This window comes from Lethenteron reissneri, chromosome 27 (assembly GCF_015708825.2).
Source record: "Lethenteron reissneri isolate LAM-NWPU_2019-01 chromosome 27, ASM1570882v1, whole genome shotgun sequence".
Classification (NCBI taxonomy): domain Eukaryota; kingdom Metazoa; phylum Chordata; class Hyperoartia; order Petromyzontiformes; family Petromyzontidae; genus Lethenteron; species Lethenteron reissneri.
Genome location: NC_083805.1, coordinates 17,614,977 through 17,677,719, shown reverse-complemented (window position 1 = coordinate 17,677,719; position 62,743 = coordinate 17,614,977). Strand labels below are relative to the sequence as shown.

General features: G+C 48.7%; 3 protein-coding genes across 4 annotated transcripts in view; all 3 read left to right on the top strand.

The window, feature by feature from the left end:
- The first annotated feature begins 4,704 nt into the window (after positions 1–4,704).
- On the top strand, positions 4,705–47,290 carry LOC133348496 (bactericidal permeability-increasing protein-like). The gene is made up of 16 exons (XM_061561334.1): positions 4,705–4,871; positions 8,039–8,142; positions 10,639–10,726; positions 14,681–14,809; positions 17,221–17,376; positions 18,292–18,355; positions 29,134–29,194; positions 32,007–32,098; positions 32,484–32,660; positions 33,975–34,034; positions 35,469–35,636; positions 37,428–37,495; positions 38,475–38,517; positions 40,223–40,286; positions 42,532–42,608; positions 46,769–47,290. The coding sequence occupies exons 1-16, from the start codon at positions 4,705–4,707 to the stop codon at positions 46,808–46,810; spliced, it is 1,560 nt and encodes a 519-aa protein (XP_061417318.1). The 3' UTR covers positions 46,811–47,290.
- Positions 19,561–25,682, top strand: LOC133348671 (uncharacterized). 2 transcript variants are annotated; one of them, XM_061561612.1, is made up of 3 exons: positions 19,561–20,413; positions 20,993–21,288; positions 25,124–25,682. In XM_061561612.1, exons 1-3 carry the CDS (start codon positions 19,906–19,908, stop codon positions 25,127–25,129), a joined length of 810 nt encoding a protein of 269 aa, XP_061417596.1. In that variant the 5' UTR covers positions 19,561–19,905; the 3' UTR covers positions 25,130–25,682. The 2 variants fall into 2 exon arrangements, with proteins under 2 accessions (XP_061417596.1, XP_061417595.1); XM_061561611.1 differs by having other exon boundaries at positions 19,561–21,288.
- A 2,582-nt stretch (positions 47,291–49,872) lies between the features above and the next one.
- LOC133348670 (ubiquitin carboxyl-terminal hydrolase isozyme L5-like) overlaps positions 49,873–62,743 on the top strand; it is a 17,176-nt gene continuing 4,305 nt past the window's right edge. The window contains exons 1-8 of the mRNA XM_061561610.1: positions 49,873–49,990; positions 53,238–53,301; positions 55,165–55,270; positions 56,429–56,554; positions 58,243–58,304; positions 58,765–58,895; positions 61,010–61,073; positions 62,650–62,743. The exon at positions 62,650–62,743 is cut by the window's right edge and continues 9 nt beyond it. Coding sequence (XP_061417594.1) covers positions 49,912–49,990; positions 53,238–53,301; positions 55,165–55,270; positions 56,429–56,554; positions 58,243–58,304; positions 58,765–58,895; positions 61,010–61,073; positions 62,650–62,743 — 726 coding nt within the window. The 5' untranslated portion in view covers positions 49,873–49,911. The remainder of the gene's footprint in view (positions 49,991–53,237; positions 53,302–55,164; positions 55,271–56,428; positions 56,555–58,242; positions 58,305–58,764; positions 58,896–61,009; positions 61,074–62,649) is intronic.

Here is a 62,743-nt window from a genome sequence, read left to right as displayed (position 1 = left end):
AGTAACAATGTGTCACATTTTTTACAGTGTAGATGCTTTGATAAGATGGGCATGATAAGAATCACCAGAGCTGATGATGGTCGTGTGAAGCTGTCGTGTATTTTGCTTCCCAGGAATGAACCCAACTCATGCAGCAGAGGGGGAACAGGGGAATGGCAGGCCATAGAGGAAATAACCCTTGCGTGGGCAAGGAGTGACCCAGCATCTGTTTCTGAGAGAGACTTTACGGGCGGTGTCAGGTATCAGCCGTCTCCAAAGAACCAGAGCAGAACAGGATGTGCAAGAGAGGACCTATTTTTAAACACACCACAAAACCTGCTGGCGACCCGAGGCCATATACAGGGAAAAGAGACAATTATGTCCCTTGCCGTTTCAACGACTGTGAATTAACAAACCCTGGTGTCTGGAAAGTTGAAACGTTCAAAATGACAACCGCCCCCCGCATATGAATAATCTTAACATCGTTGGTACTAAATGGCAATTAATGATAGGATGTATTATTACATGATAATACAGCGTAGGGTCAGGAGGTTTTGAATGACTAGTTTGCATGTTTTATTAACACCCACTTATCCATACATAATTGTCATAAAGGTCTGGGTTAAGCATATAAACTTGATAATGAATTATGGAAGTTCCTATTAAACCTAAGGATCATTTAGAACAATATATAATCCTAATCATGCAATTCTCCATGATGAAAGTAATGTGTTCAAGGGCTATAACCAGAGCCACGCCCGATCGCCTTTTGTCTCCCCAGTGGTGATCTTTATATGCTGCACCAGGTATTCGCTTTAAGGCGGGTGGCCTTTTGGGGGAAAACCAGGACCAGTTCAGATAACCGCCACTGTGGGGGACATAATACCCAGAGGAGAGGCCGTTTTCACACTTAACACATGTGCTCGACACACACACACGCATCTATGAGTTGAGAGACATCACAAAGGGCAATTAAGTGAGTCTGTGTTCACACAAGTGTTGGGATGACCTCTGAAGAAAGGAAATATGGCGCTTATGACATCAGGCCCCAGGATATGTCGAGAGCCAGGACGAAAGTGTAAACTAAGGCCAAGCCGATGAATGCTCGAGGGGCGTGACAGTGGGAGAGCTCTGGGCTCTAACATGACTTAGAGAATAACTGAAAAAAAGTAGAAATTCCTAAAACAATAGACACAAATCATATTCATCAGTCTTGCAGAGGCAATCTCTGGGATTGGGCCTCGTAATTTGCTAAAGCAGACTCTTAAGTGTCCCTGAAAGTGTTATTTTATATTTTTCTTTACATTTTGATTCCCTTGCAGAGTCAAGGACCTCGCAAAGTAGTGTTGCGATAAGTTGCGTGGTCAAGGAAAATTGTTGATAAGCGCCCCTCGTGGCAAGGTGGCTTTATATAGCTCTCCCTCATGCTATTGTGCAAATGAATTCTCGATATAATACTGTGCAAAGCGGAGAGGTGTGAGGGAATTGTTGGCATAGAGCAACTTCCCCAAGTGGAGACTTGAGGTAAACACCAGTATCGAGTGTGCACAGAAATATTGCCCAGGCTACAGGCTGTGAAGTTCTGATAGTGGTCGACCTGACTGATATTGTACGAGGTGTGGAAAGGTCGGGAGTCTGTCTGAATTGCCATGTGCAGTCTTCGCCAAACCAGTGGCCGCCTACACGTCCCTGATCGCCGAGAGTGGGCCTCAACGGGTGCTCGCACACCAAGCTCCTCTCAAAGCTGCTGGTGACCGACTCACGGCGTGCCAGGTCAAGTGTTGTGGCGTGCAACCATTCTGCTGACGCGCTACAAGCGCTGGGTCAGCATGGCCGCAGCTGTGGACCAAGCCTGACAGGCGGACAGCCCCTGAGTGGACAGCGAGCAGCGTGGTCACAGCACGCTCCAGCAGTGGTCCAAGCCTACCGATCAACACTCCCTTGTGGGACTGGAGGTATTTTCGGGTACAGAGAAGACAGAAGATGAACGCCGACTCTTACATCATGTGACCACCCTGCTTACAGTCGGTGACGCCACCTCATACACGTGTAGTGTAATAGCGCCAGCTGGTGGACAGCAGCGGCAACCGTGGTGGACAGACAGTACACACATCGATGAGCATGTGCACGGGTGTGTGTTGGCAGGGCGGAGGAACTGGGGCAAGGGTCACGGAGGACCCCATTGGAAGCCCCTGGAACCTGCTAGTGGGTTCGGGAAGGGAGGCACGGCCAGGGCGGAGTTAGGCCGCGCTGGTAGGATAAAAGGAGCCGAGAGTGGGAGCTCGAGGCTGCCTGTTTTGGGATTGGATTCGTCTCGTCGTCGCTGCCGTCTTCGCTCGATATTGCGCTGTCAGATAGTTGTTGGCTGTCTCAGCGCCGTCAGTGTTAGACGGCTAGCGTCGTGTATAGGCTAGGCCAAGCGACTGTTGAGAGTGTGCAGGCGAGACCGTGAATGTTCTAAATTAAAGGTGCCTCCTGCAAACCTCGTCTCCGTATCACTAACAATACACACGGATCACACATGAACCAACTCACACCACACTTTAACACATAGGCTTTCGCGACCAATATTATTCATAATATAGGTTTTTGGGTCAGATCGCGTTATTTATAAATGTGTCGTAACCCTCCACCACCCGACACGGCCACACAGTAAAAAATGTGTCACGCTTTTCAAAGGACAAAATAATTAACTTTTTTAGCCCACCGGTGTGCTGTAGAGAGAATCAACAGCATTTTAAAATTTGAGTACGACGTTTCGCTGATAATTACAGTCAGCTTCATCGGGCAAGAATCGTGAAGCTCTCCTGTTGCTTCCAGTCTTAAATAGAGCAGCATCAGGGTGACGTCATTATTTAATTCAATTCAATCTGGTGCAGTGATTCGAGGCAAAGAGGGGGAGGGTATTGTAATTATATAGACCCTAATGATATTCTGGTGAGTTTTGATGTGATTTCTCTATTCACAAAGGTTCCAGTGAACGAGTCGCTTAAATTACTTGATACACTGGTAAAGAATACAGGTTTACCAAAAGATATTCCGAAACTAGCTGATCATTGTTTAAATAACACTTCTTATGGAGAGGCGATTTCTTTAAACAAAGGGAAGGAGCCACAATGGGCTCTCCTTTATCTCCTGCTATAGCCAATCTGTAAATGGAGAACTTTGAAACAAGAGCACTTGCCTCGAGTACATTAAAACCATCCTTTTGGTTTAGATATGTTGATGACACTTTGGTTGTCTGGCAACATGGTAAAGATGCACTTAATGATTTCTAAATCATCTCAATGCACAAAACCCGGCTATCCAGTTCACCATGGAAATGGAGGTAAATAACATACTCCCGTTCCTAGATATTTTGCTGGGACGTGGTCTTAATGGCAAAATGACACACAGCATTTACCGAAAGAAAACGTACACTGATGCCTATCTGAATGCAGATTCACATCATCACCCAGCTCAAAAATCGTCTCTTATCAAAACACTCATACATTGGGCTAAAACAGTGTCAGATGGTGAGAGTCTAGTGAAAGAGATTAAACATGTTAAAGAAGCACTAAGACAGAATGGCTACAATAATGCTCAAATTAACAGAGCACTGAAGGCCAAATCACGAACGCAAAGCAACACTGCTGAAAGCGATAAGATTGTTCAAACAATCAAAATACCATACATCTCAGGAGCAAATGACAAATTAGCCCGGGTTTTGCAAAAGCAAAACATTAAAGTAAGTTTTGGTACAGTGCACAACATTCAAAAACTGGTATTTGGCACTAAAGACGAATTACCTAAATTATCAACAGAATATGTATGTCGGATTAATTGTTTATGTGGCAGATGCTATATTGGACAGATAGGACGTAACATCAGCGTAAGATTAAAAGAACACCAAAGAAACATTAAATTATCTCAAACACAACTGTCGGCAGTGGCAGAGCATGCTTGTCAACAAGGACACTCAATTGATTTTGATAACGTTGAAGTGTTGTGTAAAACTAATTATTACTGGTGTAATGCGGGCGCGAGCGACCTCCCGGATGTGACGTCACGGAGAGGTGGAGTTATGTGACGTGGGAGCAAGGTCCGGGTCCTTAAGGGATGAAACCGGAAGGAGACGGGAGAGAGTGAGAGACTGAGCAAGGGTAAGGCCACGCAGGGCGAAGCCAGGGAAGAGTGGCACCGTCGGCCAGCGGTGACCAACTAAGGGAGCAGCCAGCGGAGCTGCGGGAGGAGACAGCAGTGGGGCTGCTGGAGAGAGAGAGCGGTTGAGGAGCTGCAGCGAGGACAGCCGGGGAGGCTGTGTATGGGAGACAGCAGCAAGGCTGCTAGGAGCTACGGGAGCGACAGGGGGACAGCCGTGAGGCTGTCCGAGGCTACGGGAGCGACACGAGGAGAAGCTGCAGCGAGTACAGCCAGGGGGGGCTGTGTGAGGGTAACAGCAGCGAGGCTGCTAAGAGGCTACGGGAACGACGGAGACCAACAGCGGAGCTGTTAGCGGTGACGGGTGTAACAACAGCGTCGGCACCGTGTGGAAGTCTCAAGGAGGACAGCCGTGTGGGAGACAGCAAACGAACCGAATAAAGGACACCAAGCCAGACATCGTGGTCGAGTCTTTTATTACATTGGTGTCGGAAGTGCAACGGCATGTCGAAGCAAGTGAGAAAGAAAATTATTCCGGCGCCAGCATCGGCTTCTTCGTCCGACGACGACGACTTCCCTCCAACCATGGATTCTGCTGGGGTGGTGGAGGAGAGCCCTGCTGAAGCGAGCGCGGGGACTGGAGTTGAAGATGTCGCCGCGGTGGCGGGCCCGCCAACATCATCGGACGCTGATCCACGGTGGCAGCAGATGGCGGAGCAACTGGAGACTCTCAAGGACGTCCTGGCGCAGTTGTGTCATCTCGTCGCGCCAAGGACGGAGACGGAGAGAGCAGGGAGTGCCCCACAGGCCGCCACATTGTCTTCGCTTCCGACGCCATCAGCCACGCGGCAGGAGGCCGCCATTTTGTGCGTTCCGCGGCGGGAAACCGCCATCTTGACCACGCCGCGGTTCGACGCCATTTTGAATTTACCACCGGAGGAGCCATCGGTGGAGGGCGGAGTAAAGAGAAGTCAGAGTCGCCATCTTACCACAGTCAAGGAATTCGCCATCGGCGGCGATTGGAGCGCTTTCGCCTGCAGATTCTTGGCGGTGGTCCATTCGGCGAGGTGGACCGATGCTGAGGCCTTAGAAGTGTTGCCGACTCTTCTGGACGACGAATCAGTTAGATTTTTTCGTTCCATAAAGGCCGAAAAGAAGAAGACATTATATGGAGTTTTTGAAGAAATGGCCGACGCCTACGAGCCACCTGACGATGCGCATCGGCGATTTGCTCAACGACAACGAGCGCCCGAGGAATCGCCCGTTGCATACAGGGGTGCGGTGCTTGATTTGGCCATGGCCGCATATCCAGAGACAACACCTGACCTGCTCGAGCCTCTCATCTTGGGCAAGATGCTCGAGCTGTCTCGGGATCTTGGGATTCCCATGCCTGTGTGTGGGCATGAGAAGCTCACTTCCCGGGCGGCGGCAAAATGTCTCGATGCACAATTCAACCTCCGACGGTGGAAACAAGTCGTGGCGTGGACGGGGGGGCCCGTCGCAGAGGGTGGCGCTCTGGGTTGGGACCCTACGAAGGCGGTCTATGTGCTGGATGGGGGGGGCCCTCAGGAGCTGACGGCCGCCTCCGGTCCATGGTCGGGACGCGGCGGGCCGGGCCCGCGTGCCGCACCACCGGTACGGGGCCGGCGGGATGCAAGGCCTGCGCTTCGACGCAACGACGCCGAATGCTTCCGCTGCGGGCGGAAGGGCCACTACGCAAAGGACTGCTGGGCCCGCATCCCGGGTCCGCCGCAACAGGAGGCCTCATCAACGGACAAGCCGACCAAGGAACCTCCGAAACAGGCAAGTCGGCACACACCAGACACCCGGTAAGGCTTTGCACCTCACCCATCACCTTCGTTGCGCGATTCAAATGTTGTTGTTGAGGTGAGGCCATCGACGGGGCCTTGTCGCTCGGTGACGCAGTGGCGCAAGTTGGCACGGAGGGTTGTCGCGGCCGCTACGGGTTCGTCCACTGTACCGGGGTCTATACAAGGGGTGGACGTGCGCATTTTGGTCGATTCCGGGGCGTCCGCGACTATTATTTCAGATGTCATTTTCCATCTGTTGGGCATCCCACCCGGGGCCGTGCGTCCGGTTTACGGGTCGTGCGTCGCTGCGAACGGGGGTAGCATGGGCATCGTGGGCCAGGTGGATGCTAAAATATCTATTGGGGAGGTGTCGGCCTCGGGCATTGTGTTGATTTCAAGGTCCTCGGCAGTTCCTTGTTTATTGGGCACTGATTTCCTGGCTAAGATGCCTATTTTGATCAAAATTAATGAGAATTGTATTGAACTGCCGGGTGGCCGTCAAATCTCGTTTCTGCCGTCGCCCTGGGGGTGACCTGCTTCAGCCGCACAAGTGCAGGCACTGTCCGTGGCATCTGTTGACATCCCACCTGGCTCACAGATGCTTATTCCCTTGCGGTATCGGAAGCCCCTGCCTGATCGGCTAGGAGCGGTTGGGGTTTTGTTGTCTCCGTCAGCCTCGATTACGGCCGGATTGGCGCTGGTTGGGGCACAGACCATCGTCCGGCCGGATCAATTACCGTTTTTGCAGGTGCTCAATGCGGGTGCGGAAAACGTCTGCGTCCCGGCTGGTACGGTTGTGGCACATGCCACGACGGCATTTACGGCTCAGGATTGTTCGCATAGCCAGGGGGTGGTTGCTGGTGTTTCTGAGCCTGTGGCTTCAGATGATCGCTGGATTGCTAACTTGTGTGACGGAAACTCTTCCCTGTCCGTGGATCAACGTGGTGCACTTCACAAATTGTTATTGACGTATTCGAATGTGTTCAGCTCCAATGATTTGGATTTAGGACGCACCTCGTTGCTTTCCCATCATATTGATACAGGCGACGCTGCCCCTATTCGGTTGAATTCGCACCGAATGAGTCCTGCCGAGCGGGAACACGTTCGGGGGGCAGTGGAAGACATGTTGGCTGCGGACATTATATCGCCATCTAACAGCCCATGGGGCGCGCCTGTGGTTTTGGTTAAGAAAAAGGATGGCACATTGCGATTTTGTGTTGATTTTCGCAAATTGAATAAGATATCGGTGGCAGATGCGTATCCCCTGCCGCGTATAGACAACTCCCTCGATGCATTATCGGGGGCGAAGTTCTTTTCTACACTGGACCTCTCTTCGGGATTTTGGCAGCTTCCCCTTGACGAGCCCTCACGGGAGAAAACCGCATTCCGTACGCCGCAGGGGTTGTTTCAATTCAACTGCCTTCCGATGGGGCTGAATGCGGCCCCTGCCACATTTCAAAGGCTCATGGAGCTCGTGTTGACGGGGTTGCAGTGGGAGACGTCTCATATATTTGGACGATATTATTGTCTTCAGCCGCACATTTGATGAACATTTAAGGCGGCTGGAGACGGTGTTCACGAGGATGCGCTCCGCGAATTTGAAATTCAAACCAAAGAAATGTCACCTACTGCAACGCTCCGTCCGTTATTTGGGGCACATCGTGAGTGCTGAGGGGGTGTCCACGAACCCGGAAAAAACGGCGTGCGTCCGGGATTGGCCAACTCCGGCCACCGTGGGGGATGTACGTCGGTTTTTGGGATTTGCCTCGTATTATCGAAGATTTGTGCCGAATTTTGCGACGATCGCGAGGCCCTTGCACCTCCTTACGGGTAAGGGACGTAAGGTTGCGTGGGGACCGCCGGAAGAGGCGGCCTTTCAGAGTCTGCGCAATCTGTTGGCTACGGCCCCAACATTGGATTATCCCGATTTCGATCGCCCATTCATTCTTGATACGGACGCGAGTGACACAGGTATTGGCGCGGTATTATCCCAGTCTAAAGGGGGCGTCGAGCGCGTCGTGGCGTATGGTAGCCGGGGTCTGTTGCTGCCGACTCTCCCCTGCCTGCGTCCATTGATCTTGCGAGAGCGCCTGTCGTGCCTGTTCCAGACAGACTGGCCGTGACGCCGCAGATGACGAAGAGCCCTGCTCGGAGGGTGCCTGCCAGGACTGCGGGGACTCCGGGCCCTGCGGCCCTTCCGACCCCGTTGCAGGCACAGTCGCGGGACACGCCCGGGGCTAATTCTTCAGGGACACGGGACGTTGGTGGACCTCCAACATCGACAGGAGGATTACGCCCTGTCACTCCTTAAACTCCATCACGTTCCCGCTCTGCGGGTGGGCCGCCGACCGTCCGGGACGGGCCGGCGACCCGCACACGTTCTAAATCCCTTGTGTTTCGTTGATTGTTATGTTGCATTGTTGTTCTTACTGTTATATTTATTGCCTGCTTATTGTACGTTCGTTGATTGTTATGTTGTGTTGATTGTTCTTACTGTTATATTGCATGCTTGGTGTCCTTTGGTGTGTCAGGGTCGGTTTCGCCCGCATTACTGTTGGTATTGTTCAGCCGAGGTCGGCTGGGTTTTTCTCTACGGGGGAGGGTGGTGTAATGCGGGCGCGAGCGACCTCCCGGATGTGACGTCACGGAGAGGTGGAGTTATGTGACGTGGGAGCAAGGTCCGGGTCCTTAAGGGATGAAACCGGAAGGAGACGGGAGAGAGTGAGAGACTGAGCAAGGGTAAGGCCACGCAGGGCGAAGCCAGGGAAGAGTGGCACCGTCGGCCAGCGGTGACCAACTAAGGGAGCAGCCAGCGGAGCTGCGGGAGGAGACAGCAGTGGGGCTGCTGGAGAGAGAGAGCGGTTGAGGAGCTGCAGCGAGGACAGCCGGGGAGGCTGTGTATGGGAGACAGCAGCAAGGCTGCTAGGAGCTACGGGAGCGACAGGGGGACAGCCGCGAGGCTGTCCGAGGCTACGGGAGCGACACGAGGAGAAGCTGCAGCGAGTACAGCCAGGGGGGGCTGTGTGAGGGTAACAGCAGCGAGGCTGCTAAGAGGCTACGGGAACGACGGAGACCAACAGCGGAGCTGTTAGCGGTGACGGGTGTAACAACAGCGTCGGCACCGTGTGGAAGTCTCAAGGAGGACAGCCGTGTGGGAGACAGCAAACGAACCGAATAAAGGACACCAAGCCAGACATCGTGGTCGAGTCTTTTATTACACTGGCAAAGACTAATTAGAGAATCCATTAAACTTGAGAGAAAAAGAAATAACTTCAATCGCTCTGACAGCTACAAGCTTGTTGGCTATCAACAACAAGGCAACTCCTATGACTAATTGGGAATGGGACGCAAGCGTAGGATTGATCACCCTGTCGCTGGCCGCCTTTGGGGAGGGTGTATAGTGTGAAAGGCCGAAACACCCTAGGAACCAAAGGTACACTACTGACGATGCGCTCCCCAAATTTCACCAGGCTCACTGTTCATGAACTCTTGGAAGTGCTTGCACAAAGGATAGTAACATCTCATCCTGTGTTCTTGGAATCTTAGTGCGGCCTGGAAGCGTATTATTAAATAAATACAATTACAATTCCTTATAAGGGAAACATACCAATGAATAACAATTGAATGATTACCAATCTATATAATTACAATACCCTCCCCCTCTTTGCCTCGAATCACTGCACCAGATTGAATTGAATTAAATGATGACGTCACCCTGATGCTGCTCTATTTAAGACTGGAAGCAACAGGAGAGCTTCACCATTCTTGCCCGATGAAGCTGATTGCAATTATCAGTGAAACGTCGTGCTACTCAAATTTTTAAATGCTGTTGATTCTCTCTACAGCACACCGGTGGGCTAAAGCGGTGAATTATTTTGTCCTTTGAATAACGTAACACATTTTTTTACTGTTTGCCCGTGTCGGGTGGTGGAGGGTTACGACACATTTATAGATAACGCGATCTGACCCAAAAACCTATATTATGAATCACACGCACACTACATATCATTACCCGTGAACCTCGCGCATAATTGCCGCCCTGAAATGTTATAATAATGTAATAACACGTAAAATATAACACCGCACATGAAGAACCACAGAGCTTGCAGGGGCATGGCATATATGTCATTTGAAGGGTAGATTTTAGTGGGTTGAGGGAGCAGCAGGGGCCATGCAGGACCCACTGGTTCAAATATCACTCGCCACTAATGTTAGCCATGGCTGGGAATCTGACCAGGGTTGCTGGGCTCAGAGCCACGATGCGAGATGGAGCGCGACTTGCTGTTCTCATGGGCGCCTGCAATTAGCAACGCCACTCACCTCTCCCCACAATCGCGAATTAAAGTGCCACCACGAGGCCCCCTCCCCCACACGACGAAGCACGCAGGCAAACAGCGCAGCGAGTAAACAAACATCTGCGGGCCGCCGGGCGCCCCCTGCCGCCACGGGATGCAAGGCGACCAGCCTCCACTCACTAAGTGAACATTTTGCTCGTTTTGGGAAAAAAATGGGTCTGAATTCAAATTGCTCGTCATAGAAACATCTCATGGAAATAACGCTCATTCAGTGAGACTCACCTGTACACAACACAAAATAATAATCCGTGTCGTTGGGGAGACTACGTCATGCAATAAAAACAGACATTGCACTTCCATCACATATCTGTCCCTCAACATCAACAATAACTGATCTTTTTTTGTATTTACAGCTAAGGAAGTAGAAGTTAACATCTTGCTTCAGAAGATTCATGGCCAAAAGATTCCAGACCGCAGCGGCTCTCATTACTCCCTCAGTGGGTGAGCTTATCATTGTGTTGTCACATTGCTGTATTCTAATGGTTCTGTGTGTGTGTAAGTGGGGGGCGGCGGTATCGCAGTTAACGCACTATTATAGGAATCCGGCCACCCAAGTTCGATTCTTGTTCAAGGCCAACAACATTGACGATTGTCTGAACCAGTTCTGGGCCTCCCCTAGGTCAACTTAGCCTCAAATGAGTACCTGATGTTATGTTTAAACATTGCCACCAAGGAGACAAGGCGACTGGGCATAGTGCTGGCCACCCACCCCCCGCGTGAGCCGTGCCAGCCTTCATAGGTGCTTGCGAACAGCATATACCCCAAAAGTCTATTCAGGCTATATGGGGGAATCTTTATTTTTGTGTATGTATGTATGTAAGTGGCAAAGGCTTTATGTGTGTGTAGGCCGTGGTGCTGGTGGTGTGTGTACGAGTGTGGGGGTGTATGTGCAGTCGTTATATTGGTATGAGTGAGGGGGTGGTAACCCCTCCACCTGCCACTATTTCTCCAAAATACCACCGTGGAAACAACCAACTAAGCTTGTGCATTTATGACGCTTTTTAACCCTCCTCTGGGGGTCATCCAGAATCAGGAAACTACTGCTCTTGGCATTCGAAGGCTCGCTGCATAGGCTGCCATTCATTTTATGGGGATATTGACCAGTACCACCTAGACATTAAAAAATATTTTCTTTTTAGCTGCTTTTTGTGTTTAGTTTGTTGCCCTTCCCCTGCACCTCCAGTTAGCATGGTTGGCTACGTACGGTGCGAAACAAGTGCAAGAAACATACATGCAGACCTTTGTAGAATACAAGAGGTCTGGTAGACTTGTTGTGGCTCCAATCAATATGAAGGGTGGACATTCCTCCACTCGGGGGCAGGAAACGTTCAAGCAAAAAGAAGGTGCATTGCTTTTAAACAAAAGAATGAAGGAGGTGTGGGAGCGTAGAGGCGAGGTGTGGGAATCTGGAAGTTCGAGGCTACTGTGGACTGACCACCCTTTCAACAAGTAGCGAGGATTGGTGGAGGTAGTAGCTTGCGCCCTCACCGAAGATGAACATTATTGTAGGGTCGCAGACAAGGCCAATGCGTCAGATACCTTCTATAACCTCTTGTACCAGGTGCTGACTAAAGTAGCCCCTTGGAATAGAGTAATTGTGTTGGGTGACTTTCATGCATGAGTGGATCATGATGTAGACACCTGGCCTGGACTGATTGGAAGGCATGGGCCAGATCAGCTCAGTAATAATGGTCAGAGGCTGCTAGACATCTGTGCAGCCCATGGGCTTGTCATCACAAACACGATGTTTCGACATCGGCGCATCCCCACAACATCATGGATGCATGTCGAGTCCAAGCAAGAACATCTGCTGGACTACATAGTGACAGAACAGCGGGTGCGGCCCCATGTCCTTGACACCAGGACCTATAATGGAGCTGATTTTCACACATTACATCAGTTTGCCATTTGTAAGATGCACCTACAATTCTTCCACTGCAGCGGTGTGCTTCTACCTTGGACCCCATTCAAGCCCACAGTGGCTTGGTCTCAGGTAGCTGATGAATGTTTCAGGTACAATGTCATCATTGCTTGCAGCTGGGGTTGGCATCACCCCCCCCCCCCTCCTCCACATGCCGAGGTGAAATACGTGAGGTTCAGGGCTGTGTCTCATGAAGCTACTATGGCAGCATTGGGTACACAGTTCAAACCTTCCCATAAACCCGACGGCTAAAATACATTATGTTGCTATAGGTGGTGCATCAGCTAGTTATCTCAGTTAACCCATGGCACCTGGGTCTATCCTGTGATCTCCTGGTAGTGAGCCCTTGACACTTCACGTGGCCTCAAAGTGCCCCTAGCCCCCCTTTGTGGTGAATGACAGTTGTTGTTGTGGGGAAACAAAGGCAGCCGAGCATATGCTGGCCACCCACCCCTAGTGTGCCGGTGTCAGCCTTCATAGGTGCTTGCAAACAGCTCTTGTCCCATAAGTCTGTTACGGCTATAGGGGATGTTTATCTTCATAAATGTGTAATGAGAGAGCGCCATCGAGTGGGCACCAAGGGGTAATTGCACGAGCACTAACTGGTAACCGGTATCCAATCCTGAGCGGGGATTATATCTGGGCCAAAGGTAATGGGCGGAGTCAGAGAGAACGTTCGGGAACCACCGGGAGGGTTCCACGAGGGGGCGTGGCTAGAAGCGGAACCGAGCTCCGCCGGGAGGAATATAAGCAGAGGCAGGGGAGGACTCGTGCTCGGTGTGGGAAGCCTCGAGTCTGGACCGCGTCGCTGCTTAGCCTCTCTTCACCAGTAACCACGTGGCAGATCCCCAGCGAAGCTCGCCTCTCCTCCCGGGCACGCCACCAGCCAGCGGCAGGATCGGAGAGAGAGGGAGGCGAACCTCGACGGTGGGACGGAGAGAACACCTCGTCCACGGCAGTGACAACAAGGGGAATACCCGGAGAGAGAAGGGGCGGAGCTGTGCAGAAATTCAGTTAATAAAGAGACACCATTCAAGAGTCGTCATGGAAATCGTTTATTACAAATATTTGAGTTTAAATATACCTGTTGGCATGTCACCGCCATCTGTGGGATTACATTTTTGCTATTTTCTGCACTTAATTGATCCTATGCTTTAATTTCCTTAAATCAAAAATATAAGTTCACGGTTGAAGCCCTCCTTTATACGTGAAATGTCTCTTTTTAAGTCGCTTTAATTTTTTGGGTTTGTGTTTTTTGGGCTTCCTGTTTTAAATAACAGTCGATTATTTGGATTTCCTCTTTAGGTGCCACCCCTTCCTCTTGAGGCCCCACCTCATTCTTGTTTAGACCAAGCCCCTCTTTTCTGTATATGTTATTTTTTTATATATACTGGGCATCTGTGAAAATATCTTCATAGCTCATCAGATTTCTTCAGTCTAAATAAATATTATAATTCTGAATCTCTTTATTACCCATTCCTTCATGTTTAGACCTTGCCTCCTTCCTGCTTAGGTCCCATCCCCTTCCTGTTTAGCCCCCGTACCCCAAGTCCCCCAAGTCTGTGAGTAGGCCCCACACATTTCTCTTTAGGCTTTGCTCCTTCCTGAGGACACAGGCTTGGGCTTGTTTTTGAAGGCAGTGTAACAGTATGAGTGGGTAACATCAGAGAGAAACTTGGGGGGGGGGTTTGGAAAATGAGACAGATATCCAAGAAACGGAGACGAAAACCCACAAATCTGAGGCACAGGAACATTTAACGGTCACACAGGCAAGGCAATTCTACTTTTATCCAAAATAATCTCATGGGGTTACTAAATAAGTCTGCATAACAGTAATAGGCTAATATCCACCACCGCTTAGAAATAAGTAATAAATAACCTTGGATAGTTGTAATGAGTGTACCACTTTCTTCTCAAAGAAAGGATGTGAGTAAAGACAACACTTTTGGGGCTGACCCGAAGATAATACCTGAACCATCGGCAGCTGCAATCAGTAGGGCTGAACGTGTTTATTATCCACAGCAAGTAAACAGCAGCAAAAAACATGAAAATCAATTGCACGGCTATGAGACACTCAACATTATGAGAAGTCGTGAGTCTCAATGGCAAAGCTGGAGACTGTTCTGCATGGGTTTCCCCTAAGTTCTCCTGACCCTCCCCCTCCCCCATAACAAAAACCTACACAATGTCAATCTGTTACATTTTGAAGAACAAAAATGAAAAATGACCCACAAATGTCTCACCAATCATCGCCCCTACTGCCAGGCGAATGCCCATCCCCGAGCCACGTGCTGAATCACCGTGTGCCGCACAGGTACATCTGCCACTGGGGGGGAACCTAGTTTTGATACGTATCATTACTTGACATGTAGGGCGCTATATTAACACAATTACTTCATTCTATATTGGATGCGAACCCCTACATGTTAAATTGACCTGCTCTGCCTGTTTTTGTGTGTGTGTGCTTCTTGCAGAATGTACATCACCAACTTCCAGCTGCCCCACACAGCTCTGGGGCTCCTTCCGGGATCTGGCTTCAAGTTCAGCTTCACCGACGCCTATGCATCTGTGTTTGGGCATTGGCACTATGAGATGCTCTTCGTGTATGTGTTCTATTCTGCGCAGATTAATATCAACATTATTCACGTATACTTTATGGGCGGCAGGGTGGTTCCTCACTGTAATTAGGGCGTGGGTTCAATTCCATACTCAAGCTCTTTTTTGTATGAGGTTTATATGCTGTCCTTGTGTTTGTATGGTTTTTTTCTCTGGTTTCCTCCGATAGCTAAATAACACACAATATAGGTATTCGCCAAAACATCTCAATGTTGAAAAAAATACGAGCAAATTTTGGAATTGGGTTAACACACAGCAACATCACCTCCTACTAGAAGATCTGCCAGGACCTGCTGGAAAAGATTGTTGAGACTTAGTGAGGCTCTCCTGAACACACTTAAAATGAAACGAACTCCCAGATGCACTCAACTGTGCCACCAACTCATTTAAATATTTAAGCAACATTCACTCAAGCAACATTTGCCAGTGTTAGAGATGGAATGTATTCTACATGAACTGGAGGTGTGCAATTTAATAACATGTTATGCTGGGTATTATATAAATACACTGTGTAAGTTATAGATTTAAAAGTTTGTATGTTATTACGTCTTTTCTGTGAGCGTCACTTGACAATGTGAAATATTTTAAATGAGTAAAATTAAGCCAGTCAACAAAATGTATCTCTATTTTCTTGAATAAAGCATGACAATTTATATTTGCTTAGTTTTTTAGGCAAATATAAATTGAATTACCAGTCACAAACAACGAATTATTAGATCACGTGCATGACTGTACCAATGACGTCATGACATTTATTTAAGGACCCAGATCAAATAGGGCTTTAACTCGAGATCTGAGGGGATAACCTGACGATGCTGAATGTAATCCCCAGTGAAACGTCGTGGCCATTTAAATGATCTAAGATTACTCTCCAGCGACAACGGTGGTGCTAAAGCAGTGGTCAATTTGGCACGTTTGTTCATGTGACACTTTTATTCAGAATCAGAATATACTGGAGGAATCCGATGAGCTGTAAAGTTATTTTTCACAGATGTCCAGTAGGGGCGGGTAAGAACTTTACAACAACAAACAATACAAAAACATGATAGTATTGCAAATTACTAGAAAGGTAAACAAATCACCTAAACACATACAAACGGAACAAAATCATTCCCATCCTACCAGACAAAGCCCACTGAGGTGTGAACTTATTTTCCAGAAGCGGTCTGGCCACAAATGATAGCTCAAGAAAGTGGTCCATCATTTGGACATTTATAGCAGCAAAATAATATAAATAATTGAAATGCTGTGTCAGGTGGATTATGGTTTATGTTACATTTGTTTACACAACATAACTCAAAAACTAAATTATGAATCAGTATTAGGATTGTAAAAAATTATGTTTAAAGTGTGCACATTTTCAGATTCAAGTGAGATTGTAATTCTTTTTAAATCCTTTATATTAAGTTCACTTGCTTGCTTGCGTGCTTGCTTGCTTGCTTAGGACCGTGCAAATCTTTCAGTCGTTTTTTAACCCACTTCCCGTGATCTAATCGAGCTGACATTTTGCACACAGACTCGTTGTACGTGACAATTAATATTCGTGAAAAAAAATTCCAAAATTTTACACTCTTTAGGGAATTTTTTTTTAATATTTAATTACCAATTGCTTAATGGTGGCAGACAATCATCTGACCCATAGGTGGCAGCCATCTCAAGCCAGAGGACGAGAGGACTCTAGCCGCCACGCATATAAAGGATTTATAGTGAAAAACTTTGTTTTTACGGGTTAATTTTTTCAGTTTGCAATACTGTATTTAATATCTCCATGTAATTCTAAAGATCCATGTTGGTGATGGTTTGTTTTACAAACCGCAGGTGTACCGCAGTAAATCGTGTGTAAGAGTAAGGAGGGTGGCAGATGACGGTGAGGAAGTTCGTGATAGAAATACCGTTCTAGTTGTGGGAACTGTATACATGTGTTTAACAGCGTTGCTGAGCACATACCCAAAGGGCCAACACATCAAGCACCCAACAATGAACAATACTTGTAAATAGATGAGTCAACACGTGTTTTTAATCGAAGGACGGGAGAAGATTGGAGATAATTCCAAAGTTGAGCAGTGCAGGGGAAGAAGCAGAAAGAGAAGTGAGGGGACCGGAAGCATGGCGGTTGAGGGGGTGGTTCAGTGGGTAAGTGAATTAGTGAGTGAATAGGTGACTGAGCGATTGGTTGAGTGTATTGTTGTGACAGTGTGGTAGTTCAACATAGTATGAATGGAATGAAATGGATAACCTGATAGACCGAGTTCTCGACATGGGTGGATGAATCACATGATATAATGTCATGACACCGGTAACAATGATAGGAAAAATAGCAGTGATGAGGAGGGAAATGGCTGCCAGTACATTATAAAGACATTGATACATGCATTTTGTTTGTGTTGCGATGCTGCAGGAGTGACAGTGGCACATTCGACGCAACAATAAGTGGCATGGCACTGAGTTTAGGGGTGCACGTGACGAGTGACGCAACAGGGCGGCCAGCTGTCAGTGAGAACGGATGCGGCTGCTGGATCCCCAATATTGACATCACGCTTCATGGAGGAGCAAGGTCTGAAGCACGAGTGCTGCACCCCTTTGCCAATCCACTGCTGCTTGAGGGCCTCCCTATGCTGCTCGAGTTGTGGCGGTTATTTGTCCATTCTGCACCATTCTGGCCAGTCCCGGGCTGTATGAAGGTGGGGCGCATAGACGCTGCAGCGTAGGACAGTCGGCATCGCTGCATTTCCCTCGACCTTGTTAGTTTCAGTCCCATAGCCCAATTGGCAAACTGTTTGTTTCTGTCCACAGTTTGCTTGTGCTGAGCCAATGCTGCTGAAAAACTTCATTCCCAGAAGGCCGTTTGGCCAATGGAATGTGTCAAAAAAATACGTATATTTTTTATGCGGAGGGACAGACATTGGAAGAAGGAATATTGTCTGCTCATTTGTGCTTTATTGTCTTTTCTGTGTTTGCTCTGAGTTCCTGCAAAGAAGGGCCATTGTCTGCAATGCCACCTCTTCTATATTTTCCTTTTAAAGCGACGGTTGGTATTGACGAACATTTTTGGCTTTGTTATTAGCGACTGAACACCACTGCCAACGCAGCATCACCAAATCCTCTGCCCATAAATACATGGATACCATATCCCAATGCAGGACCCTCCTGAAAGAGGGTCTTGGGAATCGTTGAGGCTTTTGTGGATAGATCACACCACCATCAGCATCAGCCACAGAATCAATATGCTGTGCGGGTTGTGGGAGGTTATTTGTCAATATACTTCACTATGATAAGTGCGGGCTGGTGAAGGTGAGCAGCACACATGTGGAAATATCAGGAGCTGCAGTGAATTTGAATTGAATTGTCACCCTGGGCTCCATTGCAAATGGGACATGCCATCTCAAAGGATTTTCCCAGCTGAATTAAATGTTATTGAAAAATAATAATACATTCTAAGGAGTATCTAAAACAGGAGATGTTTTCGCAGCTGGCTGTACAACATCTTTGTTCCGCTCGTGGAAAACAGCATCAGAGATCACCTGCAAAATCAGGTTTGGGCATTTCTAGTCTACGCCTTTCACTCACACATCAGCAACAAGTGTTTTCTATTTGTGATTCTTCACGTTATCATATATGCAAACATACATAAGAGTGCATACATACCCAATTTGACCTAATATATCTTGTATTTCAGTTAACCTTTCAGTTACAGATTTAGAATGTTTAACGACTTGTAATTTAACTTTTAATCACACACCGCACTGATATAAAGAGTCGGCTATAACCCCAATTGAATGTCTGGTGTCGGGGCTGATGCCTTAGTTACAGCATTGCAGCTGGACCTGTAGTTATACTTCTGTAATGCGAGCAAGGACAGGGTCACGTGAGTGTGGGCGGAGTCAGGGTCACGTGAGGAGGAGGAGGAGTCAGGGTCACGTGAGGGGGAGGATATAAGGGGAGAACCGGAAGGGGATCGGGAGTGGAGACAGGATAGAGAAGGGAGAGGCCACGCGGAGAGCTGGCGAGGAGTGGCGCGATTGCCACGAGGCAGGAGTCACGGCACCGTCGGCCAGCGGTGTTCGTGGAGCAGCGGGGGTGTCTGCAGAGTGTGCGGGGGCACACGGAGCAGCAGGGTGGCTGCAGAGTGTGCGGAGTCACACGAGCAGCGGGGTGGCTGCAGAGAGAGAGAGCGGGAGCGGAGGACTCGGACGACGTGCGGAGGCACGAGGCGGAGAAGGTGCGGGTCGGAGCGGAGACATCGCGGGGTGCGAGCAAGAACCCAATAAAGGACACGGAGAACAACATCGGTTGAGAGTCCTTTATTACACTTACCCATGACACAAAGTAGCCGTGAATCAGTGGGGATCCTTGGGTCATGGGGATATCTAGGCTGCCCTGGCTCCCACGGACAAGACTGGAAAATGCGAGGGTGCTCGATAAAGTAGGGGTGGTATTGCTTTGATTCTGTAGGTTAGCCTGGTTGGAGGGATGAATGCAGATTGACCAGCACACAGAGATGGGAATTGCATCTGTGGTGGTCAAGGTTGACACCAAGGTTGACACAGGTCACACAGGTCACACAAGCTAGGGGAGAGGTACGTACCGATCTGGACCGGCCCGGATTGGCGGGGACGAGAGGTGGTTGGAACGGCTCTGAGGGGAGGGGGCTGGTGAGAGCCAGGGCCCGAGACACCCCCGCCCCTCAGAGAGAGGGGATATATAAGACGGCTCCCGAGAGAGCGGGGGGGGTCGATCGGAGGAGAAGCTGAAGAAGGAGAGCCGGAGATCCTGGACCCCCAAGCCTCAAGGATGCCGCCCCGCTGGAACTGAGTGGGCTGAGTAGCTGTAGGCTAGGGAAGAGAGTAGCTGAGTAGCTGTAGGCTAGGGAAGAGAGTAACAGAGTAGCTGGAGGTTAGGGAAGGAGAGAAATGAGAATAGAGCCGGAGGCTGTACCTCCCTAGGTTGTGTGTGTGGGACTGTCTCCCCAGTGAGTCCTGAGGACTAGTGTTATCGGAATAAAAGCGTGTGGCCTCTACGAAGTGTCAGTCTCATTCAAGGATATTACATTTGGTGTTAGAAGCGGCCAAAGAACCTCGCCGACATGGAGACAAGGCAGAAAACGCTCACCAGGGGCCAGGAGAAGGACGTCGAGGGAGACGCAGAGCCGGAGGCGGGAGCGCCATTTCCGGGGGACGGGTCTGCGGGGGCGGGCTCGGGTTCTCCGGGGCCCTCCAGGAGTCCGCCGACGTCGGGATGGGCGATCCAGTCAGCCCATGCCCGGCTGGCCGATCTCCTCCATGCCGCTGCCTCCATCCTCGACGAGCTCACGCTGGGGGGAGCGGGAGCGCCGGGTGGAGTACCAGGCCGAAGGATGGGACGGGTTCCCGCCGAGAAACGCGCCATTCCCGCGCAAAACTTTGACGTCACCTCCGGAGGGGGAGACGTCACTTCCGCCGGGGATGCGGCCGCCGGGGATGACGTCACTTCCGCCGGGGGGGTCACCGCTTCCGGAGGACATGACGTCAACCGCCCAGGAGGTCAGGGGGCAGAGGTGCCTCGCGTCACATCCGCCATCTGCGGCCTTACACCGGGAGAAGCAGAGTTTTCGGGTAGGTGCCCGCCGATTCCGTCTGATATTCTGCCGCCGCAAGATGCTTCACATACTGCACTTGGGACGCTGCTGTCTTCGAGGGGGGACTACATCCCGGCGCTACAACAGCGCTTGCCTTCGCTTCAGGTTTTCACGGCAAAGGGGGGGGACTGGGCTGCTTTTTCACGCCGTTTCGTGGCAAATGCCGAGACGGCTGGGTGGTCTGCTGACATCGCTCTCCGAGCCCTGCCTTCCGCCTTGGACGACGTGGCCTTGGCCACGTTCCTCCTTATTCCACGGAGGCAACGCTCCACTTTGCAGGAGGCCCTCGATCGGATGGCCTTAGTGTATGGACCTCCATCCGAAACTAGACATCGTTTCGCCAGTCGGAGGAGGGAGGCGGACGAGACACCTCTTGCCTATCAGAGTGCACTGATGGCGTTGGCTCAAGCAGCCTATCCTCGAATGGACGATGTGGGCCTGGACTCCATCGTGCTTGAGAAGTTGCTGCTGCTGGCTCGGGAACTGAGGATTGCCATCCACGTCAAAGATGAAGCTAACCTTTCCTCGCTGGGGGCGGCACATTACCTGCACACAGAGTTGCTCCTCCAGCGGGATGGGCAGGTGGCTGCGTGCGCCGCTGCAAGAGTTGACGAGGTCCCGGATGCCCAGGCCTTCGCGTCACAGCGGGCCGCCAGTTGGAGGGGGGCCGACCGGCCTCGCCAAGGGGAAACCCGGGGGAGACACGGACCCCCGCGGGCGTTGGCTGGCGTCACGTGCTACAACTGTGGCCAGCTGGGTCACCTGGCATCGGGTTGCCCTGCACCCCGGCGCCGGGCTTCGGGTCATCCACCATCGTCCGCCCGTCCGCCGGCCGCTCCACAAGACCCCCAGGCATGTCGCGACACCTCACGCACACGGTCCCTGCCCGCATCTCATACACCGCGATTCGGCGCGCCAGTAGATCGCGTTGCGTTGAGGGGTGGGGAGCGGAATGGGGCTGATGTTCGGGGGCCACTTCGCGTGGCTCAGTGGTCCGAGTTGGCCCACAGGGTAGTGGCCGCGGCGACGGGCTCGTCGGTTATTCTCGGGGATATTGAGGGAATTCAATTTCGATTGTTGGTCGATACGGGGGCTTCGGCTACTATAATCTCCGACCTCATATACAACGTGTTACCAAAAAGATGTCAGGCACTCACCCCGTTCTCCGTCCCTTGCTTTGCGGCAAATGGGGGTTCCCTGGGGATTATTGGCCAAATAACTGCCCAAATTTGTATTGGCGACATTAAATTATCTGGTCCCATTTTGGTTTCCGATGCCTTGGCCGTTCCCTGTCTGTTGGGTACGGATTTCTTGGGGAGGATGCCCATCAAAATTTTGATCGACAAAGGCTGCATCGAGCTTCCTTCGGGCCGCCGGATGGCGTTTCTGCCTTCACCAAACCGGCTGCGCACAGCTTGCACGACTGTTCCGGCTATGGCGTCTGAAACCGTGCGGATTCCGCCGGGTGCGCAGATGCTGATACCGCTTCAGTTGCGAAAACCACTGGAGGCAGACGCTACATCGGGGGTTTTGTTATCTCCTTCAAATGCGACCGAGCGAGGGTTGGACCTGGTGGGTGCACAAACGCTTGTGCCTAGAGATGGACAGCCCTTCATTCAGGTGCTGAATGCGGGATTGCGGACGAAGGTCGTGCACCGAGGGGCTGTCATTGCACATGCGTCGCTGCCGCTGCACACTGACTCCGTTGCAGCTCATGTCGGTGAGGCGCCGGCGTCCGGGACGCAGGTGGGTGTCGATGAGGCATGGATGGATTCTCTCTGTTCAGGGGCTGAAAATCTTTCAGAGTCACAAAGATTCAAGCTGCGCATGTTGCTTCGTGATTTTCCCGATGTTTTTAGCAAACACAAATTCGATGTTGGGTGCACTAATCTATTGAAACACCACATTGATACGGGGGATTCTGCTCCCATTCGGCAAAATCCGTTCCGATTAAGTCCGGCAGAGAAGGAACATGTCCGGTTGGCAGTGAATGACATGCTTGCCGCAGACATTGTGGCTCCCTCCAACAGCCCATGGGGTGCGCCCATTGTGCTTGTTAAAAAACATGATGGCAGTTTGAGGTTTTGTGTGGATTTTCGGAAGCTTAACAAGGTTTCGCTGGCGGACGCGTATCCACTCCCTCGCATGGACGAGTCGCTCGATGCCTTGGCGGGGGCACGGTATTTTTCTACCTTGGACCTTTTGTCAGGGTTTTGGCAACTGCCCTTGGATGACGCTTCCAAACCTAAGACCGCGTTCCGTACGCCACAGGGCCTTTATCAGTTCAACCGGTTGCCCATGGGATTGCACTCAGCTCCAGCGACGTTCCAGAGATTGATGGAACTGGTCCTCGCTGGCCTGCAGTGGGACTCTTGTCTTATATATCTGGACGACGTGATTATTTTCAGCCGTACGTTTGAGGAACATCTGGACAGACTGCGGGCTGTATTTCTCAGAGTGCGATCGGCTAATCTTAAATTTAAGCCTCAGAAATGTTTCCTGTTGCGTGAATCGGTGCGGTACCTCGGCCACGTTGTCAGTTCTACGGGTATAGCCACCGATCCTGCTAAAACTGACTGTGTAAGGTCGTGGCCCACGCCCACGTCGGTGGGGGAAGTCCGCAGCTTTATAGGCTTTGCGTCCTATTACCGCCGGTTTGTTGAGGGGTTTGCGACGATCGCCAAACCCCTTCATGCTCTGACGGCTAAGGGGGCTAAGTTCCATTGGGGGGATGAGGAAGACAGGGCGTTCAGGGCGCTTCGCGATGCCCTTGTCCGAGCTCCTCCCTTGTGCTATCCCGATTTCACGTTGCCCTTCATCCTGGACACCGATGCCAGCAATACCGGCATCGGCGCGGTGCTTTCGCAGGTTGTCAACGGGGTCGAACGGGTCGTTGCCTACGGCAGTAGGGTCCTGTCTCCGGCAGAGCAACGTTATTGCGTCACCCGCCGTGAACTGCTCGCTATTGTCGTGTTTGTTCAACAATATCGACCGTACCTGTACGGTAGGCATTTTACGGTTCATTCCGATCACGCCGCGCTACAGTATGCGTTGAAGATAGACCAGCCGTCCGGCCAGCTGTCACGTTGGCTTGAGGTCCTACAGGACTACACGTTCACGGTGGTGTACCGGAAGGGGACACAACATTTGAACGCGGATGGCTTGTCACGCCTTCCTCCGGGTGATGGGTGCGCGTGTTTTATGGGCTCGGGGAGATGCAAATCGGCCACGAGTACCGCTCCGGCTTCTCCCTTGGCAGCGGCAGCAGGGGTGGTCGATGGGGAACCTGTCGCCGAGGGGGACTCGCAGGTGTTGGTCGCTCGCGACTCACTCCTCGATCTGCCTCTGGACGAATGGGGACGGTTCCAGATGGAAGACAATTCCCTCCTCAGGTTACGCCGTCGTGCGGAGAGAGGGGGAGATTGTCAGGAAAGGGTAGGTACTGTCAGGTTGCGGGAGGGTCTCCTCATGTCATGGGACGCCAGCTCGGGGCGTTACAGAATCGTCGTCCCCACCGCCCTGCGGGGCAGGGCCGTGTGGGCGGCGCACGAACGCGTCCTGCATTTAGGTATTCACAAAACGCTCGCTACACTGCAATTGGATTTTTTTTGGCCGGGAATGGCGCGCGATGTCGCCGACCTTTTGAATAGTTGCACACAGTGTGCGCGGCGGAAACACCCGGCTAGGGCGGCTTGCCCACCCCTTCAATCTATTCAGGTGTCCCGGGTTAATGAGTTGGTGGCTCTTGACATTCTGGGTCCCTTCCCTGTCACCGCTCGGGGAAATAAGTACCTGCTGGTTGGGGTTGAATATTTCACCCGTTGGCCTATGGCCTGGCCCCTCCCCAACCAGTCGGCAGCAGCCATTGCGGAGGCGTTTCTCCAGGGCTACGTCCTGGATAAGGGTGCCCCGGAACGGCTGCTAACCGACCAGGGAAAGAACTTTTCGTCCAATCTTCTGCGGGAGGTTTGTGACCTTTTGTGCACACAGAAGGTCCGGACTTCCCCCTACCACCCGCAGACCGATGGTATGGTCGAACGTCTACACCGGACCATTACCTCTATGTTGTGTCATCAGGTAGACGACACACAGTTGGATTGGGACCTGAGGATTCCCGGAGTTCTGGCCGCATATAGGTTAGCGCCTCACGCGGCCACGGGCTATTCGCCCTTCTACTTAATGTACGGCAGGGAAGTCGACCCCCCCGTGGAGGTGCAATTGCGGGTCCAGTCTGCGGCTTCTCGCTCGAAACTGTCCGAACACGCTCAGTTCAATATTCGGAAGTTGGTCGAGGCGAGGGTGGCCGCGCAGGAAAATTCCAGGGCAAGGCAACGGGCCAATGAGCGTCTGTATGATCGCCGGGTTACGGTGTATAAATGGGCGGTAGGGGATAAGGCGTGGCTGCACTGCCCGCAGGTGCCGCTGTCGACGTCATCGAAATTGCTGCGGCCCTGGCGGGGGCCGGTCGACATTGTTCGGGTCGTTCGGGACCAGTGTGTTAGGGTCGCATGCGGACGGCGTTCTTGGTACGTGCACCCCTCGCGCCTGAAGCCCTACGTCGCACCACGCACTCACACACCTTCATCTCGCAGGGGCCGGCCGCGTGACGTGTCCGGCAGGTTGGGGGAGGGGCCTCGTGACCCCCTTGTTGTTCCAAAACCCCCTGCCACTCTTTCGGATGCTGCAGGTGTGAGTCCACCTAGGGTGGTCTCGCCAGAGGAGCGGGAAGCGAGCCGGCCGCCTGTCCAGCAGGAAGACGGCTCGCGGGCTGTGTCCCCGGGGCCTCGAAACGTGCCGGACGCCCGTCATCTGGGCCCTCCTGACCCTCCGCAAGGAACGCTGGCTTCTGGCGATGGACCCGCCACACGGACTCGTTCGAAGGGTCTCAGGTTCTCCTGAGACCTGTCGCAGACACACTGCCTCCTCACGGGGCCTGGGTGTTCGAGTCACCTTGTTCGTTGGTGTGGTGTGTCCGCGGTGTTCTTGTGTACAGGGGGGTTGGGGTAATTTATCGGGGATAGTTGTGTTGTTGTTGTTGTTCTGTTGTTGTTATTGTTGTGTTGAGGCTCACGCATTGTTATTGTCATGTTCAGAATTCCTGGTTCGCGAGTTAGGGTTGGGATGTGGATAGTGATGCAGCCGGGACGGCTGCGTGCTGTATAGGGGGGGGTGATGTGGTGGTCAAGGTTGACACCAAGGTTGACACAGGTCACACAGGTCACACAAGCTAGGGGAGAGGTACGTACCGATCTGGACCGGCCCGGATTGGCGGGGACGAGAGGTGGTTGGAACGGCTCTGAGGGGAGGGGGCTGGCGAGAGCCAGGGCCCGAGACACCCCCGCCCCTCAGAGAGAGGGGATATATAAGACGGCTCCCGAGAGAGCGGGGGGGGTCGATCGGAGGAGAAGCTGAAGAAGGAGAGCCGGAGATCCTGGACCCCCAAGCCTCAAGGATGCCGCCCCGCTGGAACTGAGTGGGCTGAGTAGCTGTAGGCTAGGGAAGAGAGTAGCTGAGTAGCTGTAGGCTAGGGAAGAGAGTAACAGAGTAGCTGGAGGTTAGGGAAGGAGAGAAATGAGAATAGAGCCGGAGGCTGTACCTCCCTAGGTTGTGTGTGTGGGACTGTCTCCCCAGTGAGTCCTGAGGACTAGTGTTATCGGAATAAAAGCGTGTGGCCTCTACGAAGTGTCAGTCTCATTCAAGGATATTACACATCGACTAAAGCGCTCAGTCTCGTGCAGGCCGCCAGCTCATAAAAAAAACTGCATGTGTGAGAAATTGTGTCGTTTTAGACGACTCACAAAGTTAAGAAAATGTGGGCTAGCCTGCCGGTTTTTTGAGCAGGTGGTCTGATTAAAGCCGAGATATGTTGTAAAGGTGATTCTGCACACCTGTGCATATTGTTAAATCAACTGTGTTCTGACCAGCACTAATTGTTCTGTTGTGAAGGGTTTTCTCGTCGCAGATTTTAATCACAGATCAGTATTGAGGAGTGTTAGGATTGTTTATTTTTTCTTCCTCAGCACCTTAGTAACGATGTAGTTTAGGGTCATTATACTCAGGATTTGTCTCGTAACTATACATAAGTCTTTATTAAACAACTTCAGTAGATTTCAGTAGCAACAACGAAGCCAACCTTACAGCAACAGTAACCATTCTCTTCCTCAACTATCTCACCCCCTGTTAATGTTACACGTACGTGCGCGTTTTCTACACATGCCATGTCCTGACAATTAAATCGGCCTCGATTTAGAGAGAATGAAGAACTGTCATTTACAAACAATAGCAGAAACAATATCGATGTTAAAGATCAGCGAACTAAACCATTCTCGGGCCATAATGTTCACAATTTCTCCGAGAACATTGGCGTCAAATTATTAGCGACGGACGACGCCGACGACGCTGCCATCTATGGAATGACGGAGAGGTTGAATTATCTGACGTAATGTCTGTAGAAATCAAAACATTAGCACTGCCGATGTCGATCTGATGCTGTCACGATGGCAATTCGGGTGACATCTCCACCTCACTGCAACCTGTCATTCTCATCCTCTCATCGATGATGCTACAACTTCAGTTTAGACACGTGGCGTAGCGACGTGTACCTTCAGTTGGCTTCTTGATCCAATTCTCAACACGATACGTGTCAAAAGGTTGCACCTTATTGACTACCGATTGTACCTTGAACTTGGGGTGCATGCGTGTCAGAATGGTGTGCATCGGCTCCCATTACATGAAAATTACATCGCTCATGGTGCACTTCATGTTACCATGGTGATGCTTATCATAGGTCCTCTTTATATACCACCGCTTCTGTTCTATACGTTGATGTGCAACTGCTTGAAGTTCAGCTGGTGGTTGCCAAGGCCCGACGTCATCCATGTCTGCACAATGATAACTCCATCTTCAAAACGAGCTGTGTAACCATGGCCGAGTTGGAAGGGGCTCTCCCTTGTCGTTCTGTTGACAGCACAATTTAGATTGCATTCAATGATCTTCATATTGTCATCCCATCATGATCATCTTCCCTCCGGCTCAGGGTCACGATGAGAGGCGCCATCCATTCTATTAATATGCTCAATTTGTCCATTGTGTTGTGGGTTCTAGATTTGAAGTTTTAGTGACTGCAAGGATCCATACTCTTTGGTTTTTTCGGTAAAGTCACGTAGATTAAAAAAATAAACAAATAAATTAAATCACGACGTTTCGGAGGCAACACAAGCGTGTGTCTTCAGGTGGAACCGTCACAACAAAATGACTGTATCAAGTGAAGAGAGCTCTAAGAGACACAACCTTATATACTGGTTAAGGGGAGGAGCCAGGATGGGCCGTGGGGGGGGGTATAAGCTGGTGAGGTGACGACCTGTGCTGCAGCTGCGGCTACGCCTGGAGCTTGGTGATGTAGATGGCGGAAGTAGATAAGTAAGCGAGGATTAAGCCGCCTTTTGTTATGCTCGCCGGTGGGTTATATTCCAAAGCAGGCAAGCAGTGTGTGAAAAGCTAAAAAAAACTACTATGGCTGTACAATTATAAGGCAGCTAGAGTTTGGCTTGGTTAATGACATCTTTCCAATGATTGCTTAATTTAAAACCATCCTCTCGGTTGAAGTTGTGTCTATGTTTGTATATCTGGATGGCTTCATGGACAAATCTTTGGTAGTACCCGGGAGGTTTGCAGAGTACTTTGGTATCGGAGAAAACAATATCATGAGAACCCGCTGTGTTGAAACAATGATCAGCCACGGCCGAATAATTCGTTCTGCCGTGTTTCAAATCTGATTTGTGCTCGCGAATTCGTTCAGAAATGTCGTTTCGTCTCCCCGATATAGCAGTCACCACAGGTACAACTCAATTTGTAAACACCGGGGTACTGTAAGTCAGGAATGACATCCTTTACGGATGGGATCAGATCACGGATTTTGTGTACTGTATTGAAACGGACCTGGATATTGTGTTTGTTTAGAATTTTGGAAATATGTTTGGTAACGCCTACTATGTATGGCAACGTGATGATTTTGATCAGAGTTTCAGGTGGTTGTTTCTGCATGGTGGGAGAAACAGCTTGGCGGATAATACGGTCAGAGTATCCGTTCATCTTGAGGGCCAGATGTAAATGTTTTAATTCACTGGCCAGGTGGTGTTGGTCTGAGATGCAATGAGCCCTATGGTATAGTGTTTTGATGAGGGAATTATTTTGAGCTGGGTGGTGGTGGGAATCAGGCTTCAAGTAGGAATCTGTGTGGGTGGCCTTCCTGTAAACAGAATGTCCCAAAGAGCCATCAGGCCTCCTCTCAAACAGAACATCCAAGAATGGTAGCTTGCCATCTTTCTCCACTTCCATGTATGAATACAGAATGTTATCCCACCGTTGCCACCAGATGTGGAAGAGTGCAGCACACATAAGTAGAGTTGCTTCAAGGTCAGCTTTATTCACACTCACTTTGGATTGTGTAAGATTTTCGATCTCTCATGTGACACCATTGTCTTTTGTCTATGTATTTGCTTCATTGTATATTTAATTTGACTTATTTTTCTTTTGTAATTTTGGTAACCCAGATCGCCCTTGCAAATGAGACTATGCTTGTCTCTTGAGTTCTCACCTGGTTAAACAAATGAAACTTGAAGTTACACAAAACATTAAACAGACAACTGTTTTGTTATCGCTTTATTAATTTGGTTGTTGTTTAATTATATATTTCAGATATGCCAAACAGTACTTGATGGCATCAGTAACCTGGAACGTAATCTTCAGGAGATCTCAAGTGAGAGGACCCCACTTCACCAGATCCCACCTTGCATGAGCTCGTCCACTTGTAAAATGGGCTCAGTCTACATTTACAAACGAGATTACAGTTGCATGAAATATATTTTTTCACGAGTGGCACAAAAGTGGGGAAGGCACTTTAACAACACTTTGCAGACAGTGGCGCAAAAGCAAGTCGATGAAATAATAGAGCACAGCCGGAATGTGGCTCACAGTGGCATGGTTACTATGGGCTGCACGTGGACTAATGGAGCCTATTACACGTATATACACGTGTAGCTCTACTTACAACTGCCGCCACTACGCTAAAGAGTGCTCACACGCAGAAAAAAAACAGCTGTACACGCGAAAATGTACACGTGTTTTTTTTGTTTTAAATACTCTTTTGACTTACAGTGATAACGCTTGTGCCTTTAGGACTGATTTCTGATTCTTTGTTCTCCCCCTGTTCTACATTACGCTCCTCTGGATTCTCCAATTGTCTTCCATAGCTCAAGGAAACATACAATGTAACTCGTATTTGTCAAACATTTACACGATTTGGATCACACACAGTCGCAACACAGCGACTTAACAAAATATTTCCCGACTGCAAAAACTTGGCAGGACTCAGGGAGGCTTTCCCGGGTAAATTAGCTTAAATAAATATTTTATTAGAGTGTTTGTGGTCGGCCGACCTGAAAGTGAAACTTTAAGAGGATTATTCTCTCCAGCTTTTACGTTTTGATTATCACAACAATGTATGTTTTTTAAGTATGTATGGTAAAAGAAAGTATGATATTGTTCTGCTTGCTCACCCAGAGTGCCTCACTGAGTGTCAAGACAATTGTTCAGGAGCATCCTGCCAAGTTTTCCCAGTCGGGGGCAATATTACTGCTGTGTGCTATTCTAATCGAGTAATTAGCGAATACGTTTTCAGCATTAAGATATTTGGCTAATACCAGTTACATTGTAATGGTTTTCTTGGCCTATAGAAGAAACCAAATAAGCCGGAGAAAATCCATGCAGAACAAGTGGAGAACAGACTCCACACAGAAAGATACCCTCGTCAGGATTTAAACACACACCATTCTTGTTGTCACCTGACATACAGTGCGGGAAAAAAGTATTTGATCCCCTGCTGATTTTGTTCGTTTGCCCACTGACAAAGAAATGATCAGTCTATAATTTTAATTGTAGGTTTATTTGAACAGTGAGAGACAGAATAACAACAAAATCCAGAAAAACGCATGTCAAAAATGTTATAAATTGATTTGCATTTTAATGAGGGAAATAAGTATTTGACCCCTCTGCAAAACATGACTTAGCACTTGGTGGCAAAACCCTTATTGGCAATCACAGAGGTCAGACGTTTCTTGTAGTTAGCCAACAGGTTTGCACACATCTCAGGAGGGATTTTGTCCCACTCCTCTTTGCAGATCTTCTCCAAGTAATTAAGGTTTCGAGGCTGACGTTTGACAACTCGAACCTTCAGCTCCCTCCACAGATTTTCTATGGGATTAAGGTCTGGAGACTGACTAGGCCACTCCAGGACCTTAATGTGCTTCTTCTTGAGCCACTCCTTTGTTGCCTTGGCCATGTGTTTTGGGTCATTGTCATGCTGGAATACCCATCCACGACCCATTTTCAATGCCCTGGTTGAGAGAAGGAGATTCTCACCCAAGATTTGACGGCACATGGCCCCTTCCATCGTCCCTTTGATGCGGTGAAGTTGTCCTGTCCCCTTAGCAGAAAAACACCCCCAAAGCATAATGTTTCCACCTCCATGTTTGACGGTAAGGATGGTGTTCTTGGGGTCATAGGCAGCATTCCTCCTCCTCCAAACACGGCGAGTTGAGTTGATGCCAAAGAGCTCCATTTTGGTCTCATCTGACCACAACACTTTCACCCAGTTGTCCTCTGAATCATTCAGATGTTCATTGGCAAACTTCAGACGGGCATGTATATGTGCTTTCTTGAGCAGGGGAACCTCGCGGGCACTGCAGGATTTCAGTCCTTCACGGCGTAGTGTGTTACCAACTGTTTTCTTGGTGACTATGGTCCCAGCTGCCTTGAGATCATTGACAAGATCCTCCCGTGTAGTTCTGGGCTGATTCCTCACCGTCCTCATGATCATTGCAACTCCACGAGGTGAGATCTTGAATGGAGCCCCAGGACGAGGGAGATTTGACAGTTCTTTTGCGTTTCTTCCATTTGCGAATAATCGCACCAACTGTTGTCACCTTCTCACCAAGCTGCTTGGCGATGGTCTTGTAGCCCATTCCAACTTTGTGTAGGTCTACAATCTTGTCCCTGACATCCTTGGAGAGCTCTTTGGTCTTGGCCATAGTGGAGAGTTTGGAATCTGATTGATTTATTCTGTGAACATGTGCCTTTTATACAGGTAACAAGCTGAGATTAGGAGCACACTCTTTAAGAGTGTGCTCCTAATCTCAGCTCTTTAAGAGTGTGCTCCTAATCTCAGCTCGTTACCTGTATAAAAGACACCTGGGAGCCAGAAAGCTTTCTGATTGAGAGGGGGTCAAATACTTATTTCCCTCATTAAAATGCAAATCAATTTATAACATTTTTGACATGCGTTTTTCTGGATGTTTTTGTTGTTATTCTGTCTGTTACTGTTCAAATAAACCTACCATTACAATTATAGACTGATAATTTCTTTGTCAGTGGGAAAACGTACAAAATCAGCAGGGGATCAAATACTTTTTTCCCTCACTGTATATGAATGTAGAGCTGTGCATGTTCCTCGTGTGCGTGCATTGTATGTTTCGCGAGTTCTGATCCTTCCGCTGTGTTTGCTGGTGTCGCAGTGACGTCGAAGGTGGACGAGTTCACAGAGGTGGACTACACCCTCGTGAGCCCCCCCGACATCACGGCAATCACCATCGACATGAACTGCAAGGTTACTCCATTCTCTTGCTGATATTCTCCACGATTGCACTCGTGATTATTTTGTGGTAATCGCTGCCAGGTTTGCACTCCACGTCGGGAAGCACCTCACGGAATTAGGGTCCTGGGTTCAATCCCCGACTCTGGTGCCTTTCTGTGTGTAGTTTGTTGGTTCTCCCCCTGTTCACACACACACTGTAACTGATATTGGCCAATGATCCAAAACCTGAAAAATCACCTGAAAATTACCCAATTTTCAGGTGATATCACCCACTGCTCTGAAAACATGGCACGACCCTCGAGAAAAACGTATTTACACTTAGTGAGGGTTTCATGGTTAAACAAGCGTAGTCATAACAATGATAATCAAAGCCATTGTGTTTTCTCGTTTCCCACAGGGAGAGTTCTACAGCCTGGCACACAGAGCGGAGTTCCCAAAGCCACCGCCCCCTATGGACCTCGGGGCCTCAGCAGACCGCATGCTGTACTTTGGCCTATCTCAATACCTGTTCAACAGTGCCGGCTTCGCGTACCACACCTCTGATGCCCTCAAATGCGTCGTCAATGATCAGATGGTGAGGAAATCCATATGTGGATGAAATGACTGCTTCCTTCTTTCTATACCTCTCCCTCCACATACAGAAAAAAAAAACTTTTTGTATGCATAATATTGGCCACGCAGCCTTCTGGGAGTAAAATTTTGTAAGCAGCATTGGAACGTAATCTATCTATATATAAAAGGGAAATTTGTGATTGTGTGTCTGTTCAAAATGTTTAGCATTCTTCCCGACATGCAACAAACTTGAAATTTGCCATGTGGGTACTTTCCAGACTGTACACCATGCAAAAATTATAAAAATAGACTTTTATATTTTTGGGGGGGGGGGGCGCAATAATGCATATTTTTTGCACGTCAAGTGAACTGTGACGTCACATCTGTCATGTCGCCCGCGCATGTGCAGTGCTTGGCGCGTTGCGCTACGAACCCGGCGACCCGAGTTCGATTCCCGCTCACGGCCACCACCGGTGTACGATTATTTCAGCCGGTCCTGGGCCTCCCCTAGGTCGGCTCAGCCTCGTGGCGATATAAAAAAAGCACATTTGTCGTAATCATCATTTATTTTCCCACGATTCGCAACCCCAGTCAGAAAGTCTTGCGGAGTGCGTCAAAAACCAGTTCTCATGATGTCGAAGCAGTCGGAAGACGAATGTTCAATGAGCAGCTGAACACGAAGCTTCACAGTATGTTGCCGTATAGCAGCACCCAGCCTGATGAATATTGGCTCCGTATTCCAAAGGCAGATTTCACTCGTGCGGTGGACTTAGTCGGATTTTAGACTGTTTTATGAGGACCCATGTGTTATGCTGCCACTGATATACTGCCAGTTTCGTCTATTGGTTGAATACAAGCAAACTCTGGACCGGTTTCAATATTCAGTATTTCATCAGCAGAGTCACACTTGCTTGAACCAATGCTGGTGAACTGCCAGCCGTTAATAGGCAAGGACCCTGTCCTTTAGTTAAGGGTCATAGTAAGGACGTGTGGCCGATGGGATGTGTAAAATATATTTTTTAAATGTTGTGTGGAGAGACAGATATGTGAAGGAGGCGAATTGTCTTCTCGTTTATTTTGTTACATTTTAAAGTTTGCTTCTGATTTATAAATTTAAAACTACATTTTTTAGAACTGCTTTTTGTGTCTAGTTTGTTGTCACACATCCGATTAGCACGGGCTGGCTACGCACGGCGGTGCAAAATAAGTTCAACACACATTTACAGAACTTGAAGTTCACTCCAAGTAATGGCATCAGCTGCTCACCTTATGGTAGAGATGTTGCCCATAAAGTGCATGCTGTGACGCTGCATGGACACGTGTGTTTCTGTTGTAGCTGCCGAAAGATGCTCCTCTCCACCTGAACATCTCCAGCCTGGCTATACTGATGCCCAAGGTATGATTCCATTCCTTACGCCTGTCCTGGTGGGATGTTTTTGGCATATATCTTTGTCTATTTACATACGAGTGCAAATTTCCATTTTCACATTCCTTTAAATTAACCATATCGTGCAGATTCCCTGCAGACACGCGACTTAACAACTTTCCATGAGAATCAACATTGTCGACAGAGCCATAGACAGTGCCTCGCACGATTGCTTACGATGCGTGACAAAGGTGTGTTTATTACTCGGGCTGATGATTACAGCTGGGACAGTCGGCCGATTTAAATCGAATAGACTCGACTCGTAATAAACTGCTCGATGACTTGGGACCGGCTGCCTGCCGAAGGCGGACCCCCCCCTCCCCCCACGTGACCCACGCCCGGCAGGACGTGGCCAGTGAAGCCCGAGACTTCAGCGAACACTGCCCATCACCTTCCCCGGAGTTGAGACTTTTTTGTCAATTAATTTAATGGATTGTGATAACTCGACGAATCGGACCAATGATTGGCAATCGATTACCTAAATAATCGGATAGCAGCCCAGCTCTGCTGATAATTATGCAATGTAATATATGTAGAGTCTGTTCTCCTCTAACGCGGTAGTTGTGTTCCTGAAGAACACCACGTTACTGAAAGAACGCGTTGTAATAAATCATATATAACACAGGGTAACGCACAGTCCGCAATAACACGTCAGTTACGTATATGCAGGCTGAGCAAAGACTGAGGCATGTGGGTAGCATCTAGAAGCTTCCAACAGCATTCCACCTTGTGTGATGCTACACCGAGGTAGCCACACAACAGCTTATTCCTGTTTAACACGTAGGAGGCTTTCACGACCAATATCATCCATAAGAGTTTTTTTTGGGTTAGATCGCGTAAATATATAAATGTGTCTTTAAAACCCTCCACCACCCGACACAGCCAACTAGTCAGGGTTGTCACGTAAATAGAACGTGGCCAATTCGTCACAAGTACAGCACACCGGTGTGTTGGAGAGCCAAGCCACAACATTTACAATCTGAGTACGACGTTTCGCCAGTAATTACAACTAGCTTCATCAGGCGACAGCCATATCTGTGGAGAAGTCTAACTCTTCCGTTCCTTATTCCTACTCGCGCGACGTAGTGATATTCACTCAATCGTGTTATATCCAATTTGCGTCATGAAAGCACGCGTTATTGGAGAACAGACTGTACATGTATTATTATAACTATGCTTATTTACCCAGTCTCACGAGGTCTTGTGACTCTCTCTCCAAGGAAGGGCTTGCCAAGTGTCTGCTGTCGGTGACGATAATTGCTACGTAAATTCCCAGCTGAGTAATGTTCCAAATAACTTTTTGAAAATTTGTAGCATGAGATGTACGTAGATAAGGGCTCTAATTATCAAGGGAAGAGAAGCTATACCGTGCTGTATTGGTGTAACGTGACGTTGTGTTTCTAGTTACGGAAGATGTTTCCCGATCTCCCCGTGGAGCTGTTGATTGCATCCCGCGAGCCCCCGTCTCTCTTGATGACTGCGGGGAACCTCTCCCTGTGCGTCGACGCAGCGGTGGACGTTGTGGCCGTGTGGCCCAACAGCTCACAGGCATTCCTCTTCTCCCTCGACGTGGTAAGCATTGGGAACTGTCGCCGAGATTATTTCGTTTTCAAACAGTTGCTGAGCACAAGCCCAACAGCTCAAAAACGTCAAATGGCCAGAAAGCAACATAACTGTTGAATTTAGACTTAAAACGTTCGTGACTGCAGGAATAAATGTTGCTTTTATTATTTTAAATGTATTCTTTTTGTTTGTATTTTTTTTTTATCTACGTGACTTTACCGAAATAACAAAGAATATAACTCTTGAAGTAATGAATACAATAGGAGTCAATGCGTTTTTTATGAATTGAGAGTTTGAATATAAGAGTTTGAGAAATTAGATTACGGGAATGGAATTCCAATGTGGATTGGTGCGAGCGAAGCGGAAAGATAAGTGTTGTGATCTGCAGTGTGGCGAATGGGTGAGTGCATGAAAGGGTGAGTGTGTGCGTGAGTGGTGAGACGGTGAATGACTGCCCTAGGAGCTCACGATCACAATTCACTATTTCATCTCATCAACAAAATTATTTGAAGCACCACACCTTTTAATGCATTTCAGGGAAAGAGTGGTGATCTGATCTCCAACCCCAGGAACATGTCTGCAGGTTTTATGAGCATTTCTCTGATGGCTTAGGGAAGGGAAACCCCTACAGTACAGATTGAGTAAGGATTGAGTAAGGATTGCTTGACTTTGCTGGGGCTGCTGTAGCTCAAATATTGGAGTAAATATCCGGCCCTGCAAGGAGTTGGCTAATGTGTCATCTGTTGAGGAAGTAAGAAGAGCAGAAAAAGTGCCAGGTGGAAATTACCTCCCAAGCGAATTATTGAGGGTGTAAATTTTGTGTAAGCTCCCCGAGGTGGCATCATTACATTCCCCTGGGATACAGGACAGCTTCAACAGGAATGGAAGGATCGGAATTATACTCTGGTGGCCCCCCTCTTTAGTAATGAGGATCATACAGATTGCAACAACTACAGGGGCATCTCCCTTGCCAGGCACACTGAGGAGAGGCTTGCGGAGTATAAATTTGGTTTAAGGTCAGGGTGGTCCTGCACGGATGCCATATTATCTGTCTGTCTGCTACAGCACAGGTGTAGGGAATTCCAACAGGACCTACATCTCTGCTTTATTGACCTGGTCAAGTCCCTGACTCTCTGCTCGCAATCATTAAGAACCTAAGGACTTTCGTGATGGTGGGCAGGCCCGGGTAAAGCTACGTTGCCAGGAGTCGGATTCATTCCCAGTTCACCTTGGAGTGTGACAGAGATGTCGTCTGGCACCAACACTATTTAACATAATCTTTGACCACATAGTTCGAGAAGCTTTCCATGGCTGTACCAGAGAAACTTCCATTTGGTACGCTACTGGGCAGTTGGAGGCAATTTCCCTCCAACAACAACAGAGGGCACAGGTGGTGCATCTGCCAGTTATCTCAGTAAGTCAACCCATGGCACCTGGGTCTGTCCCGTGACTTCTTGTCAACGAGCTTTCGACACTTCAAGTGGCTTCGGATTGCACCTGGCCTGGCACAAACGCCAAGGTGATGTCATCGCCACTTAGTGGCAAATGGCGGCTGTTGCTGTGTTGTTGTGACCTCCAGTAGACAAAACAGCTAATATGATAGTAGAACTGTCAAAGTGTGAGGTGACTGACCGCGAGTGACTGGAGTGAATAAGTGAGTGTTGGATCATCAATCATCCCTGGCTGCTTTACTCTGAATCCCTGGGTGCATGCCCCTCCCCATCCCCTGTGATACGCGTGGTGCTCGCTTGCCGCCACTCTCTGTGTGGGTCATGTACATGGGTTGCCATGTTCTTGCAGAATGTTTCTCTTACCACCAAACTCACAATCGATGCTGACAAGCTACATGGCATCCTTGAGCTGGACAGGTAAATTGCAAGAACTGTATTGCGACACCATTGTCACACAAAACACACGTTGATGCACATCTAACCTTTGAAATGTATTATTGTACATGTGTTAATGAAAGCTCAGGATCTAAAATAATCCCAAATTTAGTTTAACATGTAAGCTTTCACGACCAATAATATCCGTAACAAAGGCTTTTTTGGGTTAGATCACGTAAATATAAATCGCCTGATGAAGCTGTTTGTAATCACCAGCGAAACGTCGTACTCAAATTGTAAATGTTGTGGACTTACTCTCCAGCGCACCAGTGTGCTGAACAAGTAACTAATTGGAACGTTTTGTTAACGTGACAAACCTAACTAATTGACTGTGTCAGGTGGTGGCGAGTTTAACGACACATTCAAATTTACGCAATCTCACCCAAAAAACCTCGATTATGAATCCCAAGGTTGCGTACCCTTTTTGCCAACATAATATTAAATTCACATCCACAATGAGCAGCACATGGGCGACAGGATAATTGTGTCCCCACACGATAAAACCTCATAATCATGACAGAAAAATAGTTTGGGCTAGAAAACCATTCGTTTAAAACAACACAGAGCAACGTGTCAACAGCGCTCAGCCTATGAGCTTTACTCAAGAGCCATCGGCAGGTCCAGGGCCACGATGCATTTCTACAAAACCCGCTGAAGTTTGTTTTTGTCGGTGTAATAACCAAAACATGCGTGCTGTCTACTTCAGTGGACGGAAAAGATCATGTGACGTCATTCACAAGAGTTAGGCCATTGTGTGTCCATATCACGGTCTAATTTTCCCAAATTTGAATTATCCTGCTCAGCACCATAATTACAATGACAAAAATGTGTATATTATTTATATATTCACGAACATATAGAGAATTTTTATATAAATGCTTACAATGCAGTACTGCATTCCAGACATTTGGAAAAGTGATATTTCTGTACTTTTAACTTGTATATGATTATGTGTACACAGCATTAAAATCAGTGAACTCAAGTCTGCAGTGGGTTCTGTACCGGTAAGTGTGTTTTTTATTGTATCTTGGAAATTGTGCGACCAAATTCCTGACACAGCAACATTCAAATGTTAGAGATGTAAATGAGCCCATCTCGGTGAAAATAAGAATCCTAACCGGGAGGCCATTATGGGAATTTAAATTATGCTCATCGCAGGATTTCAACTCAAAGCACTAGATTATTGGCCCAGTGACAAACAAGTGATTAAGGACGTTACATTTCAGGGAAGATTTAACAACACAGAGAGGCGTAGTCATCATGCCGTGCATGCATGCCATCTGACTACCACGCTGCATGTACAATGTTCTCAGGCTCAGTTCAGTTGCTCGATGGCACTGTCTTGCTTCCAAAGACTCATTAGTGGCTCAGCCATGGATTGCCTCAGACTCAGCTCATGGAAAAACCTGAAAATGGCTGGGACCGTGCTCAGAGTCGGCTCAAGTTGAGCACAGCTTCGAGCTGGCTGATCACTTGAGCCAGAGTCAAGCCTGAGCCGATCCGCGACTAAGAATATGGGCCTCAAAGTGTTCACGCATTCAGCTTTGTCGAGCTAGTGGCTTAACAAGACTGAGCGCATTGTACTTCCAACATTATGGTCATGTGACATGTATGCAAGACGCGATGGGAGTCATTCCTTCCTGCTGTTTGTGAGCACACCTTTGTGTTGTTATATTTACTTGTTTATATCCTGCACACATTCTCCGGTTGTGAAAGCTGGCAGGTTAGGAAGTTGTAGACAAAGTGGACACGTGAAACGAATGAAAACCAGTAGGGTGCCGAAAAATGTGAGTGCCATTGAAATACAGGGAAAGAGACCGAGGGGCCATCTAGGAACATGATGGAGTGAGACGATACGGATGTGGAGATGGATGTGAGGATTTGAGAGTGGTGGAGGAATACGAGAGAGATTGGAGGATGGGTGAAGGTGGAGGGACTGTCTGTAACCTCGGTAAAGATAAATCATATCTATCCTAGTGATTTTCTGAAATTGAATACATGATATAACGAAGTACAGTGATACCTCGGTTCACGAACTTAATTCGTGAACTGACTCTGGTCGTGAACCGAATTGGTCGTGAACCGAGGCACATTTTCCCATAGGGTTCAATGTAAATCCGGTTAATCCGTTCTGACCTTTTTTTTTGGTTTTTGAAGCACAAAAATATGAAACAAATGACAATACACATTACTGTAGTACAGTACAGTATAGTAATGTATAAAGAGAGAACACTAACCTTGCTTGAGATGACTTCTGGCATGGAGGAAGGCAGGTGGGAGGCGGGTGGGAGGCGGTTATTGTTTGGGAGTCCAGTACAGTAAGCAATCAAACGGGTGAACTGTACAATACAGTAAGTACAGTATTGTACAGTACAGTAGTACAGTACTGTATGTGCTAAAAAGCACACCAAAAAGCAAAAAGTCACTGAAAGTGTCTTCACAGTACTCACAGTACTTCTTTCTGTGTCTCTTCTTCTCTCCACGATCTTCCTACAGGAAGTCACGACCATGTGACAGCCTGGAAATAGCATTAAAATGGCCGCGGCTCCAGTTCGTGAACCGAAGCATATTTTTATGAACTTTTTTGTTCGTGAACCGAGTTGTTCGTGAACCGAAGCGTTCGTGAACCGAGGTATCACTGGTATTCATCATCTTGTTTATCCAAGTACGCTGCTAAACATGGACCTCTTTGTGTGTTTTTCACTGCAGGTGATGGCATTTCAGTTGGGCATAAAGTTCATTACTGAAAAGATCGTCCTACCAAAAGTGAACGGTAATTCATAAATTGTAAAGTTAATCATTGTCCAACTGCACTTTGTGTCTGCACATTTGTGAAAGCGAGGGAAGCATTCCCAAAGATAAGTTAATGTACTTATTCATCGATGTGGCAACACCGTTACTCAAGCAACATCTACACCTTTATGATGAACACGACTTTACGACCAGAACTTAACGGCAAATCTACACTGTCTGGGCCCAAGAGAATAGAGGGTATGAACTTCTTTCACATCTTATGTTATAATCGGAGGTGCGGATAAAGGACAACAAACTAAACAACACAAGTAGTGATAAAGAAATTCGTTTTCAATTTGGATGTAAAAGAGCATAGCACCAGTGGCTCCCTAAATATCGAAAAGAATACCATTCAGGACAGCCGTAAAGTGCATCTGAATGTGCACGATGCAGTGACCGTCTTTGTTCAATGGTTAGCCAAAAGTCGCTTCGAGGATGGCCGGAGTTTGCGTTATGGTCACCTTCTTCTTTGATATCGCCTTTGTAGAGCAACCATGAGATATTAAATTGTAAGTGATGTAGCCGTTCACTTTATTTATCTGAGAGTTGATTAAGTGCATGTACACCCACCCTCCACCTTCACATTTACTTATGTATGGGGCAGTGCAAATTTCTGTGGTCTATGGTGTTGGCATTCATAGCCACACAGGAGTCTCTGATTTTCCACTTGTGCATTCGGTGTCCAGTGCATATTCCATGGTTTGTGCCGATCTGGTTAAGTGCTGCCTATTATTCCTGTAGAAGATGGAAGCCGGGAAGGTTATTTAGAAGCAATAATTATTTTAAAATGTACGTCTCAATAATAATCACTGGACAGCCTACATTACGAGTGATGCGAGCTCCAGTGCAACATGGAAAGATTGACTCAACACGTTAATTTATGGCCATTAGGATTTAGACTTAAGCGGACCGCATGTGCACCAATGTAGACCTCCGGAGCTGTTAACTCTAAGCAACTGGCATGTGGATTGGCAGGAATTAAGCGTCTCGGGATTGGCTATCGAAACGTCTGGAGATAAAACTACCGTGGCCATAGAAGTGTATTCTCGGTGAAATCTTTCCTGACCAAAATGTGTTAACGATATTAAGGGGTTACAACTACATGTAATTACAGCCACAACACCGTATCCATACAAGGCTTACATTGATGATGAGGGATATAGGTGAGGTTCAAAACTGTGTTATGGGCACGCAGTCCAGACCTTCCCAAAAACCCTGGCTGTTGAAGCAGATATTTCAGCCTGCTGAGGAAAACATTGCAGCCATTTCCCTGCATATAATGCCTGACACCCGAGAATGAGGAGGCTTACCAGTCTTCACCTTGAGCTGCAAACATAGTCAGTGCTGCAAAGGTTGCACTATGATCATGCGTTTCTGAGAAAATGGAAACTGCCTTATCAGCCACAATCACAAATCACTATTTCATACCATTTAAAAAATAACTTGCAGCACCAACCTGCAGGTTTGCTGTGTATTCTGATATCTTGGGGAGGGTGGAACCACTCAGCTCAAACGAATGTCATGACCCTGCTAGGGCCATGGAACCTCAAAAGATAGGCACCACTTGTGAATAGCTCGCTGATGTGCCATCTGCTGAGTGTGAAAGATGAGCGATCCAGAATCAGACACGGGTAAAGCGGCATGCAGGGTTTTACATCCTAAGTGAACCGCTTAAGGAGGGTGACATGACATTATTACAGCTGCTTGGACCACATGATGGGTTCCCTAGGAATGGAAATATGCCCTAGTTGACCATGTTGATTGCCTCTTTTTTTAATCATGTGGACCGCACTTCTTAGAACCAGGTGGTTATGATGGGCGGTCATCTGGCAGAAGGATGCATTGGTCAGATCGACAAAATTAGAACCACGTTGTGGGGAAGTCATTGGTTTTTATAGTACGGATAGACGTAGCCCAGCAATATGAATGTGGAATTTCCACCTCTGGCTCAGGGATGTAGACAGGATGAGCACCAATTCGCCACTACTAATTTGAACAGGAATCACGTGACGTTTATTTATCTTATTTAATACTTGAGGTCCATATGATTGAAATAATTGTGCAACGTTGGTCCGAGCGTTTCTCATTCGTTGCTAACAAAAGTTTAGTGGTACCTCTAACTGGCAGTGCCGCACTACCCAGCTACCTCTGCGTTTACTGCGTTGCTCCAGCCGGCTTTACCAGTGCTGACCACAGCGGTGTGATCCCCTTTGTGGACCTCGCAGGGAGACTTCAGAAGGGCATCCCTCTGCCCATGATGAAGAATGTGAGGCTCGTGAATGCGCAGCTGCTCAACAAGGAGGTAAGGTCAGATTTCCCGGGAGAATTTGGAAATAATGATAGATTATTCGTTGGGATCGAGCAATTCCTACTCTGAACAGCGATGGTAGGAGCTGCCACGGTGTAATGGTTGCCATGCTGGACTTGCAATGCAGAAGTCGCCAGTTGATCCCATCTCCCATGCCGCAGCAGTTGAAACTATGACACAATTAATAACATTCACGAATATAATCATCATTAGTAACGTAAACATACGTTTGCCAGTATTAATATGGTAATAATACAGGAAGTGTTAAGATGTTCAAAGACCGTATAGAAACACCTATTACAAGGTATCAAATCAGCATTAACCACACAGACTCGTGGTAAAACATGCAAACAAATATGCTTCGATAATATATGCATTGTCCTTGAAACTGATTGGACTACAATCAGTTAAAACTGACAAAAATGGTCCCGTAGGTCAAACTGCTCAACCCCAGCTAATAATGCGTTGGCGTTTCCATCGCCAGTTGGCGTTCATTGCTCTATCGCACCGGTGAGACAAAGTCATCAAGGAGGTTGTCTCTGGTGTAGGACAATGCATACATCATCAAAGCATGTTTGTTTGCATGCTTTGCCACATGTGTGTGGTTAATGCAGACTTGATGCCTTGTAATATGTGTGTCGGTGAGCAAGAGGGCTGTGATTGAGTGGAGTGATTATTTCAAATACTGTACTGTATGTAGCTGTCAGGAGGTGATATCATAGGCTATATGGGGGCTTTTGCACTGTGGTTCTTCATGTGTGGTGTTACATTTGACGTTTTATTACTGTATTTTAAAATTATGCAGTCATTTGTATTTCTTATGTTTAAAAATGTTGTTCAAAGTTGAGTGCAAAACTTGGGCGGTGAAACATTTCTTAAGCAATTTAACGCGGGAGTCATTTAACGAGTGTTCACTTACCAAGCCATTTTCGTGGAACGTGTCTTGCTCGTTAAGCGAGACACGCCTGTATTAGTATTCGACATCTTAATACAGTACCTGTACTTGCGAAAGCTGTCCCATAGGTAAATATATCTTCGTCTAGACACAGACCGGCTGAAGTGAACGCAGTGAAGATGCCACGGTGACCACGTTGCTTGAGTGACGTCGTGGCGGCCATGATGCATGGGGGTTGTCTTCCTGGCAGCTGATTGGCTGTTGCAATGGGGGCGTTTACGCTTATGTGACGGAACGTTGCGTTCTTGCGAGAATTATTTTACTGGTAGGAACCACCTGGTTCCACCAGCCCACAGGGGATTATTGTGTCCGTCCGTCCGTCGTGCATCCAAAAATGGGAGGGGTGGGGCTGGGTGGAGAGGGGAGGGTGGGGAGGGGCTGGGTGGGGAGGGTGGGGCTGGGTGGGGGTGGGAGGGGTGGGGATGGGTGGGGAGGGGCTGGTCACCCCGTGGTGCCCTTATAAAACTCAACGTTTAACCTACTCACGCCGGCTTGTGCCCGCCCTCACAGTCGGCCATATTTGCGGAATACACCACGCCACCGTTGACCCTGGCCATTGACCGAGCAACCCAACGTTCCTACCAACTCCCTCCGCAGGAATGTGTTATTTTGTCTAAAGTCACGTCGGATCTGACTGCAATCGCAGCCTTAGGGACTTATGCTAAAGTTTTCGACTATTTTGGGCACTGGGATACTAGGATTACTGCCGGTTTCTCCAAAGGGAAACGTTTCCTTGTCACTCGCTGTGGCCTCCAAGAAAAACTCTTCTTCCTGAGGGGCTGAGCTCTGTGTACAGAAGAGGCCCTGTACCGTGCATGGATTGAATAGCTCGATGTGAAACAAGCACAACGCGACAACAATGATACCCACAGCTGCCACACTTCTGTAAGACAATAAAAAGTTGGGAAACATCATGCAAATAAACCAGACCACACAGGTTGAGAAGACCTCAACTCGAACCCATTCACAGTACACATCCAGGCACCGCCGAGTCTGTGGTGACAGACACCTCTTCCGAAGCTGCTCTGTTGTCCAAATCAGTTTTCTCGCTGGGCTTTTAAGGAGCTTCACGCAACAATCACTTTTGTTGAACGACCTTGTTTCCAGCCACAGTCGGCCGCAACTATTTGGTATTTGTACACTTGGTGTCTGCGGAATTTTATAGCGCAAGGCAATGGTCGTGAAGGAAAAGTTGTGTTTGATAGACAAGTCTGCAGTATGTTTACACGAGGGTGGGATGTGGCAATGTGTAATCCCAATTGAGTAATCGGCAGTGAAATATTACGAATTTGGCAAATTTGGACCGTGATGCCAATTCACACAATGGCCTACTCATTTTGAAAGACGTCACGATATCTTATAGTCTACTATGGGTGAAGCTGACGGCACAGAGTATTTTATGGTGAATGTACACCGCGCTAATAACCTGGACAGCCAGTGTGATTCGAACTGCTAAATTCTGCGACATGCGCTCAATCCACTGCAACTGCATCAACTGAGTTAGGCGTTGCGCGAGGTGCGCCCAAAGTACAACCACATTCAGAAGCCCAAAGCTCGGTGGGTGGTGTGTGAAGTACTATTACTGGTAGGAACGAAGTGAACCAGCCTACAATAGATTATATCGTCCGTCCGTCCGTCCGTGTAGCAACATCGCCCCCTACTGCAAAACTTGGCAGGACCCTACAAAAACCTTTAGACTCAGTGACGCTTTCCTGGCTAAACAAGTGTAACATTCCCTTATAATTCCCTGAGATAGCTTTTAATTAAAACATTTAAATTAAAAATTAACTCACAGCGGCCTAAAGCCTACAGCTAGGCCTAAAGCCTAGAACTAGGCCTCAAAATCTCCCTTCGTATCGTACCCCCGCGTGTGTGAAAGGGAGTTAATGTTTAACAATGTTACATTCCCTGATGGTTTTTTTTATAGAAACATTTACATTTAAACCTTTTACATTAATAATTAAAACATTTTAATTAAAAATTAACTCACAGCGGCCTAAAGCCTACAGCTAGGCCTAAAGCCTAGAACTAGGCCTCAAACTCTCCCTTTGTATCGTCCAATTAGGTGTAGCAACATCGCCCCCTACTGCAAACACTTGGCAGGACCCTACAAAAACCTTTACACTCAGTGAGGCTTTCCTGGCTAAACAAGTGTAATAATACATTATGTTTATATTCTTTGGGTATTCGTTCCTACCAGCCCACCCCACAGGGACCTGTTTATGTGCATATCCTATTAGTGGATTATTTGCAGTGAAACTTGGCATGCCTAACAGCCTCGCTGTTAAAATGCAAAGCGTTTAAGGAGGTTGGCCGTTCAGACACGTCGCTCCACCGGCGTTAGCCTGCACACACTGATTGACTGGCCACGGAGCAGTGTGAGGATTGAAAGGGTATGAGCCGTCAAATTCCAAGTGAAAGGGGTGGTCAGTTGGATCGGTAAGTTACATTAGCTCGGTTGAGTATGGTCGAGAAGGCCACGCAAAAAATAAAAAGCCTGGTTAACTGTCCCTTGAGGCGCCTTCCAGACACCCGTTATGAATGCATGTTCTGTCTTACTGACTGAATAAAGATAGCCCTTCTTGAAGCAAAGCTTGTGCTCGACTCCTTTACATCTGTAACGTAACGACTTCCGAGACACTGTCTGTAGAGGGCTTCTTTATTATTTTTCGTCGGCATACAGCTACGACTTAAGGACACAGTCACAGGTTATTTAGCGCTGACTGACTATATACCTGGCTGACTATACAGCGACAACAGCGATGCCTAACTATATAGCTGATTGACTATATAGCGACGACGGCGACGGAGAGACGACAGTGATGACGATGACAGCGGCGACCACCAGAACCCCGAACCCCTCGGTGCCCAGAACCCCATTCCTCTCTGCCTTTTATCCTCCCAGCATGGCCATGCCCCGCCCCTGGCCACGCCCCTCTTCTCGCACTCTCCCGCGGGTTCTGGGAGCTTCCGGATAAATCCTCTCTTTGACCCTTGGCCTAGTTTTCCCCCCTTGTGGTTGCTCACGTGCATACTCTCTTCTGTAGTTTGTGTGCAATTCTCCCACCCGTAATTAGTCCTTTTGACCACCAGTCGGCGCACTGTCTCTACACATGTGTGAAGATAAATATTCACCACCATTAATAAGCTTTGCATTGGGATTTGTTCCACTCTGATAATGACTATCTTCTTTTGACAGAAATTTGTTGTCGTGGGCATGGACCTGAAGTACGAACCATAGGTGGGAGGTCCGGGGGCCACCAGAGCTGCCCACATCGCCTTGGATGGGATCGGCCACCGTGGTGTCACCGATGCTTCATGGCCTCACATGGCAGCGTGTGGGGTCATTCTGCTTGGGAACGTTTTATTTGGTAATCCTGAGGGGGACTATCATTCATTGATTACCAGAATATAACAATAATTAATAAATGATGTTAGGGTTCGGCCAGGTATTGAACCCTCCACTACCCGACGTAATTATGAATCGTAATATTGATTGTGGAAATATAACTACTGTATGCTAATTAACTCTCTTTAAATGAATTATTCTATGTGATTACAAAATACAATAATCATAACTTGGTTCATGATTGTTTTGCTACTTTCCATTCATTGTCTAGTATATTGGTTCAGCATATGTAAGCATGTTGTGACCGATGCTGTCTGTTTGGAAATATGGGTGTGGTGTGTTGCTTTTGCAAAATAAACCGTGATGATGAAATGTGGAGTGTGCTATGGTTAATTCATCTCGCAATATTAACCAGGGGCCCCGGCTCATGCGATGACCACAGTGTGTGACAGGATGCTCACTCACGTGGCCTATAATCCAGCACTGCTGTAGTGGCATTGAGGGCTGGTGGATTGCACATACGTTGTGACGCTGCATTCCCATTGACGTCGATGAGCTGCGATACCCTGGTTCGCCAGAAGATGGCGGTACAGGAAGTGTGGACTAATCTGTTGCCATCTGTACGGGGATGGAGCATTGCCTCCTCACATGCGTGGGTCTTCTCCGGGTGTTCCGGTTTCCTCCCACTTGTGTAATAAACACTCATCATGAATTGGCTGAAAACATCTTAAAATAAATACCCAAAAAAGAGTCCAGTGACTCAGTGTGGTTGTCCTGGATATACAAGTAAAAAAACTTTCCTGCTCGTTACGTGCCAGTGTAATATCCATATAAGACCGTGTCTATGCATATAAAAGGATTGAGGTCTTGTATGGAGAGTCGCTCAACACTCTTCGGGTGAACCGAGGGGATGAAGTCCCGGCATGGGCAGCGAAGACGGGCGGAGGGGACTCGGCCCCTGCGGCACGACGGTGCGAGGGGTGGGGGGGGAACACGCGTGGCGGGTGAGGATCTGGACAAAACCGTGTATTTGAGAGGTCCCTGAATTCAGCTAACGAAAGATACAAGTTGAGTCTTGACTTAAAGCTTTCGTGACTGCAGGAATTCATACTCTTTGGGTCTTTCGGTAAAGTCACGTAGATAGAAAAATAATTGTAAAAATCACGACGTTTCAATCGCAAAACAAGCAATCGTCTTCAGGTGAAATAAGTTATGTTAAAAACTTTTTTTTTAAACACGCTTTAATGAATTGTATCGTGCGAGTAATGGAAGAACTCCACGACTCCAGGAAGTGGTCCCGAAGCTTGCCATAACGTAAGGGACCGTGGTCAGTTACAGCCAACGTCAGTTGACGGTGGATAATTAGACCCAAGCCGAAACATAACATGTCAAAAATATTGTTTACAATTTTTTATTATTATTATTATTATAGAATATAGTATTGTCATCAGCATGACATAAGTATACCAAGTTTGCAGTCGATACCACATTGGGAAGTGGGTTAAAATTGAGTTACAAGATTTGAGGATACAACAACATTTTTCGATTTAAAGCTTTCGTGACTGCAGGGATTCATCTTCTTGGTTCTTTCGGTAAAGTCACGTAGAAGGGAAGTAATAAAATAATAAAAATAAAACATAATAAAATAACAACAACAACAACAGAGTTAAATAAAAGCGTGTAAATAAAATACAGCAGGCGAACTGCTGAAGGCAGGATCTCAGCAGTTCGCCTGCTGTATTTTTTCACCTGAAGATGATTGCTTGTGTTGAGAACGAAACGTGATTTTTTTATTTTTCTATCTACGTGACTTTACCGAAAGACCCAAAGAGTATACAAGTTCAGGTTGAATATTTTTTTTTACATTTAAAATTCTTGTGTTATTGATCACGTTATTGTATCGTTTTTACGTATTTACTTGTATTGCCTATCTGGGCTTCATTTGAAATGTGTCTTAAGCGAGACCAACATCTTCAGTTTAAGCGAGACCAACATCACACCACCACGATTAGTCCGAGCCCTGCTCGGCTGCCAGAGATCCAGATATATATTCTTGGTTGTTTCGGTAAGGTCAAGTAGAAGGGAAATAATAAATAATAAAAATAAACAATACAATTCTCACGACGTTTCGATTGCAACACAATCAATCATCATCAGGTGATGCAATCGAAACGTTGTGAGAATTGTATTGTTTTATTTTTATTATTTTATTATTTCCCTTCTACGAGACTTTACCGAAAGAACCAAGAATATGAATCCCTGCAGTCACGAAAGCTTTAAATCGAAAAAGATCCAGATATCTTCTTGTGAGGCCAGCATCATATCACGGTTTAGAGAAAAAAATGACAAGTTTTATTTTACCAGGTAAGGCCCACTGAACCATATAGCTCCTGTTCAGAAGCGAGCTGGCCACAAATACTAGCTCATAGAAGAGGAGGAGGAAGAGGATGAGGAGGATGAGGAGGGGGATGAGGAGGATGAGGAGGATCAAGAGGATCAGGATGAGGAGGATGATGAGGATGAGGAGGAGGAAGATGAGGATGAGGAGAAGGATAAAGATGATGATACAGAGGAGGATGAGGAGGAGGATGAAGAAGATGAGGAGGATGAGGAGGATGAGGAGAAGGAAGAGGAGGATGAGGATGAAGATGATGATACAGAGGAGGAGGAGGATGAGGAGGAGGCGGCGTTATTTTGTTGGTGACCGTGGCGGCCTCTAGTGGAGGGAGCGATCCCGCACAATGTGACAGCACAACGCAGACAATCCACGCGAGTGTCGCCTGCGATGGAGTCGGTGCGAACCGATTAATCGATTACCGCTCCCACCCCCCGTGTTAAGTGCGAACCCGGACGATCGACTCCATAGGCATATCGATTACTCCCACAAGAATCGATTCCACGAACTGAGAGGTTCTGCGTTTTGCGAGTGGGAATCGACGAACCCGGCGAATCGATGTCGCGGGAATCGCGAGTGTCATCCAGGCGGAGGCGGCATGGCGGACCGCAGCGCGGGCGAGTGGTGCCTCATTGAGAGCGACCCCGGAGTCTTCACCGAACTCATCCGGGGATTCGGTGCGTGCCGAGCCGGGCCGAGCCGCGTGTCAGAGCGCCGGTGTTGAGTTGCTCCGCGTGCGCGAGTTCCCGGCTCCTTCCTCCCTCTATCGCCTCCCTCTCCTCCTCCTCCCTCTCTCGCCCTCTCTCCATGCTCGGGGCGCGACGCCGACCCCTGAGCTGTGTGCACGTGTGTTTGTGTGTTTGTGTGCACGTGTGTTTGTGTGCACGTGTGTTTGTGTGCACGTGTGTTTGTGTGCACGTGTGTTTGTGTGCACGTGTGTTTGTGTGCACGTGTGTTTGTGTGCACGTGTGTTTGTGTGTTTGTGTGCACGCGTGTTTGTGTGTTTGTGTGCACGTGTGTTTGTGTGCACGCGTGTTTGTGTGCACGTGTGTTTGTGTGTTTGTGTGCACGTGTGTTTGTGTGCACGTGTGTTTGTGTGTTTGTGTGCACGTGTGTTTGTGTGCACGTGTGTTTGTGTGTTTGTGTGCTTGTGTGTTTGTGTGCACGTGTGTTTGTGTGTTTGTGTGCACGCGTGTTTGTGTGTTTGTGTGCACGTGTGTTTGTGTGCACGCGTGTTTGTGTGCACGTGTGTTTGTGTGTTTGTGTGCACGCGTGTTTGTGTGTTTGTGTGCACGTGTGTTTGTGTGCACGCGTGTTTGTGTGCACGTGTGTTTGTGTGTTTGTGTGCACGTGTGTTTGTGTGTTTGTGTGCACGTGTGTTTGTGTGCACGTGTGTTTGTGTGTTTGTGTGCACGCGTGTTTGTGTGCACGTGTGTTTGTGTGTTTGTGTGCACGCGTGTTTGTGTGTTTGTGTGCACGTGTGTTTGTGTGCACGCGTGTTTGTGTGCAAGTGTGTTTGTGTGTTTGTGTGCACGTGTGTTTGTGTGTTTGTGTGCACGTGTGTTTGTGTGCACGTGTGTTTGTGTGTTTGTGTGCACTCGTGTTTGTGTGCACGTGTGTTTGGTGTGTTTGTGTGCACGTGTGTTTGTGTGCACGGTGTGTTTGTGTGCACGTGTGTTTTGTGTGCACGTGTGTTTGTGTGTTTGTGTGCACGTGTGTTTGTGTGCACGCGTGTTTGTGTGTTTGTGTGCACGTGTGTTTGTGTGTTTGTGTGCACGTGTGTTTGTGTGTTTGTGTGCACGTGTGTTTGTGTGCACGTGTGCTTTGTGTGCACGTGTGTTTGTTGTGTTTGTGTGCCGTGTGTTTGTGTGCACGCGTGTTTGTGTGTTTGTGTGCACGTGTGTTTGTGTGCACGTGTGTGTGTGTGTTTGTGTGCACGTGTGTTTGTGTGCACGTGTGTTGTGTGTTTGTGTGCACGTGTGTTTGTGTGCACGCGTGTTTGTGTGCACACGTGTTTGTGTGCACGCGTGTTTGTGTGCACACGTGTTTGTGTGCACGTGTGTTTGTGTGTTTGTGTGCACGTGTGTTTGTGTGCACGTGTGTTTGTGTGTTTGTGTGCACGTGTGTTTGTGTGCACGCGTGTTTGTGTGCACGCGTGTTTGTGTGCACGCGTGTTTGTGTGCACGCGTGTTTGTGTGCACGCGTGTTTGTGTGCACGCGTGTCTGTGTGCACGCGTGTTTGTGTGCACGTGTGCACGCGTGTTTGTGTGCACGCGTGTTTGTGTGCACGCGTGTTTGTGTGCACGTGTGCACGCGTGTTTGTGTGCACGCGTGTCTGTGTGCACGCGTGTCTGTGTGCACGCGTGTCTGTGTGCACGCGTGTTTGTGTGCACGTGTGTTTGTGTGAGTAAGGGGAGTGGTGGCGCAGTGGTGAGCGCGCTGCGCGACGCTCACGGCAAACACCGGTGACGACTATCTGAACCGGACCCGGGCCTCCCCTAGGGTGACTCAGCCTCAAATGAGTACCTGCTGCGATGTGTAAACATCGCCACTGGAGAGACAAAGGCGGTCGGGCGTGGTGCTGGCCACCCACCCCCTTGTGTACCGTTCCGGCCTTCATAGGTGCTCGCTAACAGCACTTGCACCAACAATCGGTAGGGGGAGTGGGGAGTGCAGTTGGTGCAACTTGCCAGTCATCTCGGTCAGTCAAGCCATGACACATGTGTTTGTTCCGTGGCCTGCCAGTGGGCCTTCGATACTCCACGTGGCCCCAAAGTGTGCACCAAGCATGGCAAAAACGCCGTGGTGACATCACAGCCACTTTGTGGTGAACCGCGTGTGTGGGTTTCAGTTCGTGTGTGTGCGTGTGTGTGTGCATGTGGGTGTGTGTGTGTGCATGTGGGGGTGTGTGCATGTGTGTGTGTGCATGTGGGTGTGTGTGTGCATGTGGGTGTGTAGCGGTTAGTGCGTTGTGCTACGAACCCGGAGACCCGAGTTCAATTTCCGCTCACGGCCAACGCCAATGACGGATTATCTGAACCAGTCTTGGGCTTCCCCTAGGGCGACTCGGCCTCAAATGAATATCTGGTGCGGTGTGTAAAAGCATCGCCACTGGGGAGACAAAGGCGGTCGGGCGTGGGGCTGGCGACCCACCCCCTCGTGTACCATGCCAACCTTTATAGGTGCTACTTGCAAACAACACTTTCCCCAACAGTCTGCGAAGGCTATACGTGTTGTTTTCTGTGCGCGCTGGGGTGTTTCTGTGTATTCACATGGCAGTGTACGTGAGAGTGTGGATGTGCCTGGTGTGTGAATGTGTCATGTAAGGATTTGTTGAGGCGCGTGCAAGTGTGGGCATATATAACAATGTCAACTTGTAACGGTTCGACACAGTGTTCGCTCACTCTCAGAGAGAGAAGACGCAAGAAGGAACAACAGACGAGCGGGAAGGCAGCCACGCAATGAGCCAGAACCAAATCCCCCCCCCCCCTCAAGTTCTGCGGTCCTCAACATATTAAGCTGTTTAGAACCAATGATTGTTTTAACATGAGAGAAACCCGGAGCCGCACTATCCCCTATAGATAGCGAGCCAGGGTTTGGCACCTTGATGCTCACGGGTAAGGGAGTTTAACGACTTTTGTGCGGTGATCCACTGACCCTCGCTGCTGCCTGCACTGCCGTATTACAGGCAGCAACATTGCCGGGGGTGGCCACCACAGCCGCCCGGCGCATTGTGTGGATGTGTGAGCATGGACGTGTGTGAGCGTGGACGTGTGGGAGCGTGGTCGTGCAGGGACGTGTATGGGCGTGCGCACGGGCGTCCCGGGGGCGGCGTACGCGGCTGTGTTGGTACGAACATCGACGCGTGCAATTCATGCTTTCTTGTTGACGGAGTGTAACGCCTGTGTGAATCTGCGCGTGCAGGCTGTAAAGGGGCGCAGGTGGAGGAGATTTACAGCCTGGAGGAGGAGAGCTTCAGCAAACTCAAGTGGGTCCTGCGCACGCGGTCCCTCCGGGCACGGCGCAAACCGACTCTCGCGCCCGGGCACGTGCGTGGCACCGGGGAGGGGATGCGGCCCAGCGGCCGGGACATTCGCCGCACGTGGCGGAATGTTAACGCGTCGAACCAAGCAGGCCGCCCCGGATAATACCACGGGCGTATTAGCCTTAGAATACCACGCGACATCTGCTTCACAGTGGACGTTGAAGAGCCCACGACGTATGCCGGCCCACGTCGTGGTACCATTTTGCCAAATTGTTTTAAGGTGTGCTGAAAATTACTCGTGTAATTACACGTAGCAACCATCGCCCTCTACTGGCAGGATAATGCCCGCTTGCAGGCCGGTGCAGCGCTTCCTTGTGCCACACAGGGACATCTGCCGTTAGAGCATCTCCTGGGCAAAAAAAAAACTGCGCCGAGACTTTTGATTACGTTGAAGCAATATATCGTGTTTATTTTACTAGATAAGGCCCACTGAGATATATAGCTTGACTTAAAGCTTTCGTGACTGCAGGAATTAATATTGTTTGGGTCTTTCGGTAAATTTACGTAGATAGGTTCAAAAAATAATGAAAATAAACAAAAAACTACGACGTTTCGATGGCAACGCAAATGGTCGTCATCAGGAGGACAAAAGGGGGCAGGCTGTAAATCCCTTTTATCCTCCTGATGTCAATTGCTTGTGTTGCGATCGAAACGTCGTAGTTTTTGGTTTATTTATTACTTTTTTAACATATCTACGTGACTTTACCGAAACACCCAAAGAATATGAGCTGTTTAGCTCTTTTTCAGAAGCGGAGTAGCTCATCACGTGGACTCTTATTGCAGCCAAATAGTCTAAACGCGTGAATACGTTGATTCTGAATGTGGAGGGGAAAACCGGAGGACCCGGAGAAAAGTCCACGCGACCACGGGAAGAACATGCAAACGCCAAATGTACAGGCCTCATGGTTGGGATCGAACCAACGAACTTCTGCATACCAGGCGAGGGAGTTAACATCTCGCTATCGCGGTGCCTGAATGCGAGTATTAGTGTTATCAAGTTGTGTTGATGTGAATACATCTTCTTTTGTTACATGAGACTAATAGATCATGCAAATCAGTGAGATGGAATAAACAACACATGAGACAGTAAATACGAGACAAACAAATATTCCTGAATTGATAGGGCACATCCCAATATTGACAATTGTTATTAATATGCTTGTTTACCCAAGAATGCCTCGGTGAGTCTCATGACTCTTTCAGAAGGATCCTGACAAGATTTTGAAGTTGTGGGCGATGCTGCTGTTGTGTGATCCCAATTGAGTAATGTGCAGGAGTGTTTCAGCATTGGCATGTTTGGCCAATACCATTTGCATTGGGGGTTTTCAGCTATGGGAGGAAACCGGAGAACCTGGAGAAAACTATGCAGAACAGGGAGAGAACATAAAAAAAAATACTTGCACTCACTCGGAAGAACAGGTGGGGAAACCTACAAACTTCACACAAAGTCGAAAATCGAAGCTATGTAGCTCTTTTTCAGAAGCGACCTGGCCACAAATAATAGCCCAACGAGAAGTGGCTTATGTCGAAATTTATAGCAGCCAAACACTCTAAACGCATGTTTCAAAATGTGTTGGGAAAAACTGGAGAACCTGGAGAAAAATCCACGCGACCACGTGGAGAACATGCAAACTCCAAATATACAGCAGGCGTCAGGGTTGGGATCGGACCCACGAACTTCTGCATACCAGGCGAGGTAGTTAACACCTCACCACTGCGCCACCATCAAAAATCTTCAAACCTAAAATATGAGTGAGGAACATTTGTAAGCCGCTGGCGTGACCCGCTCGACTCTGGTTGCTGCAGGCCGGTGCACGGTTTGATCTTCCTGTTCAAGTGGACTGCGGGGGAGGAGATGGAGGGCTCCATCGTGCGCGACTCGCGCAACGACACACTCTTCTTCGCCAAGCAGGTACACGCGTGCTCGGTGCCCCGCCGTCAGCGCGGGCAGGACATTACAGGGGAGCGCCTGGGAGAACGGCCACAGGGAACTTTTGCGATGTACGTCAGAATGTAGTCTCCCCCTTCTTAACGCTGTTCACCCAATACAGTGTCAGGAAGGTTTCTGCAAAGTCTTTGCGATAGAGGGCGATGTTGCTGCTTTGTGTGTGATCCCAATTGAGTAATTTGCAGGTAACATGTCAGCATTGGGAGATTTGTCCAACAGCAGTTACATTGTGGGGTTTTTTGTTGGGTATGGGATGAAACCAGAGAACCCGGGGGAAACACAAGCAGAACAGGGGGATCACACGCAAACTCCACTCACACCAACACAGACAAAGATCCCCCGTGTAGCCTTAACAGACTGTTGGGGCAAATGCTGTTAGCAAGCACCTATGAAGGCCGTCATGGCACATGAGGGGTTAGGTGACCAATACCACAACCAGCCGCTTTTGTTTCCCGAATGGTGATGTTTACGCACCGCACCGGTTACTCATTTGATGCTGAGTCAACCTAGGGGAGGCCTAGGACCAGTTCATATCATCATCACTGGTGTTGACCACGAGCGGGAATTGAACTTGGGCCGGCGGGTCCATAGCGCAACGCGCTAACCGCTATGTCGCAGCTCCCAACACTCTTAGCGCACACACTCGCACACTCACTTTCATTCACTCGGCAGAACAGGGGGACAACATACAAATTACACGCGGAAAGGCACCTGAGTTTGGATCAAACTCGGGACCTTCTTACCGTGAGGCTTGAGCGTTACCACTACGCCGCCACCCTTAATGCCCGTGTGTGCATGTGTTACAGGTGATTAGCAACGCAATGATGAACGGTAGTATAGTGGTTAGTGCGCTGCGCTATGAACCCGGTGACCCGAGTTCGATTCCCGCTCACGGCCAACACCAGTGACGATTAGTTAAACTGGTCCTGGGCCCTCCCCTAGGCTGAGTCACATGAGTACCTGGTGTGATGTGTAAACATCGACTTGGGAGACAAAGGCGGTCGGGCGTGGTGTTGGCCACCCACCCCCTCGTGTACCATTCCGGCCTTCATAGGTGCTCGCTAACAGCACTTGCCCCAACAGTCTATTGAGGCTATATGGGGGTCTTTGTCTTTGTTTCAGGTGATCAGCAACGCGTGCGCCACGCAGGCGCTGCTGAGCGTGCTGCTTAATGTGACGCACGGCGATGTCGCACTGGGCCACACGCTCACCTCCTTCCGCGACTTCACCAGCGGCTTCGACTCGGCGGTGAGCTCGCAGCCCACTCGCCCCGACGCGCCCATGCACGTGCGCGCAGTCCAGCCGGCCTCATTCCCCCTCGTCACAGTTGTAGCCATTTAGAGTTGCCTCGCCCCACCACCACCGCCGTACAGGATAGGCTCGCTGCCGGAGAGAGAGAATCGCTCGAAGGAACGAGGAGGAACCACAGATGAGTGGGAAGGCAGCAGCAGTAGCCACGTGGTGAGCCGGTGCTAGGCTCACCCCCCATGAAGCTCTACGGTTCTCTGTGTATTAAGTTGATTTTAGTCAATGAGTTGTTTACACATTTGGGAGGAGAGCGGAGCACCCAGAGAATACGCACACATTCAATGGGGAAGACTCTAACCCATACGTTACTAAACATGCTCATTAGCATCGTTGTGGAGAATATAAATAAACATTGGAGATTACTCTACACTTGCTGTACTGCCATCTCCTGACGAGCCAGGGTACGAAACCTCAACAGTCACAACATGTTGTGACCCACCAACCCTCGCTGCCTCCACGGTGCTGGACTACCACATCCCGGCGATGTTGCAGTACTGTCTCGTGTGACCCACTGAAGGATGCTATTCGCTGTTCAGAGCTACGTATTGACTCAAGAAGCAATGTATTGTGTCTCGTGCGTGTATTATCTCATCTCGTATTGTTTATACTCTCTGCCTAATTTGTACCAACTCGTTTGTATTGTCTCTCTCGTATTTATCGTGTTGTACTGCATGCCTCGTTTGCATCGTCTCTTATCTTTTGTTCTGTTTCACGATGTTCCCGTCTCGTCTGTTCATCTCGTTCTATTCGACAAAAAGGAACATTCCAGAGTTCCTAATCAAAACGAGGCGCCGTTGGTGCTCATCTCCTGAGCCAGTGGTGGAAATTCCTCATTGCCATGGACGGGGCAAGTCTATATTCATCGGACAACCACTTATCGCTTCCCCACAGAGTGGTGCTCATTATATCGATCCCCGAATTTGAGCTCGTGACCTTGCGAGAGCCCATCACTCTCCCAATGAGCCACTTGGCTGGGTGTAACTGCTTAATTTATATTTGCCGTGATGATGATGTACCACACACACACGTGACCTGATACACGTGTTGATCAATTGATGCATCGGCAACTGAACAACACCTCACAGTCAAATAGATGATAAGCTGCGTCCCATATAATCTGCCTCTCCACCTAAAAAATAAAATAATTTTTTACTCATACCATCAGCCACACACGGACCTTCTGGAAGTGCATGAATTTAGCAGCTTTGGTTCAACACAAGCAGCTTTCCACATTCGGTGTCTCGGTAAGGACAGCTGACACGGTAGGAATGTGGCGAGGAGTGGTGGGGTGCATTAACATGCTGATCTCTCACAATACAATAGCCACTTATACAGCCTCAGGGAGACCATCTCTAGCCCCGCCCTCTTACCCTGAGGCTGCACCCATCTCGGGCCTACATAAGGACTTGTTTCAGTAGCTTTCTCTCTCTCACCCGAAGATGGTCGCTTGTGTTGCGATCGAAACGTCGTGATCTATTAATTTTCTACCCACGTGACTTTACCGAAAGAACCAGAGAGAATGGATTCCTGCAGTCACGAAAGCTTCAAATCTAAAAATATAATAGTTTGTTTTGGCTTGTGACGGAAGTGGCGCTTCTGTGCGTGTGGATTTTTGTTGACGTGCGCAGATGAAGGGACTGGCTCTGAGCAACTCGGACACAATCCGCCAAGTCCACAACAGCTTCGCCAGGTGCGTGCAGATGCGGGTCACCGGCATTGCAGCGAGAGCAGGCTCGGCGACGCGACGTCTTTGCTCGCCAGACACTTCAGTGGCGTAAAGCAACACGAATGTCAAACGCGGCTTCGCACAGATGGCTAGCACGGTTGGCTACGTACGGTGCGAAAGAAGATCAACGTAAATACTAACACACAATAGACTGTCAGAAAGGTTGAACGGCGTTCGTATGGCTGGGCGAGAGAGACGGTGGCGTGTTGCCACCACGAGCTCGGCTCGTGGGAGATGGGCGCGATCGGTGAACAAAGCGCATGCAGAGTATATATCCGTGGTCTCTCGAAGTGGAACATCATATCGGTCGGTGATGGTTACGAAATAAGGTGGCTCATGTTATCATGCTAACGGTGGAAGGCGTTCTCGCTCGCTGGCCTGGTGGCGAGGCGCGGATGAGCAAATGCCCGTGGTGTTGGCGCAGGCAGCAGATGTTTGAGTGGGACGGCCGTGCAGCTGGCAAAGACGAGGACGCGTTCCACTTTGTGGCCTTTGTGCCCAAGCAAGGTCGCCTCTACGAGCTGGATGGTCTTCGCGATGGGCCCATCGATCTAGGTACGTCCAAAGCTTCTCTTTGTTACCTTTAAGTTTTTGATTCTAGATTTGAAGCTTTCGTGACTGCAAGGATTCATATTCTTAGGTTTTTTCCGGTAAAGTCACGTAGGTAAAAAATTTAAATTAATAAAAGTAAAATAAAATAAAAATCACGACGTTTCGGAGGCAACGCAAGCTTCCGTCCTCAGGTGGAACAGTCTATCGTGCTGTGACGGTTCCACCTGAAGACGGAAGCTTGTGTTGCCTCTGAAACGTCGTGATTTTTATTTTATTTTGATTTTACTTTTATTAATTTAAATTTTTTACCTACGTGACTTTACCGGAAAAAACCTAAGAATATGAACCTTTAAGTTTGATTTTTTTTTTCGTACATGTCATCATTTGTGCAGAGTCCATCACAAAATGAAACACAGCTTATTTACATACCGTATAACCGACAGAGCTCACTCTAATATATATTGTTGTACATATCATTCATAGCATATCTCTGTGTTCATTCATCCCATGAATATATTTACAGTTTGTTATTTTGATTATTGTTGCAATGTTATTTGGTTTGTAATTGGATTCGTTTGGATATTTCATTATTATTTTATTTATTATTTATTTTTTCATTTTTGTTGATTATTTCTTCGACATTCTATTGAAAAGTTGTGGAGCTGACAACTCAAGCATTTCGCTGCACCCGCTATAACATCAGCTTCACTGTGTATGCGACCAATAAATGTTGATTGATTGAAAACCGCCGCTCTAGGATTTGTGAGGACGCTCACAGGTTTCGTACGGGGGGCACGGGAGACCACAAACCAGAGCACCCAGAAAAAATCCACACGTGTGAGGGGGCAGCACTAATTGTAATAATAATCATCGTCGTCGTGTGTAGTTTTATATATCACGACCTTCATGCAAATCACATCTCTCACAATCGCTGAGGATCCGCAGACCAAGTTGAAAGGCAGCAGCAGCCAGGCGGTGAGCTGGCGCTACCAACAATTGCCAAAGCTCTGCTGTCCTCTATATATAAAGATGTTTTAGCCAAGTAACGAGTGTTTATTCATGTGGGTGGTAAGCGGAGCACCTAGAGAACATCAACGTACGCGAGGGGGCAACACTCTATCCCACACAGAAGGAACAGATGGAGATTAGTCCACACTTTGCTGTACTCTACTACCTTACCTTGGCGCATCAGGGTATGGCACCTCCTTAACACCAATGGGGAGGGGGCTTCACGACACTTGTGTGGTCCACGAACCCTCGCTGCTGCTGCTGCTGCTACTGCCTCCATAGTGCTGGATTATAGGCAGCCACGTGCAGCAGCTTGGCCACCACCGCCACCTGGCTGTGCAGTCGGAGTCTCGGACTGCACAGCGGCATGTTTAGGAAGTATTTCAAATACAATTCGGTGACTCATACAGCGGTAAAGCAGGAGTGGGGAAATGGATTGTTATCCTTATGGACATGCAAAGTAACACACCTGTTGCTTCATTGGATGCAAAACAATGAGTGACAAGAAGTGGATTCCTGCTCAAACGAGCCTTCAGACATTGGTTCACATCTCCATTGCAGCAGCCCTTATCCAGTGATAAGAAAGTCCAACATTGCTGCTGCAGGAGCGAATCCATCCACAGGACAACCACTGTTGACTTCCCCAAAGAGTGGTACTCGTTTTATCGGCCCGAGAGGAACGATGGGCTGAGTCAACCCCCCAAGCAGGATTTGACCTCGTGACCTTCCGACGGCGAGCCGCTCCTCGCTCTGGCGCTGGGCCTCCTGGCCGCATTCCTGTGAATTCCATCGGCCAATGAGAGGAGCCGGCAGGCGTCGCGCGCGTCGCACTGGGAACGTGGCAGTGTGGGAACGGCGTCTCTCACCTTTACACCTCTTGGATTCCGCTTTTAAATATCTCGTCGAATTTCTTCGGGAATCGTTTTCTTTTATCGATTTTGCTCTGGTTTGTTTCACCACCTTGAGCTGGCATTTTGTTCATTTTGGCCAGAGCAGCAATCTCTGCTGTCAGCAACACGCATCACCGCCGGCTGCTGCCGCGCAACACACCGTCTTCACTTGAGTTGGATTGCCCACCAGCTGTGGCAACGTGCGCGTGTTTCTGTCAGGCGCCTGTGACCAGGAGGACTGGGTAAAATCTGTGCGACCCGTCATCGAGCGCCGAATTCAGAGGTGAGGAGGCGAGGCCACGCTCGCGCCGACATGCAGACCGCTGCAGTGTCAATACGCGTCGTGTGGAATACGCGGCAGTCTGCTCCAACCACAGGAACGCACAAATGCGGGCGACCTAAGCAGCTGCTGCCTGCAATGTTGACTGAGGCTGCGGGTAGTGGAGACCACGAGTAGCGGAGTTTCTTCCGTCAGATTTCGGTAGGGCCGTGGCCAATTTGGCGATGCTTGCGCCGCCTCCGTGCAGGTGTCGGCTGCTGTAGAGGGAATGTCGGCGAGTGGGGGCCACCTGGACTTGCGGCAGGGCCCGAACGCAAGCGGCGTCTACGGCGGGCGAAGAGCGGACGAACAATGCCTCTCTCGCTCATTCTGCCCCCTGTTTCGTCCGCTCGCCGAGCCGTGCACGGCCGGTGATGATTAGAGCGCCGTTGGTAACCGTGCAAGGGCCTGTGCCCCCACTACAAATGGTCGTGAATTGTTCTAAGTTGACTTGATGGACACAACATGGCCGAGCGTAAAATTTGGCATTAGGGCTGCATGGGATGTATGGCTTCTCGTTACCATCAAATTAGTTTCTAGACATGATTTCAGTATGCGGTTTTGGCTGACAGGCGAACACAAATATATAGTTATAAGCTGAAGCGTTGGTAATTTATATTTTTACCCCAAATCAGTTTATTGATTTTGAGTAATTTCGCACAGCTGTTCAAGTCCGGAAATAGCTTCACAGAAGGTGGTTATTTTGATCAAATCTACTGTAGACGTGGGTTGGGCGAGGATATCATCACACTGTGCCTATCCTTGCTCTGTAAATATATGTATTCAAGAAGATATCTTACATTTTATTTATCATACAAACAAAAAAATTTTCAGTGCCTACTGTGCCTATTGGATATTACGGCCCTGCATCTGCTTCACAGTGGCCAATGACAAGATCCTGCCAAGTGACTCCAAAACGATGAGGCCGTTGTGAGCCCTCGTCACGGTCGTAATTTCCCAAACTAAAAAAAATTTACCCACGAATTATCTGGGTTGCGATTGCGTGTAGCAGCATCGCCCTCCGCTGGCAGACTAATGGCCGCCTTCAGGCCGGTGCCGAGTCACCTTGTGCCGCACACGGATAGCTGCCGCTCGGGGGAGTTCCCTTTGAATGGCTGAGATGCGATGCTCGGGGATTTAAGCAAGTGCGCCGTATGTGCAAAGATTATTATTACCATCGTTACAATTGAGTTTGGCCCTTGCTATTCCAGTCGTGGGTCAGTGTCGCGTCCCCTGGCTGTGGAGTGGCTCACGGCAGCGGCACACGTGCCCAGAGTTGAGTTAAAAGTGTCCACGTGACGTGGCAAGAAGAGCATCTTCCTTTAATCGCCTCGCAGCATTGCGAGCATTTGATGCGATGGTAACACCACTCGTGCCTGGGTTCAGTTCCTGACTCGGGGTGCCTTTCGGCATGGAGTTTCTATGTTCTCCCCCTGAACACTGCATGGGTCTCCTCTGGGTTCTCCGGGTTCCTCCCACCAATGATTGCTCGTAAGAAATGTGATGCGTTTAATAATTACACACATTGTCTACTGTGCAGGTACACCGAGGGGGAGATCCGGTTCAGCCTCATGGCCGTGGTGTCCGATCGGAGGATGATTTACGAGCGCCGAATAGCGGAACTCCAAGCCGGC

What these genes read in the sequence shown, in the direction of transcription:
- LOC133348496 (XM_061561334.1), top strand. Translation starts at nt 4,705, where the DNA reads ATGGATTCTGCTGGGGTGGTGGAGGAGAGCCCTGCTGAAGCGAGCGCG. An exon ending in CACTATGAGATGCTCTTCGT is followed by an intron (nt 14,810 to 17,220) that starts GTATGTGTTCTA and finishes GCGATGCTGCAG; the next exon opens with GAGTGACAGTGGCACATTCG. An exon ending in TCCTCTTCTCCCTCGACGTG is followed by an intron (nt 35,637 to 37,427) that starts GTAAGCATTGGG and finishes ATGTTCTTGCAG; the next exon opens with AATGTTTCTCTTACCACCAA.
- LOC133348671 (XM_061561611.1), top strand. Translation starts at nt 19,906, where the DNA reads ATGGAGACAAGGCAGAAAACGCTCACCAGGGGCCAGGAGAAGGACGTC.